Here is a 71,665-nt window from a genome sequence, read left to right as displayed (position 1 = left end):
CATACTTAATCGTTACATAATTTTTAACAATCAATCCGAGATAAACTTAACTTTGCATCACACAGGTTAGTTCGCTAGTTCAAGGACATGACGACAGCTGCTTTAGATTATCACATGCAGAATGCAGCACGTTTTGTTTTTTAATTGAGCTACTAGGCAATATCACCTATTCAACCTGTCAAAAAAATTGATTGCTTCCAACAAAAATATATTCAGCAACAATTTTAAAATTATTTAAAAAAACAACTTTAGCTTGATTTTTATTTTTATTCCTCCAATCTTAATTTTTTTCAAAATGAAATACCAATCCGAAAGAGGAGGTAAATCAAAAAATAAGAAAAAAGAGTCATAGGTACTCGTGCAAGACAACGAGACAATGTCTTTCGTAAGTGTAAACTAAACTTACGCGGCATCGACCTCGGAACCTAAGATATCATTAATTGCAAAGTGCAAACATGTACTTCCCGCCATCCATTAGTAAATGGTCAAATGTGATTATTTCGTGTTTTTTTTGACAGAAAATATTTATTTCTTGACTTTGTTATCTTTCAGAAAAAGAAAAAGGCTGAAATCAAATTGCCATTTTCATATCTTTAATAAACGAAAAACATTTGTCATCCCTATCTTGTTTCCTGAAAAGAAATCACGTGCTCCTCAACAAACCAACAAAATAAGGTTTGATAAGTACCCCCTTCAAAAACGAACAAGTTGTGGAGAATTTTTTTCTTCAGTGATTATTTAATTTAAGTAAATAAAAACCACAAGAAAAAATATGTTTATAGCGAGGGAAAAAAATCCAGAGTGATGAACACGTTTGAGGACATATATTATCCCAATCCCCCACAGCACAAGCTTTTTCTACACTTGAGAAAAATTGCATGAACAATGGATTCATTGTATCACCAGTGCTGCCTTCCTTGAGAACTGCCACCACCTTTGTGCTTTGCAAAGTAACCACTCTTTGCTTTTGACTTAGGTAACTCATGTATGTCCATCACCTGAATTGTTCTTTGCTTTTTTGCTATAAACAACACACGAAACTTTAGGTCAGTTTTATACTATATACAGAGAAAACTAGCATGAAAATGAAAATTATAGAAACAAAATTTCAACCATTATCAGCCTCTTTGTAGTTCGCTTGAAGCCGTTTTCTTGCAGCAGCCAGCCTCTCTGCATCAAAATTGCTCTCTTTCTGTTCTCTCTGTCTCTGCAATCATTCATCATTTTATGTCAGAACTCACTTCACAAAGTTAACACTAGGGGACATTCACATGACATAAACACTCCACCAACAAACTTTAACAACAAAAATTCAAAACCGTACATTTTGAGGAGCAGAGGTAGGGGCGGTAACTGGGGGTGATGGCCTTGGTTTTGGAGGTGGGTCTTTGCGAGGTACTGATTTAGGTTTTGGTTTTGGTTCAGCTTCGGAGGTGTTACGGTCGGAACCAGAGCTCCCATCTGTGTCAGCAAACAAAAAGCATATCAACCAAATGCAAACAAAAGGCATCAACAAGGTTACAAGAATATTTGAATCAGATGCTATTCTCACTGTGTGGATTTGGAGAGTACGCAAAATCAGGAATCTGCATAAAGGAATAAAACACAACATTAGCAAGCTTAATTGCTTCAACTTTTCAAAAGCAAATAGAATAAAAGATTTCTTTGACCTGATGATTATGCCCATTTGGGGTGGTTTTCTGCAAAGGAGAGTCTCCATCAGCTGCAAATGTTGAATACTATTAATTACCATTAACGAATTTCACACGAATATTCCAACTCCTTTAACTTCTACTTTTTAACTCTTTGACAAATACTCCCAAAAATATTAACATTACCCATGAGAGTGCTTTTCCCTCTTTGTGGATTCTGCTTCACCCAGTCATCAACTATTTCTTTCCACTTCCTACACATAATCAAAAATTCACAAACTCAACCAATGCTAAAAAAACAACGTTAATTTCTTCAAAAAATTTCTAATCATGTGTCTTCAATTACTTGACAAGTAGCTTCACCAATCGGCGAACATCGCTAGATGGATGTTTTCGCAACTGATTCACGTTCCTCCCGATGTCAGTTTCCTACACAGAATCAAAAACAAATCATCATCAAAACAAAATTAATAATTGACACAAACATGAAAAATTGAAAATAACAGTTTCAAATAAAAAATGATATAATCAATCACCTTCAACTCTTGGAATGTAATATCAATATCCACCAGATTTTGTAGCAACTCCATCAAAGTGTCTTCGGACTGAAAATTAAAATTAAAAACCAAAAAAAAATTAGAACAAAATTTTCATTCATTTCTAATAATTAATACTTGAATTTAAATTAACATTAATTAAACAAAACCAAACCTGATGAGGATCTTCTAGAAGCTCTTTAATCTCTAGAATCTTCTTCTGTTCATCATCAAACAAACCACCGTACGGATCTATCTCCTCATCTTCACCGTCTTCGTTTCCTTCAGACTGCGGCGTCGGAGGAGAAGAAGCTCCGCCGCGGCGCGGTTGTCGTTCCGGACTCAGGCTAGGACTGTTCTCTTTCTTGATTTGGTTATCGTTTGTCACGAGACGTTGACCTCCATCGCAATTCTGACACATCGGAATACCCTCCGTCGAAGCCGCGTAAAGACGCTCCACGATTCCGTCTCTTCTCCTCTTTAGCTCACCGGCGTTATCCTGCGCAGCGACGGAGATCGCCGTGTCGATGAACATCCACACGTCAACGCCCGCCGTGTGTAATATAGATCGGAAATCGTCCAAATCCATCGGAAAATAGTAAATCGTAACGAATTTCGATGAATTGGAGACTTCGATTAAGCCACGAAGATTGAAGAAATCGAAGAGATTGAAGATAACGAGTTTTTTTTTCTCTCTCTTTTTCGTTTTCTGAAGTGAAGAAAAACGCTAACAATAAAAATAAGAATAACAGTAATGAAAACGCAAAATAAAATAAAAATTGGGAAGATTTTATTGTTCAGATCTGAAGGTAAACGGCAAAGTATAAGATCAAAACGACGAGAGAGTAATGAGAATTAAAAAGGATAAGAATTGTAGATCTGAGAAGGAATTTAGGTTGGTGAAATTGAGATTGATAATTGAAATGATACAGTTTATTGGTTTGCACAAGTAGTATGCTAGTGGGTATATTCCAGAAGAAAACTAGTTATTTTATTTAATTTAATTTAATTTATTTAATTGTTATGGTGATAATTGATTTTAATGAGAATGAGAATTGTTTAATTTGAAGGGTGTATGTACAGTGGTAGCCGGAGGTGAATGAAGGAAGAATAATACTACCAGCTCCACCCACAAACACAAACACAAGTTGTTTGGTGCGAAGATGTTTTTTTTGTTTTGTGGGCTAAGGGAGGTGAACAGACAAAAACTGAGGGATTTTTACTTTACACTACTTTAGGATGGATGGGAATTGGGATGGTTTTTTTATTTTATTTTATTTAATTCAAGTAAATAAAATTGAGATAGAATTGAAATAAAATCTGTTTCGCGTTCGTAGCCATTACTCTACAGGAAACGATGTAATAAATGCACAAATATTGAGACGTGTGTTGTGTTTTTGACATTGAAACTATTCCTTCCATCATAATTTATAACTAAAAAACACTAATTCATACTTATTAAGAAAATTAACACTTAGTGATTTGAGGTATGATTTTTTGTGTTCTCCTTCGAATAAGTTTCATGGAAAGATGTAAAAATAATTATCATTGGTTAAAAATTATGGAGAAAATAAAAAGGAGAATAAATTAAATGCAACTTGCATTTAATTTTACATTAGAAAAGATGATTTGTTTGAAAAACATAAAAATAGCATAAAAGTTGATCTTTTTTGCTTATATTTTGAGACAAAAAAAAAGAGATTTTTTTGCTTATATTTTAGGACGGATGGAGTACTCATCATCATTCTTCCATAACTATGCTTGCCCTTATCAAAAAATTAAAAAAATTACTACCCTGTAATTTTTTTAAAAATTAAAAATGTAAATAATTTTTCAACAAAGAAAAATAAATATAAATTTGTGCCGACAAATTTTTTTGTTAATTCTGATTAATTTTTCTCGTGAGCATATCGTAGTTGTCATGAAAATTGTATTATATACTTCACGTATTCATCTTACAATGATGGAATTTTAATCACTGCAATATTTGACAGCTAAAAAAAGAGTAAATAAGATAATATTCGTGATAATGGTTTTGACTTTTTAAATAGTAAGTCGTTGTGAGTTAGATTTCTATTCTTATTGTATAAGTTTCTCAATAGAGATTAATTTATGTGAAATTTTGAAAATAAATCAATTAAGGTCAATGAAATCTCAAAAGTGAATTTCAGTATGAAACAGATGGAGTAGTATTTTGAAAATATAAATATTTTTTAATTTAATCAAATTCACTTTTGAGAATAATTTATAGTATTCTTGGTGGTCTTTTCGATGTGTTCTTATATTTCGGTCACTTCTTCTAGTTTTCTTTTGGTTCATTTATGATCGAAGTTTTAGCTTTGTTTTCGGGTTTGAATCATTTGGTGTTTACTCTAAATACATCACGATGGGTTTGACGGATTGTTAGTGGCTTCTTGCGTTCTTGTTTAGTGAATTTGTCAAGGGTTGTTCTTCAATGGATTGACTTGGTACCTGATTCGTGTTCACGTTGTTGGGATTTTTTATTTTTTTTTATGTTTATGGATTTGTTGAGAAAAAGGTGGCACGCATGCATTTAAAGCACTGATTATAGGTCTAAAAGATTGGTGTATAAATCTATCGTCAACATGGAATGGGTCCAAGACGACTCCCTTCAACTAACAACAACAACAAGCAAAACGACCTTTTCAAGCCAAACAATCCGACATCAAACACAAAGATAGACGAGGATATCAAACGAGTCCGAAGTTCATCACAAGGATTGTGATTTTGATGGACCTTTCAACAAACAATCAGTAGATGCCAAACGAGGATGTATGTTCATTTGATGACCTTGTCCCACAACAAAGGAATTCAACAAAACTAGTCATGGAGATTACAAACTCTTGCATTTTTGTTTGAATGTTTCCTCGTCATGGTAAACACTTTAAGATCAATCAGATTATCAAACTGAGATACGCCTCTTGATCAAGTAGGGAGGGTCGCAAGTGTTGCTTTTTTATATACATATATGTTGTTGTAAGTCGAATGGTTATGTAGCCAGCGGCGGCGAAACAATAACTAAGGTCGGTGGATCCAATAGATGAATCATTGGCTGGGTAAGTGCAGCAGTGAGGTTGAAAAGAGTCGTTGGAGGGTGATCCATTTATTGAAAACACCCGAGCTATTTTGCGATCTTGAACATATTCTAGCTCACTCCAAGATGACAATGAGACCACAAATTCCACAATTTGAGAGTACAACTATTCACTGCCGTTGCAACAAGTGATGTCTTCTTCTTATCTGGTATGACTCGCACTTTGTAGTATCACTCAACATAAAACACCTAAAAGTAAGCATCATAACTTGCATTAAACACCGACAATTCCATTGTTTCAGAGGCTATGAGATCGGTAATGAAACCACGTAATTTTGGAAGAAGATAATTGAACAAATTTAGAGAATGAATAACTCTATATTGAATTGCATATGGTTCAAGTAGAAAATGACATGATCATATATGAAATGTTATTCCATTTCTTACAAGTGCAGAGAAACCCAAGGACAAGCGAATAACAAAATCAAAGGGAAAGAGAGAATTCTAGAGAGAGAGAAATTATATTCAATCATTGCCTACCTTGCCCTTGCACTTAACCTTGCCTTTTATTGCACCATATCAGTGTATCTCTTTGGTCAAGAATTTTTACTCCCATTTCCTTTCCATACACCTAATTACTCAGATCACCTTCCATGTGTATTCTTTTCTCGACTGGCTATACTTTACCAAGTGTATTGTCACTTGCGTTCTTTTGAATCATAACATTGAGCTTTTAATTAGCTTAAAACAATTGACAATGGTGGATAAAATTTATAAATTAGCAACCACCATGAATGTTTTTTTACCTCCGACTTCAGGTTATATCAAGAATTTAGGGTTTTATAACCAACTGGATTCAATTCTATTGGGCTTGGGCTTACTTTCATATATGTAGGTTGATATTAATTGCTATTTAGACACCCATTGTTTGTCACAAATAATTTACAATTACTAATCACTTATAATTTTCTCATTAATCTCATTTTTTTTCTTCTTCTGATGTGGTGCTTAGTTTCTGACACCATGGTGACTGTGCAAAGGTGTTGCTGACTAAAAAAACTGACATAAGAGGATGAACTATTTATTTATGGTCTTCAATCACACAACAACAATATTTTTTTTTTCTATTTTTTCTGAATAACAAATCTTAGTATTTTCGTTGTTATATTAATATCTTTCTCCTCAGCAACACTTGAATCCTGAACTTTTTGATTCCTTAGCTCAAACCATTTAATCTACTTTTTATCTAAATCATATCAAGAGGTGTTGTTTTTAAGAACACAGGGAGAACAAGAGCAGCTCTACAAAAATTACATCTTGGAGTGCATGATCTAGCCCCACTGAATAAAATATTAAAATCTATAAAAATTAATTTGACCCAGTATTGAAATGCTATGCGGGAGTAAACTCATGCTGGACAGAAATGTTGAAAGTGAGGGTGAAAAAAATGTAAAATAGAAAAAGGGTAAAATTTGAATTTTTGTTAATTTGTAGGGGTGAAGTATAAATATAAGGGTATAGGCAAAGTTTTCACTCTATAAACCTAGTCACCTGTCCAATGTGCAGCATAATTGGGTTGTGTATCCATCTCATTAGATTTGGGCCACATTTGGTGAGTTTGGATTAAAATATGCTTATTGGCCTAACTTATGAAATCGTTTATTTACTAATTTAGTATAATCATGTATTATACAGCAATTTCTAAAATTATAATAGCTAAATTTCATTCTCATAATAAATAAATTTTAGGGTAAATACCTCTTTTCATCCCTGTAATATTGACAAATTCCGGTTTTAGTTCCTGTAAAAAAAAAATTTAGATTCTGTCCCTGTAATTTCAGATTCTTCCACTTTTGGTCCCTCATTTCACCACGTCAGCAGAATCTGCGTAAATGACACGTAAAATGAGGGACCAAAAGTGGAGTAATTTGAAATTACAGGGACCAAAAGTGGGAGGAATATGAAATTACAGGGACGTAATTGTGCAGATTCTGCTGACTTGATGATGAAAGGAGGGACCAAAAGTGGAAGAATCTGAAATTACAGGGACAAAATCTAAATTTTTCTTTTTACAGGGACTAAAACCGAAATTCGCTAATATTACAGGAACGAAAAGATGTATTTACCCTAAATTTTATATATCAAAAGTGTTGACAAAATAATTTTTTTTTTTTTGAAGTTGTAAAACTCATAATTTTGATTATATTAACAAAACGAGAAATACAAGGACTTCTCTAACATTTTTTTTTTTTGAAGGATTCTCTAACATTTTATGTTAAATTACTTTTAAAAACTAGAATACCTTAAATTATTTATAAATCTTACAATATATTTAAATTCTGCAACTTAATATTTTCAATAGTTAACCTCATCAAAACATTTAATCTTACAATATATTTAAATTTTGCAACTTAATATTTGCAATGGTTAACCTCATCAAAACATTAAAGAATACACACACTAAGCACCAAAAAAATATCATAGATTACGTACACATATTTTCTAAAATAAAGTTAATTAATTAAATCTTTTAATATTTTTTTTTATAATTATATATTGAATTTATAATAATATCTGTATAGTTATTAGAAATTTCTCTTTTAAATAAAATATGCAATACAAACTTTTTTAATGTTTTAAGTTTTATGTTTCATGTTTAGAAATAAAGTGATCCTGATAATCCATAGTTTCAGAAAATTGTTGTTGACACATTACATAAGGTTCAGGTACACAAGTAAAATATGTTTTTGCCCCCTCGGCAGTTAACTGCTGAGGAATTCAAAAGTCGGCTGCAGTTAACTGCCAATGAAAATCTTGATAGTAAACTGCCGAAAATTTGTTGTAAGTACAGAACAGACATAGGAGTTTTCAAAACTCCATTGTTACGTTTTTTTTATTCTCCTAGGTGCGATTTTGAGCAATTTGAAGCCATTCCAAGTCAATTTCAATCACAGAAACAAGTAAGTTTTTTGAATCCTATTGCATTGTTGTTTTGTGGTCGAATTGTTTGTTTTTTTTTTGTTAAATTTCAATTATATAGGTTTTATTGATTTTATGATGTGTTAGGATAGTTTAGGTTAGAATGGTTAGAATTGTTAGAGAACTTTTATTGAATTGTTAGGTTTAGGTTTTGATGAATCGTTGTAGAATTGTTATAATTGTTTAGGTTTAGGTGTAGGTTTTGATGATAGTTTAGGTTTAGGTTTAGTTTTTTATTTTACGATTTTATGGCATTGTTGCTTAGTTTAGGTTTGGATCGCCATTTTTTTTAACGTAGAAATGTCTCAGAATCATAATCAGGGTAACGTTCAGGGTGATGAGAAGAACAAAGAAAAATCGCCTATGACATGGCACTGAATTGTTTGTGATGGTTCCGAAAAAAAAGAAGGGTTCGAAGGTGCCGATGTACAATCAGTCGAGGTTGAGGAGGAGCGGGAGGACATGCTATTTTGGTCCTCGACCAAATCAAGGTGCCTCAGGGACTGTAGCGGGCAACCCGATTGACTTGTGTGACGAGGAAGAATGAATGTGATGGCTTTTAATGCCTAATTGTTTCGGATTTTTTTATGTTTTATTTTTGTGTCGCACACATTTTATTTGACATTATGGTACTTAGAATAAAATCGCATTTGGAATAATTTCAATTAAAGTCGCGTTTTGAATAAATGCGTATTCAAATAAAAACTAATTAAATTTAATGTGAATTCAACTAATTAAAATTGCGTAATGAATAAATAAATTCGAAAAGTGAATAAATAAGATAATTATTGTTCCATTCAAAACAAAATGTATTATGCATATTCAACTATATATGTTATCACATTACATTGCATTACATTACATTCCGGAATGTACCTTTCAACTGCAACAATTATCTTACCCTTGAATTGGGCAAATTCAAACTTGCTAAACAGCATGACTCCAGCATGCGATGAGCATCTTGAATGATGGTATTCAAGATGCTCATCGCATGCTGGATTCTTGCCGTTTAACAAGTTTGAATTACCCCATTCAAAGGAAGACAATTGTTGCAGTTGGACGTTTGTATCTCCCAACAGCAACAATTGTCTTGCCTTTGAATGAGGTAAATTCAAACTTGCCAATTAGCAGGACTCCAATATACGACCGGCATTCCCAATGTTCCATTCAAAAGATTAAATTGTTGTTGGACTGGGATTAAATGATGGTATTCAAATGTCAAAAGAATGAGGTTCATTCCTTGACACTTCAATACTTTCATTTAAACAAGCCTAACAAGAATTTAATCTTTTGACAGGAACAATGGGAATGCCAGTCGAATATTGGAGACGTGCCGTTTGGCAAGTTTGAATTACCTCATTCAAAGGAAGACAATTGTTGTAGCTGGAAGGTGCAGTCATTCCGTACATAAAGACGATCTTCTGGCGAAATCAAACTTTTGATGATATCTTCAATTGATCTCAGCAACGTTACCCGCATATCGATCCACTGGAACATGCTGTGCTCCCAAAACATGCTCGTCACGTTTTCGTCGTTCGTTAGTTCCACCCAAGTAAATGATACTCTCCCCTCGTCGAGCGTTGGACGTTTATACCGAACGTGTTCCACCCTCCTTCTGTCTCTGGGGTTGACTCCTTGGTTGAATTCAGTCAGTTCATCCTTGAGACCTCTTAACGTTACACCAAGGCACCGAACCTTCAACCTATGAGGTTCTCCGCCGTTGAATTGTGCATGAACGTCGATCCACCCGGCCATTGATTCAAATTTACACAATAAGAAATTAAAAACAATCAATGAAAAACTCATTCAAACACTTGATATGCAAATTATACATAGACTTTAAAAATCATAAAAATAACCCTAAAATTATAAATCATATACTCTTACTAAAATAAAAAATTAATCATATACTGTAATATAAATCATTCAACTTATGTTTAAGATTTTTTTTTTTTTGTTATAACGTAAAATATAACAAAATTATTCAACTTATATTTACTCTTTAAATAAATCATATACTCTTACTAAAATAAAAAAAATAAATATAAAACACCAAATTAAAATATAACCCTAAAATTTTAAACTATAACATAATCATCATGCAAACATTTTAACTAAATTAATCAACTAACATCTAATCTAAAAATGATTTATAACATGTAAATCTAATTAAAAACTAAAATAAAAAAATAAATATAAAACACCAAAATAATAAATAACCCTAAAATTCTAAATTATAACAAAAACATCATGCAAATATTTTAACAACATTAATCAACTAACATCTACTCTAAAAATTAATTATAACATGTAAATCTACTCAAAAACTAAAATATATATATATATATATATATATATATATATATATATATATATATATATATATACTCAAAAACTAACAAATAAAAATATTTATAACAACTAAAATGTAAGTTAATAGCATTATAATTACTTATTTATAATTTTGTTGAATAAATTTAGTTGGATTTGGTTGAGTTTTTTTAGAGAGATTTGTGAGAGATATTTGGTAAATTTTTTGGAAGATGAGATGAATAATGGATGAGAGAGCTTCTGTCAGATTTGTAACAGAAGATCCTCAGCAGTTAACTACTCAAGGGCAAAAGCGTATTTTACTCGTGTTTCTCAGCCTTATAAAATGTGTCAACAACAATTTTCATAATTTAATATAGAGAAGTAAAACCTAGTTTTCTCAACAAAAATAAAAAGTAAAACTTAGTTAAAATTTGTTTTAACAAAAGTTCGAATTAGGATATTCTCAACAAATTTGAACTTCACGTAAGCTCTTACAATATAAATAATCACAAGCATGGCCTTATGCATCGCTCATAGTAAAGTGCACAACATAAGAACTTCAAAGATTTGGTTTAGTAGTAAAATTATATATATAGATTTTGGATCCAAAATTATGAGTTTGAGTTTCATTAATGTCTTTGAAGAAATGTAAAAATAAATACATTTATAAATGTTCTTTGAGTTTGAAGATCTTCTTTATCTTAGACTGAGGTACCATCTCCTCATCCTAAATTTCTATTATAAAAATAAATTCACAGCATAATTTTAAAAGTTTACATGACACATAAGTGAATTGAAGTCCAATGTATAACTTACCATTTTTCTTTACATAACTTAGCTTAGTATTGCCAATAAAATATTGTCTTAGTATAATAGAAATAAAGAAAGAGGATTATCTGGACTTATTTATGTTTACATCAATGTTAAGTATGCAATTATTTAGATTTGGAATTGTTTACATCATAATCTAACACAATTAAGGTTTTTTTTGTTAACCCTCCAGTATTTAGGGGAAGGAGACATTGATAATTTAGAATTTAGTAGAAAAATATAACCTGATTTAGAATCATTCTACTATGTAATCGAATTCATATTCTTCTAAACTATTAATTTTTTGATGGAGTTTATTAATTATTTGAGTCTAATCATTTTTTATTGGGTAGTGATTTGAGTCTAATCACTTGATGGCAGAGTCAAAGGTTTGAAACGGTTGGATTTATATATTTGTTTGACATCCTAATAATCCTTTGGGATGGTTTTAAGGAGTAAAATTCAAACTTATTTAACAATTTCCAACTATTATTTCTTATTGCCAAACAATTAATTTCTTAGCAACAAGATCTAACATAAGCATGGTCAAAATTTTAGGGTGGGGGTTAGGAGACCGGCTTACAGTGACGGAGTGAAACCTATCGCCACCTTAATGAGTTCGATTTTGCAATGGCCTAACAAGATGCTACTAATTTTCAAATATTCAGGGCTAGATGTCTTTCTAGACAACTTGTTGGGGATCAGGTTGACCACGAACAACTCAAGTTTTTCACTGGCATGTGATGAGGAATAAGTCGTGGTAATATGGTGAATATTTGGTTACACAAGTTGTTTCGATATTTTGAGGTGTAAGGCAAATCTACATGCATGCACAAAGCCTCATCGAAAATAACGAGTTCATTTTTGAGAGTGAGGTGAATAGTGTCAACTCTTGATAAACAAATTTAATAATTGATATTACGTGCTCATTCGCACAAGGAATTTATATGGTAACTATTCAGATGTAGATAAGAATTAGGATGACAATGTGGTGACACTTGTGATGCAAGGATTCAGTGTGGTATCGAGCTCTGGTGTGACGAAAGATGTTCTCTTGCGAGGTATAAGGTACATGCAAAAAAAAATATAACATTTTAACGCTTAAGTCAGTATATGAGTGAAATATGAATGAATCCTACCTTGATGTAACTTAAGGTCTAACTTATGCAGATGAGTGTTGTAACTGACTTTGAAACGTGAGATGAAGGAGACAATAGGGAATGTGACACGCTCTCGTGCGTCGAGGCGCACACGTCTTATGATCTTGCAGATGCAGCGAACCTTGGGTTAATGGGACTTGGTTGATTTGGTTGGCGAACTGGATTGTGGCCATGTTCGAAAATAATTCCATCCAATTCCTTGCTATCATTTACGAAGTAAGGAGTTTAGGAGAAGTGTAGGAGGCTAGTCCATGAGTAGATTTAAATATTAAAATAAAAGTGTAACGAACACAATATGAGTATATAATGTTCATTTTTTTTTCCTTTTATTCTTTAAAATGTGTAACAAACATTTTGTCCCGTGAACATAGCTCAGTTGGTAGGACAATGCATTATTATATGCAGGGGTCGGGGTTCGAACCTCAGACACCCCACTTATTCACCTTATAAGGTGAATTCTAGCCACTAGGCTACCTGACCAAAAAAAAAAAGTGTAACAAACTAGATGAGTGTGTCTATACTTACTTTTTCATTATCCTAATTATACGTTTAAACAATTTTTTTGATAATAAAGATTGTTGTTAATGTCATTAAAGAAAAAAAAATTAAATTATATTTTTTTGTTATATTGTTGATGTCTTTGAAATAGATAATCATGTTTAGTTTAATTTATTATAATTTTAAAGCAACAAATATTTATATTTTTTGTTTTAATCAAAATCAAAATCAAAATTTAATAAAAAACATCGTTCATAATTTTCAAATACTACTGTAATAAAAAAGGCGGAAAAGACAGGCGCGTGTCCATCTTTTCGCTGGTAGTTTATAATGACAATGATAATGATAATCTCAATAAGGAAATTTGATATATTTTTTTTAAATATAAAAATTTGAAAGGATAAAAACATTAAATTATATAAATTTTGTTGTATTTCAATCATGCAGCACAGGCATAATAATGTTAAATTAATAATTACTATATAATTAGATTAATATGTCCACAACAATTATCATTTTTAAAGTACAATACACCAAAAATATAATTTTTTGTCAAGATACTGTAACAATGTTAATGACTGTCCTTGGTATTGGTTAAAAAAATAAATATTCTCTCTCAAAAAAAAAATCAAAAGTGAGAATATTCAAAATTTTATATTTTTAAAACTGCTTTTCGATGCAAAACTTTTATTGTCATTAAGAAACTTGCCATCATCTCTATTTAAATTTACTTCATCTGATAAAAAATATAAGAGATGATTGCATCCACAAAAAATTTGGCTAAATAAATCAACTTGTATTAAATCAACGGTATCTTATATTTAAGATTTGAGTGAGTACTGAGTATCATGAACAACCTTTTTTTTTAAGAGTTTTCAACTTTTCCATTTTTGGGGCGACTTTCAACATAAGTATTTGTTGACCATCAGCAAATTGGCAAGTTACTAAGTTGCCAAATTTGAGGGTCTAAGGCAGCAGCCTTAGCTATCTTATCATAGTCACAAGCCTACAACCTTATGTACACGGCAATGAGGACAATTACCCTTCAATATGTTTTTACTAAGTCTAATATATCTCGCAATCTTTTAGATTAAATGTTTTTAACAAATCACCTTTTTAAGTTTTACTTTGTATTTGTCAAAAAAGAAGTTTTATTTTGTAATAAGTTAATCATAATATATTTTCACCATTTTCCTCTTTTCATCAAACTCGGCTAAAACAATATTTAAGTGATCATTTAATGTTAAGTTAGAGTGCATTCAAATTAACTATTTTCAAAACTAAGAATATATGCGCATTATTAAATCTTGAGTTGAAAAGAAATCGCTCGATTACTTGATTTATTACAATGTTGTGCATGAAACAATTATTTGCAAAATTATGTTTGAATTCAGAAACAAGAATGAAAAATTGTGTGTGAATAATCATGTTTAATATCATAAACACTTTCTAGACATTTCAACTAAATGTCAAATGGTAACTTAAGCACTTTCTAAACAATGTTATTATTTTATATCTTAAAAGGGTTAATTTGTTACCAAATTAATATCTTCTACTTTGTATATATGTTAACAATGAATATTTAACAAGATTAATTTGATAAAATTATGATATTTTACTTATATCAATTTTATAATTGATTTAAAATTTGCATGAATCAAATGCATCAATTTTCTTTAATTAATATTTAATTATAATCGAGATAGAAAAGAAAAAAGGTTGCTGATCTAAGTTCTCTCTCTTCCATTCATCGAAAAATGATGGTTTGATGTCATTTTTTTTTACCTAGAATCAATCATGTGCATCTCTTTTTCTTTTTCTTTTAATCTAAATAAGTGACCTTCATTTGCTAAAAAAAAAGAAGTGAATATATATAATATATATATATCAAGTTTTTTTCCTTAGTATTTTTTTTTAATTTCGTCGTCTGAGTACGACACTGTGATGTTCATCGTTTTGTGCGGTGTTGATTGATTTCACGTCTTGTTGTAGTGTTTGCTCGCTTCCATTGAAAGATCTGCTTTGATTAATTACACATTAAATAAATGATTTGAGCGTCAACGTTGTAGATCAATAAACACGAATATTCCGATCAATTAGATTTTATCATATTATGTGTAGACATCTTGTTGTTTTTTTTTTTTGACAAGACATCTTGTTGTTGTATACTACTAATTTGAATATTGTGAATTTGTTCGTAGATTCACATTTTACATTTTTAACAATGTTAAATATGTGTTTATATTTGATGTATTTTATTAATTAAATAAACAAAATTTCATTTTGTTTTTTATAAAAATTAACCGAGATCAAAAGAAGTATAAAGTGAAAAATATGACTATCGTCGTAAAAAGAAAGGACAAAATCAATGCCGACGCTGTCAAACAGTAAAAGAGGTAATGAATATAGACCGACTAGATGTTTTTTTTTTTTTTTTTTTAGATAGACGAAATGACAAAGTCATAATAAACTCATACAAACAGGTGGAGGTATCGGAGTTCGAACTCCGATCATAATATCCAACCTAACAATTTCAACATTTTACCATTTGAGATAGGACTTAGGACTTAGATGTTATTCTTCTTAGAGTAAGGATGCATGTCTAACTTAGAGACAAGGACTCGTCGCGTCTCATAAATATTAGATAAGATCTATCGGATTTTTTTATTTGATTACAAGATCCATCCAATTTATTGTCAACGAAAACCAACAATTATTGTATATATGACCTTATTCTATTTTGAATTTAATTAGTATGGCTTGTGAGTGTATAAATTTATTGTCAACGAAAACCAACAATTATTGAATATATGACCTTATTCTATTTTGAATTTAATTAGTATGGCTTGTGAGTGTATAAATATTATTTACAAGTATATTCAGTTATATCTGAATATATAGATAATATGGAAATATAATGACATGATATTAAAATATGATTGGATGTACATGTAAAATTTTTAGGGTCAATCAAGTAAATGATCCCTATAAATATTTAGAATTTTATTTTTAGTTCCTATAAAATAAAATTACACTTTTTAGTCCTCATAAAATTTTTCATCAGCATTTTTAGTCCCTATCAAAAAATTTCATCAACATTTTTGGTCCTTAAAATGTTTAAGAAAAATGTCACAGGGACTAAAAAATGTGATTTTATTTTGTAGGGACTAAAAACAAAACTGTGAATATTTATAAGGACTAAAAACTTAATTAACCCAAAAATTTAAATATTTACTTTTTAGGTAAATCATATGAATTAGGATATAAATAATTTTTTTTATTTGTTGATAATTACTTGAAATGCGTCCTAAAAAAAAGTTCAATCCAATCATACATCATCAAAGTTAGAAGCTACAATACAATTGCACACAGCCACACACCATGAATTTTCAATTATTAGAGATAAAAGATCATCTATTATCATTGTAAATTTGTTTACACGAACAACTCACCATTTCGTTTTCGGTTTAGAAGCGGGCCTAAACCTGAAAAAGAAAGATTAACCCGTAACTAAACGAGATGTAAAAACAACAATACAATCAGTTAAATATAACATACTAAATTGAGTGGGACACTGTTCATAATATATCAAAGAGGAACCATATATACAAGTGATGTTAGCCACTTGTTACTTTCACAATATGAACGATATATACTAACTTCCCAATTCATTTCCTAACAACTTTTTATTATGCATCAACAAACTCCAACAAGTTATGGACAACTCGTCATTTTTCCACTTCAAATAATAATTTCAAGCTACACTTAAATGAGTGGTATAAGGTGTTTCACTATCTTGTCAAGTGAATATCATATGTTCTTAAGATAGAATAGTTTAAAAAATCCGAATTCAATTTATAATAAAAGTAAGGGAGATTAGTCATTTTAGTCCCTCAATAGGAAATGATTCGTCATTTTAGTTTCTGAATGCAGATAAATTGTAAAATAGTCCTTGAATGTAGATTCTGTTTGTCAATTTAATCGTTGAATGCAGACTTCATTAGTCAATTTAATCCCTGAATGTAGACATCGTTAGTCACTTTAGTCTCTAAAATTGACACATTCAAGGACTGTTTTGCAATTTCTCTGCATTCAATGACCAAATTGACATTACTCTTTTCCCATTCAGAGACTAAAGTGACTAATTCCCCTAAAAAAATTATTGGACATGTCTTATTTAACTTCAAATTTTTGATGTCTCTTTCCTAAAAAAAAAAACAAGAGCGTCAACAAAAAATTCACTTTTTACCTCAATCCAAAAGAAAAAAAAAATCACTTTTTATTGTTCCTCATTGTTGTAAAAAAATCACTTCTTTGGATTGTTAATTGTTATTACGTGAAAACACTTGAATAGACATCATCTAAGTCATAAAAAATGAAATTGAATTTTAAAGATAACAATAAATTTTCTATAAAAAAAATGTTACAAATATATTCTATAAATATAGCAAATGACTTTTAAATATTATCATGCAAATTTGTCAACCACTTTGTTTTTTTAGAGTGTTATTGACAATCTTTCTGACATTATCTATGATACTTTCTTATTGCGTACAACTCATGTTAGTTTTCTAATAGAGAAATAAATCCTATATAAAATGGCGAGATCCACATAAATTTCACCAAATAAAAAAATATGTTAGAGAGAGTATTAAAAAAAGATTATCTCAACATTTTATTTTATTTATCCGTTGAATTCACTTACATCAAGAATTGACATATTAGTTTCGGTTGATTCAAACTCATTTAAAACACAAGTTGATTGATATAGATTTGAAAATAGTCACTTGAACCAATTTTCATTTATTTATTTTTGTCATATTAAATCAATTAAACAAATGGAACTATTATCTACAACCATTATTATAAACAACAATTCATTTTTCACATCCATTAAATAAATAAAATATTTGATTTATTATAAACTGAATATATCAATTATTCAATATAGAGCACATCTTCTACGTTTAAGAGATAGGCTTTCTTCTTCAAAAAAAAAAACAGAGATAGGCTATATATACTCCTAACCACAAACATATAGAGCACAATCAAACAATCCTCATTCCTTTAGAAAAAATAAAAATAAACTAGTCATCTTCCACCTAAAACAACGATGGCGTTGTTACCAATTCTGCACCTGCTCCTTTTACCATTACTCATCTATCAAGCCACCATTCCCTCAGCCGCTGTGGATCCCACAATAGGGTTCACTCGTCTCTCATTAGATAGCTCAAACTTTATTGTTCAAAAGCCTTACGATGTCTCACAAAGCGAGCGTTACAGCTTTATAAACGGTGTGCACAAATTTTGGATATACCCAACAGACAAGCCTTTTGAGACTGGCAGCTCAACACAACCAAGAACCGAGATTCGTATTAGGGTAAGTGCGTGTTTGATTCTACGATGATAAAAATTAATTGATTTTGTAAAATTTATTTTCATTAAAAATCTATTATATAAAAGTGGGTTCAATAATAATTTAAGTGTAAAAACCAATCAAAAACTTTTACAAATTATAGTTTCAAGTTACAATAAGTTCTGAAGACAATTTTGCTAAAAAAAAAGTTCTAGAGACAATATCATCACCATCACTCAAATATGTCAAAATCAATTTTATGTGTCTGAAATCATTGCAGGGGTACGATTATACATCTGGTGTATGGCAATTTGAAGGGCAGGGTTATGTTCCAGGGGGCACATCAGGAGTGTGTATTATGCAAGTGTTTGGTGCAAATCCTACTTCGACAACCTCACAGCTTAGGGTCTATGATGGTTCATTAAATTATTATAGGGATCCTGTTCTGTCTCCAAATATCTATAATAGGTGGTTCAAGGTGAACGTTATTCATAATGTGGGTGCTAACAATGTTAAGGTTTATATTGATGGTGATCTCAAGTATGATACTTCTGGTCGTGGAGATGCCAATCACTACTTCAAATTCGGGGTTTATGTTCAGAATGATCCTTCCAGCTACATGGAATCTCGTTGGAAAGATATTAAACTTTTTAGAAGATAGAAGGAAAGTGTCATCGTTTAATATTAGTACGTACTAAATAAATTTGAATAAGACAAGACAAGCACATGACTTGTTTACATGTGACACTAATAATAAATTTAGAGAACCTAAGACTAGAGAATGAAATACTTGTATTGTTGTTCTGTTTGATTACATTAAAAAAATAGTAAGAGTTCTATATATAGTGATAAAGGAAACTACTATAATTGGAATTTTCTCTTCTCCTTATTATTATTATTACCAACAAAAGTTTCAATGAGCTGATAAAAATAAAATGGCACTTGAATTATTGCATTGCACCATATTATTGGCAAAAAAGGAAATAGACAGAATTTGGAATTTAGGATAGTTACTAGTTTTCTGTAAACGGTTTGACTTTGGAGATAACCTCGCCGGAAGGTAAGAAACTAAAGCCGCTTGTTTTTGCAAAGAAAAATCATCTCTGCACGTGAACCGGATTCCTTGTAGTAAGAAAAGTTTATTGGTTGTTTGTTTCTGCATTCTTTCTATATAACCATTGTAATTAATTAAAATAAAATAAAAAATTATTACCAATCTATTAAAATTAGCCACATAACTTTATTTAATTTATGTGGTTATTCTCTACTTGGTGTTGGATAAATTTTTCAACAATTGTTCACAGAAAACATATTTCGCAACTATATATCACCAAATTTATTTGAAAAATTAAGTGTCACAGTATTTTTGTGTACCAGCATCCTGAAGATAAATATATTCTAAATAACCCCTAAAAAAAAATTTGAAATAATTTTTTTGAAGAAAAATCTGTTCTAAATAATTAAATATATATAAAAAATAATATGATGATAAACAATTAAATACATAAGTATTATGTTCAACAAAATTTTAAGATACTGAAGTTGATTAATTTTGACAGGACCAGTAGTTTAGAATGAAGAGTTTTAATCTGGTAACTTGGAAAGTTACAGTGATAATGAAAGCATGTCTAGAAAAACTTTGTATAGAATGTCTAACATAATTTTAAAGAGTTAACGTCAACGAGTTCCTTAATTGGGTAATGAGTACTTCTTGAGCAAAAAGCTACCAAAAAATAAAGGGCGCAGGCGCAGATAAACTTGCAGAAATAAAAGAAAAAGACTGGCCCATGCAGGTTTCGAACCTGCGACCTTCGCGTTATTAGCACGACGCTCTAACCAACTGAGCTAATGGGCCAATTCTTGTTAATGAAACGCAGGGATCGATTATATGGGTAATATTAATATCTCATGTGACAGTTTTCTTTTCAATACAATTGAAATGGTATCATCACTCACTCAAAGAAAAAAGAGAGGAAAGTAAATAATATCATATATTATATAGTAGCTCTGTTACATAACATTTTTTATTGATGGATTAAACGTGGCATGTATTTAAGAGTAGGAAATTCAATAATTGTTGATAGGTGCAGGTGAAGGGGCATCAACAGTGATAGATGGTAAAAGAGAATTGTTAACAGAGGCAACACGAGCACAAAAGCCACGTAGAATTTCAGCTTCTTCTACCGTGAGACCCAACGAGGTAAGCAAATTTCCCCAACATTCTTGAGCTATAGTAAGAAGAGCATTACAACAACCAGATCCAAGATGTGTCTGACCATTAAGGAAAAATGTAACAATATCACCAGTACAATGTTGAAGCTCCAACATTGTCTCCCAACATTTGTTGTTGGGGCCACTTCCATCAAATAATTCTAAACGTGATGCTAGGGTTTTTGTTGAGCTCAATGACGTTGCTGTAACTATTGTCGACAAGGATATGATAATAAACAGTTTCAAAAAGAAAGCCATGGCTGGAGATTATTTAGTGATAATGGGAATGATACTTTGAGTGAGGGATAGAGATTATTTGATGTGATGAAAAATGAGGAACGGGTGATGATAATTTATATAGCATATGTTTGGCCATTAGGTTCTATAAAGCTTTTACTATACCCAATTTGTATGACTATCGTCTATAGAGTTTCCAACGGTTATTTTTCAGTTAAGGAATTAAAGAAATAAATTAAGAGTGATATATAAAAGTGTAACTGTGAAAGTCAGGAGCTGAAAGGGACCCTGGTGGAAAATTAAATTAAATAAGAGAGTGTGAAGCTGGATTATTAGTATTTTTATTGCAATGAAACTTGTTTTTTTTTTAATTTATTTATAAAATAAAATGACACTTGAATATTTGATTGTATATATGATCTCATATTGTGTATGTATATGTACGTTATGCAGATGGAATCTTTAATTGCTAATTAAAAACGTTCACTTACAAATTGAGTTGTTGTTGTTACAAATATAACGGCTAATATTGACTTCAAAGGGTGAATCGATTGCTGCCATTTTGTTACACATAATTGGAGACTTATTTGGTGATATATGAGGGATTCCACTTCCGTGACATTAAGGCGGGCTATGTCATGTGACATAGTCAATCAGAACGTGCCACGTGGCACATCTGTTTTTAAAATAAAATAAAAAAGCCTGTAACATAGCGAGAGAGAGAGAGAGAGAACAATCGTCCACCACCATAAGCTTCCTCCCTCACACATCACAAACCCATAAGCACCCCGCCGTCACACTTACCTCCGAACAAGAGTCGCAAGATGTCTACTCCTCCGTCAAGGCCTTTGCTCCGGCCACCGTCGCAAAGAGGAAGTTGATGCTGAAGGAAAATAGTGTTGCTCAACGGCGACACCGATGAAGACGCTTTGTGAGTTACATAGAGGCATCGCGGCGGCGAAGATGCGGCGGTGATGGAAGATAGAAACTCGTAGCTATTTGCGATAGAAATGTTGAGGATGATGTGGTGTTGAGCCTGAATCAACCGGTTCAAGTGGACGTGAAATCAGAGTTGTATATTGCACTGGAGAAGGATGCGAGGGTTGTTAACGAAGCGGAGGGTTTGTGATGGATGAGGGTGGAAGCTTATGATCATGGTGGTGGTGGTGTGGCTGCTCTCTTATCACTCTGTTTTTTTTAAGGACTTCTCTCTCTCTCTCTCTCTCTCTCTCTCTCTCTCTCTCTCTCTCTCTCTCTTTGTTACAGGCTTTTTTGTTTATTTATTTTAAAATCAGATGTGCCACGTGGTACATTCTGATTGGCTATGTCACATGACATAGCCCACCTTAATGTCACGGAAGTGGAATCCATATATGAGTAGCTTATAAAAGATCAATAAAGAGCGTGGATATGAATTTGCGGTATTCTCCAACTTTTAGCAGTTCATGCTTCTAAGGTGCAATATCTCCGTCCTTAATTATAAAACTCTTTTGAGAATTTTTTTTGTTCCTTTTTATAAGATCCATTTGCTATTTTCAACTACATTAATCATTTCTTTACATACATGCTCCTATTTATTATACATCTTTTTCTTCAATTACCAATAAATAACATGTTGAAAACATAAACCAACCTTCTCTCTTAAATAATAAAATTATAAAAACAATAGTAATTACAAACATATTTAATACAAATATTCACTATCTTAATTCCCGTTATTTTTTCAAAAAAAACGGAGGTAGTAGTTGGTTTGATTTCTTAGATGCCTAGCCACGTATGATGTATTTATGATGAATGTTCCTGATAACAACTACAGGAATACATATGAATTTAATTTTAATGATTTACTACTATTATAGATTAGGGACTATAAAATTGGTAGGCGTACATGCTCATAGAAAGAAGACTTAAAATTTGGTAGATTCGGCTCTTGTTTCAAAACTAATACTCCATCCATTTTAAAATATAAGTAAAATTTACTTTTTAGGTTCATTCATTTAATGATGTATTGCATAGACCATATACATTATTAAATGAATGAACCTAAAAAGTGATTTTTGCTTATATTTTAAAACGGAAGGAGTATGTTGTATATGAATTTTAAAAAATAAACTAAAATCCGATCGAACCGTTGATAAATATAGATTTATTCACCACTTTTTCTCCAATCACAATGATATCATCCGCAAGGGTAATAATATTTTTCCGCTATTCATAATTCAGAAGTATACCAAATGAATGTTAAAACCGTTTTTTTTTTTTTTTTAAATAGTGTACTAGAAGATGAAATATGTATGGAACAATTTGTAAGTTAGATAATTTTTTGTATGATCTTAAAGAAGACTCAAAGAAATGGAATGAAATTTTTGACAACTTAATAACATCAAATGGTTTTAAAGTGAATGAGAGTGACAAATATGAAACGAAATTTTTGACAACTTAATGATATCAAATGGTTTTTAAAGTGAATGAGAGTGACAAATATAGTTACTACAAATCTAAAAATAATATTTTTTATTCAAAAAAAAAATCTGAAAATAACATTTATACAATCAAATCTTTTTGTGTTGACGATTTACTTACTCATATTTGATTCAACGTTCATGTTTTGAATGCTATATAATCACTCTTGTGAAACAACTTTAATATGAAAGACCTCTGAGAATCTAATGTAATCCTTGGTATTGAGATTATTAGGTCAGGAAATGGAATTTCCTTAGATCAATCTCACTATGTTGAGAAGATATTACGGAAATATAATTACTTTGATTGTAAACATCTTTGTCCATCTTATGATTCAAGTGTAAAAACAAATAAGAACACCGGTCAAAAAAACTCAAGACATTAAATTGTCTAAAAAAATTAATTTAACGTTTAATATTGTAATTTAAAAGACTAAAATGAATAAAAAAGTCAAGACATTAAATTGTCTAAAAAATTTAATTTAAGAAAGCAAAATAGAACCAAATCTTATATATAACTTTTTTTCTTAAAAAAAAAAAAATATAACTTTTTTTCTTGGTCAAAGAACATAAATATGAATTAAATGCAGAAAAAAATATATGTAAGATATTCTATTTATTATGGAAGAACAGGCCAATCAAACATTTAATTCATACGTGGCATTTGCCAAATAATGTATTTAGCATAAATCACCTATTGAATTGCCAATAAAAAAGCTGTCGTACGTGTTTCTTCTCATAAGATATTCAGCATTTCGCTATATACATACAATCCATCCATTAAGCAATTGTTGAATCAAAATCAATCCATCATCATCAAATGGCAGAAGCACGTTCTAATGTATCGCTTGAAATCACAAACGAAAATGAGTTCACAGAAAAGGAAGCTGCTGAGCAACTTATTCAGCTGAGCAATGAAGTTAGGATCAGTAGCAGCAAGAGGAATATGATTACATTGGAAAAAGGATTGGAGTTGGTTGATGAATCCATAACTAAGATTGAATCTCATCAGCCAAAGAATCATCATTATGAGATGAAGAAATTTCGATCTCTTAATGATGTTTACATGGAGGCTGCCCCCAAATGTAGCAGAAAGAGTATCAATTGCAAGAGGAATAAGACAACATTGGAGGAAGAAAAGGCTGATAAAAGAATAATTATCAAATCCATAACTAAGATTGAATCATCTCAGGCAAACAGTCATCAAGAGATGAAGAAATATCGATCTCTTGTGGATATACACAAGGTGACTACACGCATTAGCATCAAAAGGGACAAAGGAACCAAAACCCTAAACAAGGGTAGGTGAACGTCTTGATGCCTGTGCTGGTAATAATATCTCCTCAGTACTAGATTTTCTAGCTAGCTTTGTTAATTAATTTTTAGTTCCATTGTTGAATTAAATCTAAATATCGTGATAAGACAATAACTATGTATTAATAGTCATCATCATCAATTTTTATTTAGGGATCAATCGAGCTCTTTCGTTTCACTTTTAATCGTGCAGATTATTTGCTTTGGTTTTCATAAAGGATTTTGTTTTCTCTCCATTTCTCGCATTCAATGGTGTGTGTTGATAGCGCAACACTATTGTTCAACAAGCAATGAAACCATAAGCAATTTTATAGTTTCTAGGGTTTGTAGATTTATGAATTATAGAGAGAATGAGAGAAGAGAAAGATTATGAGATTGAAGAATATAGTTGTTATTATTGATTATGATAAAAATATACAAAAGAGGTAGCTCATATACAATGTCTTACTAAGTTGCTTGAAACAGAAGCAATGTAATAAACTCTAGATCTTATTTGTTAACCTCTAACAAACTTGTAACAAACTTCATACTACCTCCGTTACTTTTTAATTGTCACATTTTGACATTTTACACAAACCAAGACAATCAACAATTGATCATACTTTTGATGCAATAAGCTATACTTTTACTATAATGACCTTATTCATTTAATATTCATTTCATATATTTCTCTTTCCGCAATAAATAACTAAGGACAATATTGGTAAAACAACATTTAATGTTGCATTGAACTTTGAAAGTGACAGTTAAATAGGAACAAAAATTTTCTCCAAAAGTGACACTTAAAAAGGAACGGATGGAGTAACAAACTAAAAACAAAATGTGACTAATCACTGATTGTGATTATCACTAAAACTAAACTTGAATTAAAACAAACTAACATCTCCCCTTAATTCAAGTTTCCACTTCCTTCATTCAAATCAAGCTTCTGAGCTTGATGAACCTGTCAACCTTCAATGCCTTAGTGAATATGTTTGCAAGCTGCAGCTCAATAGAGCAATGAACAATCTACAATGCTTCCTTGTTCACTAGCTCCCTCAGAAAATGAAACTTGGCTTCTATATGCTTGCTTCTTCCATGCAGAACTGGATTTCTTGCTAAGATTATACCATATTTGTTGTCTATGAACAATGCCATAGGTCTGCTAACCTATATCTCCATCTATTTGAGTATATTTTCAAGCCATATTGCTTGACATGCTGCCATACACCCTGCAATATACTCAGATTCACAGGTTGACAATGCTACAACTGGTTGCTTCTTAGCACACCGTGAAATTGGAGCATTCATAAACTTGAATAGGTACCCTGAAGTGCTCTTTCTATCCTATTTGTCTCCACACCAATCAGCATCAGAATATGCCATCAGTTCCATAGAACTATCATTCAAACATTTAGGAAATAGGATACCATATTGCAGTGTTCCTTTGATGTATCTCACCACTCTTTTGGCTACTAGCAGGTGAGATACTTGGTTCACTCATGAATCCACTGATTATGCCAACTGCATATGCAATATCAGGCCTACTATTGCATAAATACCTCAGTGAACCAACTATTTGCTTGAACAATGTAGGACTCACATGTTCTTCATCTTCATTCATCATCAACTTTACATTTGTCTCAGCTGGTGATGATGATGGATTGCAGTTCATCATATTGAACCTCTTCAATATGTCAGATGCATACTTCATTTGCTGCATCACCAATCCCTCTGCAACTTCAGTAAATTACATGCCTAGAAAGTATGTCAATTTTCCTAAATCTGACATTTCAAACTCACTCATCATCTATGATTTGAATGCTTCTATCTCATTCATATCACTACCAGTCACTATCAAGTCATCAACATAAAGACAGATGAGTAGTTAATTACCTTCACTTCCTTTCTTCACATATACACCATATTCAGACTTGCATTTGACAAATTCTTGCTGCACAAAAAAATTGTCAATTCTCTTGTTCCAAGCTCTTGGTGCATGTTTTAATCCATAGAGAGATTTTAGTAATCTATACACCATATCCTCTATCCCTTTGATTTTGAAACCTGGTGGATGTTCACATACACTTCTTCTTCTTCTAAAGGACCATTTAGAAAAGCATATTTTACATCCAAATGATGCATTGGCCGGTTCCTTCCACAAGCTATAGCAACTATCAATCTCACAGTTTCCAATCTAGCATCTGGAGCATATACTTCAAAATAATCCATACCAGCCTTCTGCATGAATCCCCTAGCCACTAATCTTGCTTTGTGTTTGGCTACTTCACCATTTGGCTTCAGTTTCAACTTGAAAATCCACTTCACATCTATTGGTTTCTTACTAGCAGGAAGTTCAATCAGTTTCCATGTGTTGTTTTTGTTGATTGAATTCAACTCCTCAATCATAGCATTCTTCCACACATCTTCATTCAACGCTACTTCATAATTGATTGGTTCTGCATCTGCTAATAGTGCAAAATGAACAAATTCCCCTTCTTCATTAACTACATTATCTGGAATGACTTCATGTCGAGCTAATCTAGTTGAAGCAAATCTCTGTCTGCCTGAAGTTCTAGTGACTTGATTCTCTTCAACATGTACTTCAGGTTGAACTTCAGTATCAAGTTGAACTTGTTCAACTTGATCATCATCTTCAATTATTGTGGGAACTGTGTGACTGTAACTCTTCTCTTTCTTACTCCAATCCCATGCTTCATTTTCACAGATTTTAACATCTCTACTAATCACTATAGAATGATTTAGAGGATGATATAATTTGTATGCACCTGTTTCATGATAGCCAACCAGTATCATAGGTTCACTCTTGTCCCCCATCTTTCTTCTCTTTGCATCAGGGATATACATATAGCATAATGAACCAAAAACTCTCAAGTGTTTTGCTGACTGCTTGCATCCTAACCAAATATCTTCAAGAATTTGATTAAGTTTCTTAGTGGGACATCTGTTTAAGATGTATGCTGCAGTTCTTACTGCTTCTCCCCAAAATGTATTAGGCATCTTCTTCATCTTTTGCATACTTCTGGTCATGTCAAGCAAGCTTATGTTCCTTCTTTCAGCCAAACCATTGTGTTGTGGAGTATAAGGAGCAGTGACTTCATACACAATGCCATTGTCTTCATAAAATTTCTCAAACACCTTTGAGGTATACTCACCACCACCATTAGTTCTTAAAATCTTAATGGATTTACCACTTTGATTTTCCACTAAGATTTTAAACTTCTGAAACATATCAAATGCTTCACTTTTGGCCTTAATCAAATATAACCAGAGTTTTCTACTAAACTCATCAACAAAACTGATGAAATACTTGTTGCCCCCTAATGAAGAAACCTTTAAAGGACCACACACATCTAAATATACAACATCAAGCAGCTCCTTTGATCTACTTGCTGCACTTGAACTGAACGCACTTCTAGGTTGCTTGCCCAACAAGCAAGTATAACAAACTGTGTTAGGTATCTCAATTTTAGGTACTCCTAGAATCATTTCTTTATCAACCAATTGATTAAGACCTCTAAAATTGAGATGACCAAATCTATAGTGCCATAACCAGCTATCTTCATCTTTAACCATAGCAGATAAACAATTTAACTCTACAGCTTTCATATTGGTCTGAAAAGTTCTATTTTTTGCAAGAGGAATTTTCAATACTAACCTTTGATGATTATCAAACAACTTAAAGGTGTTGTGTAACACCCCGTTTTTCAACATAAACGGAATGTCACATTCTTTTCTTAAAATCATAAACTGAATAAATAACTATTTATCCTTTAAAATTCAATAACAAAATCTTTAAATACTTCGCAGCGGAATTTATTCAATAACTAAACAGTCTTTGGCACGAAGGCCTCTTCATAAATGTCTCATAAAAATCCAATCTAAAAACATAGTCATAAATCTTCAAAAACAATACGTAAGGAATAGAAAAGCAATAACAAAGTTCCCATCCCATTACGTATCAGAGAACCTAAGACACACGAGAGAGAAAGCTCACACGACATCAACTATTCTTGGTTACCTGCAAGTTACTCATACGAAGAGCAACATTTCCAAGCAGAAGGGGTGAGATTTCACAAAACAATAATATTAAGCATATAATTCAACAATTATATTTAATCAACATCGAAGCATCTTAACATTCTTTATAGATAATAATATATCATTTAACACTTCAATCATAGTTTGTATAAACAATTACAACTTCACAAATTATCAATATAAACATCCTTGACTCGACAAATGCGACTTTAACTCGATTATCCAACTTAGACCTATTATATGCATGTGGTACCAATACAGGGCATCAAGTCTCAATCGTTATTTGAGTATTATTATACTTCCAGAGCATCAAGCCCCAATCGCTATTTGAGTATTATTATACTTCCAAAGCATCAAGCCCTAATCGCTATTTGAGTATTATTATACTTCCAAGGCATCAAGCCCCCAACAATGAATGCTAATGCATGGACTCGACCTCTTAAAACATCTTAATTCGACAACCTCTTATATTAATCCAATAATTTGGAACATCATCATATTCAACATCTTAGACCGACTCATGCAGCTTAGTTAAATAATGACAGCAACATATGCAGTATGCAAAAACAACATGACATAATAATATCAAATGCAAGTCAACAACGTCTCAATTATTCACATATAATTCAAGTAATGTATATACAATTATATCACAATATAACAACATCAAATCATAATCAACATCAACTTTAACATCTTATATAATTCACATAATGCATATACAAATATATTACATTACTATCAACATTAAATCATATTATAATAGCTTCACAGATCATCAGTAATATTATATTCAACCCCCATTCCTACCCCAAGGATCAACTCACAACATGGGTTAAATACTCTTAAACACCTTAATTGAACTCATAGTACTTCTAGTTTTGAGGGTTGGTATTATCCCATAAGTTTTGGATTAATTTAGAAACGGTTATGCTGAATTTTCATAAGGTTTCACTAAGACCTCCTTGGAGTATTTTTATCATATCTCAAAAACTAAAAATCATTTTCAAGTCAAACCAAAGCCATTGGAAAATTAACAAAATTATCTACAACTTTCATGTTTACACCAAAGGCCAATTCAAAACAGAAACGTGTGAAAAAGACGCAAGAACATAAAACAGGGTATGCTGCCACTGGGCAATTTCGCTGATAGCGAAATAGTTACAGGGAGTTTCGCTAATAGCGAAATCCTAGCGAGTTTTTCCCTTGCTGTTACGATTTCTGCACATTTTTCACCCAAAAAAACCAAATTTCATCTACCCAAATCCCAAATTTGATAGGAAACTTAACCTATGATTATTCTACAACCTGAACATCAATTCTTAACACAATTTCGATGGTTTCTACACTTTTCAATTTAAAAATCAATAATCAAAACCTAATCCCAATTATCCAACCTAAGAACAACATGTTAAATCACAAATTCAGAACCATAGGCTTAAGAAGATTGAATGTTAGTCCCACCCTAACCTTAGAAAGTGAAAATCGCAGACTCTAAGTGATTCTCCCTTCTCTTGGCTTTTTCTCCCTTTTCTCCAAAAACGATCGTACGTGCGTAATGTTTTCTAAACCTAGGTCTCTCCTATTTATATAGCTCCATCTATCTTATCTTATTTCTCTTTCTCCCCCCAAACTCTCTAAAATCTCATAACAACCCCTAAACTCAATATTATTTTATTTTCAAATCTTATTCTATTAAATAATATAATAAGCCACTTAATAAATCACATAATCATATAAATATATTCTAAACCTATTAAAACAATCAAATAAATCAAATAATTCCAAGAGGGCGTTACAACTCTCCCCCCTTAAAAGAATTTCGTCCTCGAAATTCAGAGCACAAAAGAAATGAATTCAATTATTGCCTAACCATCTTAAACCATATATAGCCAAATAGAAACTTCAACAAAAAATGTAAACCACATCAAAGTTAGTCAACCATGTCTTGTTTCTGTCATGTGATTAGAACAACCAGTATCTAAGAACCAACTTTCTGAATTGCAGCTCTCAGTACTGGTTGTTGTAACCATCATCAATAATGAATCATCTGAATCATCTTGTGCAACTTTAGCTTCCTCTTCATTATTCTTTGATTGTTTTCCTTTACTAGACCAACATTCTGAAGCATAATGTCCAAATTTCTCACATTTGAAACACTGAATCTTCTTCTTATCAGTTTTCTTCCTCTGATTAGAGTTTCCCTCCTTTGAAGATTCACCTTTATCAAATCCATTGTTCTTGCCTTTTGACCAGTTTCCTCCTTAGAATTTTTCTTCCCTTTCTTGAAGTTCTTCCTATCATTATCATCCTTCTTGATAGTTTGAACTTTTAGGGCTTGTTGAATTGATCTTTCACTGCTTCTTTCAGTTACCATCGATTCATGTGCTTCTAATGAACACTGCAATTCCTCAATCTTCAATGTCTTCACATCCTTTGATTCCTGAGTTGCTACCACAATGAAATAAAACCTTGAAGATAGAGTCCTCATAATCTTTTCAACTATCTATTGATCAGTGATAGCTTCACTACAAGCCTTCATCTGATTCACAAGATTGATGAGTTTAGATATGTATTCAGAAATCTTTTGATCATCTTCCATCTGCATCAGCTCAAATTTCCTTCTTAGTGATTGAAGCTTAATCAATTTCACTTTATCATCACCTTCATGATACTTTGAAAGAATGTCCCATGCTTCCTTTGAACTAACTGTTTTTGAGATTCTTTCAAAGTTTCCTTCATCAAGACTTTGTTGAATCAAGAACACAGCCTTGCAATCTTTCTTCTTCAATTCCTTGTGTGTTCCTTTGCACCTCTATGGCATTCGGAGCTAATTCATCTACACCATTCTGCACAATTTCAAACATATATTGTGCTCCAAACAGATTCTTCATCACTGCACTCCATCTTTCCCAATGGCGTGCCTCAAGAATTGGAAGATGTGTGTTGAAACTGCTGCTACCATTCATGGTGTTTCCTTCAGCGTTTCTTCCTTCAAACTGCGTGATTGAAGATCTTGATAACCCCTTAGAACTAAACCAGAGGCTCTTGATGCCAATTTGATAGCGCAACACTAAAGCTTGTTCAACAAGCAATGAAACCAGAAGCAATTTTGTAGTTTTTAGGGTTTGTAGATTTATGAATTATAAAGAGAATGAGAGAAGAGAAAGATAATGAGATTGAAGAATATATTGTTATTATTGATTCTGATGAAAATATACAAAGGAGATAGCTTATATACAATGTCTTGCTAAGTTGCTTGAAGCACAAGCAATGTAACAAACTCTAGATCTTATTTGTTAACCTCTAACAAACTTGTAACAAACTTCATAACAAACTAAAAACAAAATGTAATTAATCACTGATTGTGATTATCACTAAAACTAAACTTGAATTAAAACAAGCTAACATGTGCGTGTGGAGGATATATCAAGCAATCAGAAACACATGCAATCACAAATAGATACATAAAATATACATGTTTGATTCATAAAAAATCCAAGAAACAGAAAGCATCGATCATGGACGATTTTATTTAGTTTTCCGATTTGTGCTACTTTTATTTAGTTTTCAGATTTGTACTATTATCTTATGCAATGTGTGTGTGTTTGACTTTTTATCAATTTGTATAAGGGTGGAAATATAGCTTCGTAAATTGTTGTTCTCGCAATCACAATTGCGATCAAAATATAAAAGTTTTAGGATTTCGTGCAACGGTGTCGTCATCACAATCACAATTGAGCTCACATTTGTCTGTGTTCTACCCTAGAGTATATATAAAGGTTCACAATATATCACTGTTGGAATTGGATGATCCTTGTACTCCTTTTGATATATCTACCTATAAGATTCTTCAAAATGGAGGAAAGGGGGTGGAGAGACGTGAAATGAAGGAGGGAGTTGAGGCGAGCTTAAAGACAAGAAGAGAAATACTTCTATGGAGTAAAGAGGTTCAACAATAACAATGGTTTTGCACTTCTTTCAAAAAAAAATAACAATGGTTTTACACTGGTCACTACAGTTCTACTCACTACTTAGGTACTCGGCCCCCTCTATAAATACAGGAAAATAATTGGTGGACAACTCATGTAGAGTATGCGAGGAAGTCTTGTAGGATCATTTGATCAAACTATTTACGCGTATATACATACTTGATCAAGCTATTACCCATAAACTAACACATCAAGTGTTTTATCTTTTTATACACATATGTTTACGTAAATTTAGAAATTGTGTTAATTAAAATTTTAAATATACTTTTACTGGCTCATTTACCCATCAAAATTTTAAAAAATTGTATAAATACATGAACAGTTCTTTCCCTAAAATCTAACAAGTAAAAAGGAAGCTATTATTTTCGTTTTTACATATTGGTTTTTAGAAAGAAAAACAAGGTATCCATGTTCAAACTTTAAGAGTCCGTTTGATAGATAGGATATGATAGATAGATGATAGGATCAGAAAAAAGATAAAGATAGGATATAATTGTGACATGATAAACACGTATCCTATTTGTTAATGGTTGTTGTTTCTTAAATTTTTTCTGGATTTTTTTTATGAATATTGATGAAGATGATGAAAAAAGTGGAAGGAAGAAGATGAAGAAAGCAAAAAGAAATTAAAAATAGTCATTTAACAGCCAAAACAAACGGAGGGGGGTAATTGACTGACGTTTGATAATTTCAGAGGGGTTTTTGAAGTTTCTTAAAAATCAGGAAGATTTTTGACGAAAGTTACAATTTCAGAGGAGTTTTTGCCTATTCACTTTAATTTTATCATATTATGTGCTTGGTGTACACTCCTTGGTGATAAGAAAAAATTAACAAGGTTGCAACATATTTTTACTCAGAATCCCGGCAAACAGATTTATGACACTTGGCACACTAAAAATCAATGGATGAGATTAAAAAAACAAAAGCCACCTTTCACTATTTCGCTTCTTCTCAGCTGTACTCTCCCTTCTTCTTCTCCCTTTCAAAGTGCCAGGAAGCTCTTTTCCTAAAATTACTACGAAAAATGTTATTTTGACTAACCCTCCCTTACCTTTTCAATGGTAATCAAATTTCATGCAACAATAAACCCTCTTAAATTTAAAAAAAATAAATCTAAATCTTTATCCAGCAACTGTACAACAATTAACAAGGTTTCCGAAGAAATCATCTTTTCTAACACTCCAATTTATCACAAAACTGAAAAAAAAAAAAAAAAAAAAAAAGGGTAATGGCAAAAATAGAGGCACATAATAGAAGCCGCAGTGGTGATGCGGTGAGGAATAAAGATGGAGAGACATGGGCGGCGAGGAAGCAAGATGGATAGGAGAAGAGAAAAGCAAGATGGAGAGACATCGACGGCGGCGAAGAAAGATGGAGAGACATCTGCCACCGCGATTTGTTTTTACAGAGTGAAAATTGGTTTATGGAGAGGAGAAGAGAAAAGGAGTAGAGGACAAGAAGAGGAACAGCGGAAACGTAATAAAAACAAAAAAAATGAACAGTGAAAACTGGACAAAAAAAAGAGAAGAAAACAGGAAGAAAGGTAGTTGTGGTGGGATGAGTCCAAGGAGGTACTTGTGAGGGATATAGGATACGCTTTTGATAGCTTTATGCCATCGGATTGCTAACCCACCAAAAACTAATGAGAAAAATAACAAAGAATGGATAGAATAAGACTAGAGACAGGTTTAAGTTATCATTTCCTATATTGACGTATCAAACAATAGATTGAGTCAGGGTTAAATATGTTTTTAGTTCCTATAAATATATCAACTTTTTATTTTAGTCCCTCTAAAATTTTCCTTCAACTTGTAGTCCCTTAAAAAATTTTCATCTTCATTTTTGGTCCCTCTTTTAAAGTAAACTCATATAAAATTAATATTTTTTAATAAAAATTTTCAGAAAAATTCATAATATTATAAGAATCTCTCCAAAAAAAAAATAGAATTTTTTAACAAAACATGAATTTAATATGAATTTTTATATTTTTGAAGATCATATTTAATTTGTGTTTTGCTAAAAAATTCTAGTTTTTTTTGAGAATTTTTTTTACAATATTCTTAACATTTCTGCACAATTTCATTTAAAAATACAAAAATTAACTTAAAAATAGGGACCAAAAGTAGTGATTGAAAATTTTATAAGGATTAAAAGTTGAAGGAAAATTTTAGAGGGACTAAAACGAAAAGTTGGTATATTTATAGGGACTAAAAACATATTTAACCCATCAAGATATAATGATTTTATCATATCATGTCTTCTTATTATGTGCACCAAACGACCCCTAAAGTTGCATTCAATTTTGCCCTAACTTTAAAAATGGAGTAGGTGAGTAAGAGAACCGATAAAAGGTAAGAATATATTTAAAATTTCTTACTAATTAAAATCATTTCTTGATATATGCAAATAACTTCAATATGTATTATATATAGCAACTTTTTATCCATTCTCTCACTCATAAAAACCAAACCTCTTCACCAAACTCGCTTAAGAAATACGTGCTCAACAACATATACACTTCAGCAAGTCTACGTCAACACACAAGCTGATGAAACATATCTTGAATACAATGGCAAATGATAAAGCTCGGAAGAATGGTGACACGTGTTTGTTGACATTTTGGTTGTGGCTTAAAGGCTTATGTAGCTCATCAACGAGATTTTTGAGAATACACTTAATAAAAAGTTGAATGTGATTTGGAATGAAAGGTATAATTCGTGACTACAAATCATTCTAGTAAAATCTGAATCATATTCATTATATAAATGTTCAAGTCGGAAGACACATTTATTTATGCACAATTCTTATAAAAGCATCTCACACTATTTTAGAATTTTTTTTTAAGTTCAAGTGGAGGATTATTGGAACATAGCTTGTGTGAATTGGAAGGAAAAAAAACTCTAAAGTCCTGCATTGGATAATAGACTACATTAGTGGGTGTAATTTGAAAAACAATGAAGTTTAACATTGGTTATTTTTCAACATTATATAAGGAGTGCTCATGGCTCTTTCCAAATTGCGCCGAAGCTTTAGGCATTTCCAAACGCTTTCTTTTCTCTATTCTACTTGACACACTTCTGAGCCACTTCTCTCCTTTTTGTTTCGACGATCTGGTAATTTTTCTCTTGGGAGAGATTTCGTCCCTTCGATTTAGGAATGGTCATAGTACTGATTTGGAGTGGTCAAGATATCATTGTACCTTCAATTTAGGAGTGATCCTTATAGCATATAAGAGAGGTCTTAGTAACATAGTAGAGTAGTCTTAGTACCATATTAAAGAGCCATGAAATATTTGGTCGAACTCCTGATTCTATCGTCGACAAGGCAGATGAGTTATTTCGACAGGCTGCAAAGTGCAAATGGATTTCGACCAATAACATACATACTTCGACACACCGCAATTTCGACCAAAGACAAGGAGAAATAATTCGAAGTTGCAATTGGAGCGCACGGTGGGAAACAAGGCTAAAGTGCATTGAAGATTATTTCCTAGTGTCTTAGTGCATGAAAATTATTTTCTAGTGTCTTAGGAGGTTATAGGAAGTTATTTCTACTTATAATATAGACCTTAGGATTTAATGGTAGTTTTCTCTACAAGGTCTATATATATATATATATATCAGTTTGTAATAATAACAATGAGTTGGTTTCTTGATTTTTAAAAACTCTGTAACACCCACGCCATGGGAGCAAATGGGTTCAGGAGTGGAGAGATTGTTCGACCACCCTTTACATTCCTACGATTTAATATCATTGTTCTTGTTTTACTTTCCTCTTTCGTTTGCATTTCTTTTCATCTTTACTCAATTTTTTTATTTTTAACATGCTCACTTGAACAATTTTCTATCATGTTGTCATGAGACAATTTGTTATTACAAGATGTTGGAAGCCATTTTGACATTAATGTTTGCATGAAGTGATGTCATAAACCGCGAGGCTTGAACGATCCCCCTTTAAAAATACATTTGTCACCATCGATCGACATTTATGTCCTAAAACCATTGATGGATAATGAAGTTTACATTACCAAAAATCGGTGTAAACACATTGTCAATTTTGTTTATCGACCAATCAAGCTCTTTTATTTCTCTTTAAATTGTGGAAATTATTTGCTTTGGTTTTCATAAAGGGTTTTGTTTTCTCTCCATTTCCCGCATTCAATGGTGTGTGTGGAGGATATATCTCAAGCAATTGGAAACACATACAATCACACATATGATATACATGTTTGTTTCATAACAAATTCAAGAAACATAAAGTATCGATCATGGAAGCTTTTATTTAGTTTTCAGATTTGTGTTTTTATCTTATTTAATGTGTTTCTGTTTGACTTTTCATCACTTTGTATAAGGGTGGAAATATAGCCTCTATAAATTGTTGTTCTGGCAATCACAATTACGATCACAATATAAAAGTTTTAGGGATTTGTGCGACGGCGTCCTCATCACAATCACAATTGAGCTCACATTGATCACAATTGTTCTCATTTTACTGTAGTATATATATATACATCAAGGCTCATGATACATCACAACTAGAATTTAGAATTATGGCTGGAATATCCTTGTACTCCTTTTGATATATTTACCTATAAAATTCTTCAAAATGGAGGAAAGGGAGTGGAGAGACGTGAAATGAGGAAGGGGGTTAAGGTGAGCTGAAAGGGAGTATTGCGCAAGAAGAGAAATACTTCTATGGAGTAAAGAGGGTCAACAACAACAATGGTATTACATTTGTTGCTATGCTCTACTCACTACTTATGTACCAGGCCCCCTTTATAAATATAGAAAAATAATTGGTGGACATCTCATGTCAAGTATGCGAGAAAGTCTTGTAGGGTCACAACTCTTTGATCAAACTATTTAGGCGTACATACATGCTTGAATAAAGTAGAAAGAGAAAAGAACTAATTAATTAGTATTTTTCAAATAATTAAATCATTTTTTTTTACAAGTCAAATAATTAAATCATATATTCACGTTTGTGCATGCGCCCAAATAATGTGTATAGATAGTTTTGCTCATGTAAGTATTTTCTGTTGTATACACTTGGGAGATAAAGAGATAAAATAAAATGAGCCTTGTGATATAAAATGATGTGTTTAATGGGTGTGTTGAAAAACATTATATATACAAATATCACTGTTGATAAATATATGTTCCTTTCATGAACGAACACAGACTGCTATTATACAAATCTATATAGTTGTATAGATGCATACGACCTTTGTTTTAAAGAAAAAAATGTTAGTAATTTAGTTGATAGAAATATGAAAAAGGGATTCCAATCTTGAAAATGCTCTCTTTCTACAACTCTTACGTTGCTTCTTAAATCAAACAAACTCTTATGTCTCTATTTAGGATCCCATTATCTAAGGTATACAGTACAACCGGCTGCAGAGAAGCCAATTTGGTTATTTAGCTGACAAAACATACAAGCATCGTTTAAATAGAATCAGTGCTCAGCGTTAACTATATATATGTAATAAATAGGTTGAAAAGAGAAAATATGAAACACTCGACAACAACGATGGATTGGTTTGGAAGAAAGGTTAATATATATAACGTGCTATTTTGTCTGTTTGTATATATTGTAAAAAAAAAAAAAAATAGGTATGGGAGAAAATTTTATTAATCAAAGTGACATTAATACTCATTTTACAAACATGATCTAAGGAGATATGAACTCTACACCTTGAAGTTATAGGCTAAGCTATTACCATTAAACTGACACAATAAGTGTTTTATCTTTATATAACCATACTTTTACGTAAATTTAAAAATTGTTTTAATTAAAATTTTAAATATACTTTTACTGGCTCATTTACTCATCCAAATTTATAAATTTTGTATAAATACACGAACATTTTTTTTTCCTAAAAATCCTAGAAGTAAAAAGGAAGGTATTATTTTCCTTTTTACATGTTGGTTTTTAGAAAGAAAGACAGAAGTTATCCATGTTCAAACTTTAAGGTTGCACTAACTACTTTGATCAACATTTATGCCCTAACTTTATCAATTATTTTACACTTGCATAAAAATGGAGTGGATGATGAGTGAGTGAATAAAAGGTAAGAATATAATTAAAATTTCTTACCAATCAAAATCACTTCTTGATTTATGCAAATAACTTATATATATAGCAACTTTTTATCCATTCTCTCTCTTTCATAAAAACAGAAAGTACACATCAACGCGCAGGCCGATAAAACATCTCTTGAATACAATGGCAAATGATAAAGCTTGGAAGAATGTTGACGTGTGTCTGTTGACATTTTGGTTGTGGCTCAAAGGCTTATAGAGCTTAGCAACGAATACCCCTCGTCTCAAATTCTAAGTTATTTTGGCGATTTAACACAAATTAAAACATATAGTTAATTTTGTAAATTGTATGAATTATACTTTTTCTTTTAAGGAAAAATTATGGCTTATACTTTATATAAAGTTTAAATATGTCATTAGCCCTTGCAAATATAGAGGTTTTTGGTTTTAATCACAGTAAGTTTTTTTGTTTTGATGATGATTGTATCTTTACAAATGAGATTCTATCGGTTTTAGTCATCGATGTCATCAACTGTTACAGTGGCAGTCGAACACATACAACTAGCTAGCATACGTGAACAATTTTCACAAAAGAACATTCGAACACATCAACTAATATTCCTTGTGTAGTTTTCGTTTGTTTTGTGTTTTTTATTTGATCTGGTTTTTCATCCAATGCTTTCAAACTATAGGGTGCAATAAAGTAGCTGCTAGATTTTCAGAATTTTTACTCAACATTAACATAGATTTAAAAAGTTTTAAAAACCAGACTAGAACTTAAAGATGGCAATGACTATGGTGCACCACTTATTTAGGTCTGCCTGATCCCACTAAGTGGGGTTGATTACATAGATCAAATTATATCATAAACCATATTCTTTCACGGTACACTCCCCACCAAATCTATTTCCCTTTCTTCCCCGTCATTTCTTCTCGTTTCTTTTTCCTATTTCTCAATTTTAATTTTTGAATAGAGGAAGATGTAGGTTTGAGTTGTATTTCTCTCCCCTTACATCAATCTCTGTTTTTGCATTGTTCGTTTTGTGTTTCATTTTTATGGAAGAAAAAAATGACTTGGAAGATTAGATCTATTGTAAATTGAGGAAGAGGAGAAAGGAGGATGCAAAGTTTTTCTTTATGTTTTAAAATGGTGGGCGAGAAAAGGAAAAAGATTCACCAGGGAAGATACACCATAAGATATAAGACTTCAAAAATTCATGGTATAGAAATGAAACATCAACTACATAGGAACACTTAGAAAATCTTGCTGCAATAATTTCTATATGAAAAATGTGACAATTTCGACTCCTTTTTTTTTTTTTTAATTCTAAACAAAGTAAATATACCTAACTCAACCTGCCTAACTTAAAAGTATAGATAGATGTTTTACAAGAAAAAGAACTACAAAAGCAAAACTGCAGGAACATGACTGCGACACTGAACGCTTCAAATAATAATACCAAATTAAAAGCGAATCTAACAAATAACTAAGCAGAGAGGCAACCCTCTTCTAACTGAACATATACATGACAACCAACACCCAGATGATCAGACAGCTGCACCACGGCCCGCATCACGACCACGCCCACGGCCCCTTCCCCTTCCACGACCTCGACCTGCACATCATCAAACAGAAATTACTAGAGTGTCCTTAAGTAATGCATAGGACAACAACTAAAAAATGCCAAAATAAGAAGATAACACAAGGGCCAAGGAAATTAACATACGACAAGGAAAACTATTGCCGAAGTCAAGTTAAGTAATTTCTTATGTAGCCTGAATTTGGGACCAAGTGTGCTTACCACGAGGTGCAGGTGGTGCATCATATTCACCATAGTCATACTGCCCAACTGGCTGGGCACCATAGCCTCGTCCCCGTCCACGAAAAGCATGACCCCATGCACGGCCGCGCCCTCTGCCACCATAGCCACGTCCACCATCCCAACCATCACCATATTCCATACCCCCATTATACATTCCTAGAAAGAATAGAGTGTGTAGTAATGAGATAATTTTTTTATTTTAAAAGTAACGATAAAAGAGTACAAAAAAGCATTTCTGAACACTATAATTTTTACTTCATCCGATTACAGTTAAGCAAGTAAAACAAAGTATGAAGCAATACCTCTACCTCTACCCCTGCCCCTTCCACGACCCCTTCCCCTTCCTCGCATCCTTGGTGAGCCTTCTGTTTCAAAATTATAGTTAACAACTATACATGCATAACAACACATTTTTACTCTTCTGAAATATCAAAAGAAAAAAGACTACGAATTCACCTCCTTCGTCTTCATATTCATTCAAAGGTTTTACTTGATCAGCTGGAAGAGGAGGTTGATATCTGCATGAGGAAATCAGGAAACACAACTTAGAGCTTGCCAACCAAGAATAAAATTAAAAATCAAAATAAAATATCTAAATTTAAAACATAGTGCGCAGAAGACAACCATACTTGTAAATCATGACTGGGCCTTAATAATCACAGAAAACAGAGTTTAATGTTTAATTGAACCAATGCATTAATAGCAGTCAAAAGCAAAACTAAAAGCGCAAAATAATAAACCACAGAGATGAACTACTAAGCTAATGAAATCAAACCCTTCCATCAGCCTACATCAAAGGCAGATAAAATAAGTACAGAGGCATGAATGACATAGTCTTTACCGCACTTTTTGAAGTCAAAGGTCTAACATATTCACTAGTTCTCAGAGTAGTCTATGTACACCAAGTTCAAATTAATAGTCAAATGCCAAAGATAACACATTCAAGTAAATCTTTATGAACTTATAAACACTTGCCTTGTTTCTAAAATTACATAAACAACACTTTGTTCGAAATTAAAAAGACAAAGGGGTGTTCACAAAACAGAAGAGAACGGGTGAGGTGGGGGATAGATAAGGGAAAAAAAATAAAAAATAAAAAAACTCTGATTTTTAAAAACTCAGAAATTGTGGTTCAATAAAACCTTGGTCCTTTCTCATTTCTGATTCAACAAGCTATATAAAGCTTGTAGAAGTTATTCAATCAAGATACCCATAGCAAGATAAAATAACATGTTCCCTTAAGAACAAAGTAAAACCATAGCTGATTTAATATAATTAAGCCAATCTTAACTATATATTTAGCACTTTGCCGTGACCCCAAATCTTACAGAAGTACAACAGCTAGGAAAAAATGCTTAGTAGACTATAGCTGTACTGATTATAAAAACAAATAAACTTTGCACAAGTAGTCATGAAGAGATAAGTAGTTTGCTTGAAAAAACTAAGCCTATCAAGAGATAAGGCATCTGATTAACAAACATAATTTTGAGATACAGATGTCATGCAATATCATGAAAGTCCATACCCTGTGGAGGATGTATCCAGCTCTTTCTTTGACAGCGTAATTGTGATCATTGAAACATGACGAGTAGTCTCCAAACTGAGCAAGTAAAACACAAAACCAAAACAATCACACCCAAGCACACATAAATCATTTGACAAGATAGCATAGAGGAAACAAAAAGCCATACGGAAGAAGGCCTTCTTCTAGTGGTTCCCATGTGTCAGTTATATCAGTTGATCCAATTTGAGTGTTCTGATGCAGACCAACAATCCTTCTCTGAAACAAGTAGAAAGAGCAGTCAAAATAGTAAGACAGAAAAAAATGCCAACTAATTCACTGGATAGAGATAACGACCCCCCCACCTTTATTAGCTCAGTAATCATTACAGTCTTATTTATTGCACGTCCCATTGCTTTGACAACAATTTCATCAGATCCTTTTTCCTACAGAAAACACATGTTGATCAATATTAAAAGTCAGAAAAAAGATTGCAAAATATTAGTTGATTCTAGATAAAATAATATTTGCATTCATGTATCATCGTATAATTATTAAGTAAACATTAACCAACGGAAGAACGAAAATATACAGAAAACATGGCTAAAGTGAAAATAAGAAAGTGACTAGGGAGGATATTAGGAAACCAAGTCCCACATCGACTGAAGATGGTGTCTAATATGCCATTTTTGTGGAGTTGACTAAGGCCTAAAACCTAAGATGGTATCGGATGCTATCTGAGATTCACAGTTGGGCCATCCACCATATTATCCGCCTAACACCTTAGATTGCATACGAGGGGATTAGTTAAGAAGGGATATCTCCCGCCAACTTAAAACTTGACACGTCAGGGAATTATTGCCCTCTCCAAAACCACATTATAACACTCCTGCAATCAGTCTTTGCAATCGAACAAATATACCTTCACTCTGACAGTCTATTTTTATCTTGGACTCTGTTTTCTCGTGATTGTCACCATCACTTCTGTGGCCCTCTCTTTGTTTTCTCTCCCTTGCATCAATTTTTTTTTTTTCCAAGAAATTCTTTTCACTATTGATTTTGTAAATTCATTGTTACTCTCCTTTTACCAGGCTCTTTACATGATATTGTATTTCTATTCACCCTTGTCTAGGTTTATTGTATTTTCCATGATGCTACGTTTCAATCATTTGGTTTTATATAAATGTGACCGGTCTTTCTAGACACTACACTCTTTTTTTATCAAGTCTAGACACTAGATTATGAGTCATTCCTATGAGATTTTATTCATCACCAACATATTTAATAAATATGTTTATAGTTCCTCTAAATATACCAACTTTAAGTTTTAGTCCCTAAAAAAATTCCTTAAATTTTTGGTCTTCTAAATTTTATGACATATAGCTGATACAGCCTTAAAATAGCATTAGTTTAATAATTTAACTGTTTAATCTTTAGTATTTATTAATTTGTTTATAACTTCAAATTAAAGATTAAATTGTTAAATTTAAATGTTAGATTATTAACTAATGATATTTTATGGTCTTAAATTTAAAGAAGTTGCTTGGAACAAACGTAAACATTGGTAAAAAAAAAAAAAAAAAAAAAAAACACTAAAGCAGGGACTAAAATTGAAAACAAAAAGTTTAAAGGACCAAAAATCAAAAGAAATTTATAAAGGGACTAAAATTGAAAGGTGATATATTTAGAGGGAAAACATATTTAACCCTTTAATTTTTAAGGGGTTATTAAAACTTGAATTTTTGGTTTAGGAAAAAGGTATAAAGGATACATGGATCAAACACTAGTGTTGTATCAAATATAGTTTTTCTACCTATTGAAATCAAAAAGCATATAGCACAAAATGTGGAAGTATTAAAAAATCTGAAAACACAAATTTCACTTGCCATTAATCCAATCCAAACTACTTCAACCAACGAACAAGCAGGCATTAATTAAAACCTCTAAAATACCGACACTTCTTATCAAAGCCGTGCCGCATGTATTGACATTGAATTGTGTGAATTTTTTCAAATTATCATTGAGTTTCAAAAAAGTGTCCATGTCTGTATCGTGCTTCGTAGATTAAACCAGTTATTATTATGATCCAATAATAAGAACAAATTAAGTTATTGTTACTAACTTGAAAAAGAGTGGTAGCATAAGTGATATAGTTTCTCATCCTTCCTTGAGTAGTAATGCGGATCTCATTTTCGTTGATAGGGCTATCTGCCTTGGGTTTCTCCACCCTCTGATACCTATCCATCTGAATTAACACAAACAAAATCAAATTAATCAATTAACGATTGCGATAAACAATTAAATCGAAGCATTAATTGAATGAATCTAGGGTTTGAAGCATAAAGAGATAGATAAATGATACCGTTTGTGTTGTGGGTGGGTTTGGGCGAATACGGGGATATGGAATTGAAATTGAGGGCGAGAAAGTGAACGCGATTGCAGAGTGAGAGTGTAATCTGTTGTTTATTTATGAATAGAATGGTGAAGCAGATGAAAAAGGCATCAGAGTAGGGTTATGTGGTCGCGGTCTCATTGCCTATTATACCGCTTAACACATCTGGACCTTCCCAATGGGCGTATGTGGCCCAGCCCACCAATCACAAATAGCTCTGCGTTTTTTCGATATTTTATAATTTAAAGTGTGTTTTTTAGGTTTTGGATTTTATAATCTCAACTAATCATATTTTTTTTTTTTTTTATTAATCTATTAATGGTATCTTCCTCATACTTTCAAGACCTCATGGTTACAATTTAGATCTTGTGTTAGATCAAGATAAATAATTGAACGAGACTTAATAAACTAGTTAAGTAGTCTAGCAACAACGTGGATTCCACAACGACCATTATCGATGGCATATATGACATATTGAGTAAATAGATAGATGAATAAAGGCAATAGATTCATGTGTGGTAAGTCGCGTTGAAATGGATGAGGATTTAGGAGACTGGTTACTTGGGCGCGTGCTCTTTCTAGTTGAGCATGATAATTTGAACCATTAATTGGTTTATCTGAAAATGCATTAAGTTAACAAGCTCAAAGAAAGATGGTGAACTAGTTGTTACATAGCTGACCAAATAGATAAGCATACTTGAAAGACAATTAATGTCTTGCGTTGACTGGGAAATAAATGGGTTAAAAAGAAATTAACACATCAGACAAGAACTATGCAATATGTATTATGTGTGTGTATGTGTGGATATATACGTTCAACTTCCGGTCATGTTTTCACAAAAAAATTATCATCCATTCTCCCTATTTCTCTCTACCAAAAACAAAACTCGCTCTTACATAGACTCTAAGTAAAAAAAAAAAAAAAAACTCGCTTGATACCCAACATACTAGAAGAAAAATCCATTGACGTAAATTGATGAATCATTTCTTGAATAAAATGGCAGATGGTAAAGTGAAAACTGAAACAAAAAAGAATGCTGATATGTTTGATGACATTGTGGTTGCGGCCGAAGCGCTCATGCAGCTCAACTGTGAAAACAACAATATTGTTAGGAAGAGGAGGGAGAAAAGAATCTCAAGTGAAGAGGTTGATCAAAAACCTAATAATAATATGAGCAATAAGATTTTTAAACCAAAGAAGGCGAAGAAGTATCGCTCTCTTGCAGAGATATATAAGGTGACAATACCCATTGATACTGAAAATTTAGGAACAAAGGTCAAACTTGATTAGTACTTTCAACAAGTATCTTAGTCAATAACTACTATGGATATATAATTTGTGGAACAAGATGATAAGAGGGTAGTTATTCTTGAGTGATTATCTTGGTGACAAATCTCATAGCAAACTAAATAAAGCGTGTAATGTCATTGCGAGCTTAAGTCGATCCTTGATAAGGGATTGTTGTACCTTATTTGCATATATATTTTAAAAAATATAAAGATATGAGTCAATTTATATATTCAATTCAAAGTTATGTGAGTAGGGTTATTATTTATTCATTTTACTTTTTTTTTTAATTGTGTAGCTCATATTTGTTTTCCACGTAGAAAATGAGTCTTTTGCTGTATTTGAACACCTCGCCATTTATGTAGTTGTATTTTTGTCTGAATTCTTTATATTGTCTGAATGCTTAGCATGATAGCACGATATCATAACAATAAAAAGTAACACCATGGAAGTTACTATATTTTGAATGGAAATTATGGAAGTTACTATATATTTAGCACTTTGCCGTGACCCCAAATCTTACGGTAATGGCTAGGAAAAAAAAATGCTTAGCAGACTATAGTTGCACTGATTATATATACAAATAAACTTTGCGCAAGAAGTCATGAAGTTCGTAATTTATGAAACGAACTACTAGATCGATCTTAATTAGTGATCAAGTAGTTTGCTTGAAAAATAACTAAGCCTATTAAGAGATAAGGCATCTAATTAACAGACATCATGCAATATCATGAAAGTTCATACCCTGTGGAGGATGTATCCAGCTCTTTCTCTTATAAAGTAATTGTGATCATCCAAACATGACGGGTACTCCAAACTGAGCAAGTAAAACACAACGGAAAAAAAACAATCACACTCATGCATATACATAAATTAATTTGACAGGGTAGCCTAGAGGAAACAATAAGGCTTACAGAAGAAGGCCTTCTTCTAGTGGTTCCCATGTGTCGGTTATATCAGTTGATCCAATATGAGTGTTCTGATGAACAAACAATCCTTCTCTGAAACAAGTAGACAGAGTGATCACAGTAGCAAAACAAGAGAAAATGCTAACCAATTTTCTGCATAGAGATTACAGTCTTATTTATTGCACGTCCCATTGCTTTGAGAATAATATCATCAGCTTCTTTTTCCTACAAAAAAACAATTGTATGTTACACAAATTTGTAAAATATTAGTTGGAAGCGTTGTAACTTGATACTGTGGCAACAAGTGACAAAAATGACATCATAAGTCTTTGAACAAGCTGTGCATTTGCTAGAAGACTAGAAACTGGTCTAGGAATTAAGAAGATCTACTGGTAGTGGTACACGAGCACCAAATATGTTACAGGGCCAAGTAACATGAACATGATTCGATGGCAACAACCCGCTCTAGCTAGACTCAAGTGTACTGTAGACGCTTCTTTTTCTAATTCTCGTAACAAGGTTGGTATTGGTATTTGTATTTGAGATGCCGACGGGGTTATGTGTTTGCTAGAATAGCATGGTTTGCGCCATTGTGTTGGGTAGATATTGGTGAGGTGTTAGGACTTTGGGAAGCGTTGCAGTGGGTGGCTGAACTAGGCACGGACATCATTCACTTGTCTATGGATTAAAGCTCCTCGTTATAGCTATCAACAGTAATAATAGTGGCAATGCTGATTTCGGAAGCATTATTAGTCATTATCAACAACTATTTAATACCCATTTTACCAACTCTAAGATAGAGTTTAGTTGGAGGCAAGCAAATAGGGTGTCTCATTGATTTGCAAAGGCATACCTTGTTAGTAGCTAGCTCCCAATCATTTATTGATGTACCACCTTGTATTAATGACTTATTATCTAATTAATGAAGCTAGATGAATTTTCTCCTCTAAAGAAAAATCTTAAATATAAGTCATTTAAAAATGGATGAGAAAAAAGAACTAAAACATGGCTTTTATTTTACTCAACTAAACGCCGTTCGATGTTACATAGTTGACCAAATAGATAAGCATACTTGAAAGATAATCAATGTCTCGCATTGACCAGAAAATAAATGTGTTAAAAAGAAAAGAAGACACACCAGATAAGAACTACGAATAACCTTTAAAAAAACAAATATATACGTATTGTGTGTGTGTACAACTTCCAATTAGGTTCTCACAAAAAAAATTATCATCCATTCTCTTTATTTCTATCAAAAATCCAATAATAATAAGAGCAATAAGATTTTTAAACCAAAGAAGGCAAAGAAGTATCGCTCTCTTGCAAATACATATAAGGTGATACCCATTGATACTGAAAATTTAGGAACAAAGGTTAAGCTTGATTAGTACTTTCAACATGTATCTTAGTCAATAACTATGGATATATAATTTGTTGAACCAGATGAGAAGAGGGTAATTATTCTCAAGTGATTATCTTGGGGACAAATCACATAGTGAACTAAATAAAGTGTGTAATGTTGTACCTTATCTACATATATTTTTTAAGGGATGTCAAATTTGACATATCTGATCAAATATTTTTGTGAATGATATCAAAATAAATTAATTTTTTGGAGAATGATATTAAAATATTTTAAAGAGTTCAATTTTTGTGAATGATATTAAAATAAATTCCTTATACAGTGTTCAATATCATTCATAAAGTAGTGGGGTTGATCCTATTTAAATCGCATTTAACTATTTTTTTTTTTTAAAAATATTTTAAAAACGATGAATAGTTTAAATAAAAGATAATAATGGAAGAAAAAAACCACCTCAAAACTGTGAATTTCCAACTTTACACTTTAAAGGGTTCGAATTCATAATAATGATGGTAAAAAACATACCATTAACTAATATTAGTACTTGTAAAAAAAAAACTAATATTAGTTATTGGGTAAATTCATATTAAAGGATGACACATTATACCAATAAATAATTTTATGTGACATGCCCATTTTTAGAGTCTTTCAGACCAAACACAGATCTCCAACCAACGGGTCTGGTTCTGATTACTTTAGAGAAAAGTGTAAACTTTTTAGTTAAAATTAATCCGAGGAGCAAAATCAAATTACAACAAATTGGGATTCAAGTGTGTAAATAGGACACAACTGGCTGAAACTACCACTAGAACAGTTGCATACATGGTCTAGTCTTTGGACAAAACCATGCTTAACGCCACATCTAACTCAACCTAACGAACTTAAAATTATAAATGTTATAAGGGAAAGAATACAAAAACAAAACTGCTGAAACATGGTTGCAACACTGAGCGCTTCAAATAATATAAAATAATTGCAAATCTAACAAATAACTAAGCAGAGGTAACCCCTCTTCTAACAGAACATATACATGACGAGCAACATCCAAGTGATCAAGCAGCTGCTCCTCGGCCTCTTCCCCTTCCACGACCTCGGCCTGCAAATCATAAAAAAAAATTACGACACTATCAACTTAAGTTTTTAAGAAAAAGCAAACTAATAATATAATGTGAACAATAAGCAGACAGCATCCTTCAAAAATATAAAAATAAATAAGCAGACAGCAGCACAATAAGTGCTTCAAATTTCACTACAATGTACCATAAAGTAACTTGAAGAACAACTATAAAATGCTTAAACGTGAAAGGGACAAAGGAAACTAACAAATAAGATATAAGGAAAACAATCGGTGGGTTCAAATTAAATTATTTTCTTCTGTAGTTTGATTTAATAGGAAGCATCGTGTAATACAAATAGCACACATCAAAATATTTGACTGAACTAAAATAAACAAACCTATTCTCTATGGCAGCACACAACTGGTATTAATCAAACTTCATTTGATGATGAATTTATACATAACAACTAATCTATATCCAGAAACCTGAATTTGATGGACTTGCATGCTTACCACGTGGGGCAGGTGGTGCATCATATTCATCATTGCCGTAATACCCAGCTGGCTCAGCACCATAGCCACGTCCTCGTCCTCGGAAAGCACGCCCCCATGCACGGCCACGCCCTCTCCCACCATAGCCACGCCCACCATCCCAACCATCAACATATTCCATACCCCCATTGTACATTCCTACAAAGAATTATTGTGTAAAAATAAGAAAATTTTGTATTTTAAAAGAAACCATAAAGGGTTCAAGAAAGATTTTCGGATCATTCTATAATCTACACTGCATCCAATTGCAGTTAAATATGCAAAACTAAGTACTCGGCAATACCTCTGCCTCTTCCCCTTCCCCTTCCCCTTCCACGACCACGTCCCCTTCCCCGCATCCTTGGTGAGCCTTCTGTATCAAAAAATACTGTTAACAACTACACATGCCATAATGATCATAAATTTTCACTCTTTTGAAATATCAAAGAAAAAACTGTTAACTTGCCTCCTTCCTCTTCATATTCATTTAAAGGTTTTACTTGATCAGCTGGAAGAGGGGGTTGATATCTGCATGAGAAAAAACGACTTAGATTTTGCCAACAGCGAATACAATTAAAAAAGTAAACAAAAAACAGAACTTTCAAACAATATGGGAAAAACCAGGACTTGTGTAAATCATGACTGGACCTTAATACTTAGAGTTGTATATTTAATTGAATCCATCCATTAGAAGGAGTCAACATTTAGAAAAGAAAAATTATAAACACCACAAACTTATACACTACAAAGTTAATGAAATCACACCCTTCCATCAGCAGCACCATAGACGTAGTCTTTACCACACTCCTTGAAGTCAATAATCTAACATGTTCAATCCTCCTCAATGAAGTAATTGAAAAGTCAAGTACAAATTAAAAGTCAAATGCCAAAGGAGACATCATCATCAACAACAACAACCAAGCCTTATCCCACTAAGTGGGGAAATGCCAAAGGAGACATGTCAAGTAAATTTTTATTTGCTTATACAGAACTGCTTTGTTTCTAATATAACTTAAACAACAACACTTGGTAACTACTACTAGGTCGATCTTAATTAGTGATCAAGTAGTTTGCTTGAAAAATAACTAAGCCTATTAAGAGATAAGGCATCTAATTAACAAGCATAATTTTGAGATACAGATGTCATGCAATATCATGAAAGTTCATACCCTGTGGACGATGTATCCAGCTCTTTCTTTGACAAAGTAATTGTAATCATCGAAACATGACGAGTAGTCTCCAAACTGAGCACAAGTAAAACACAACGAAAAAATCATACTCATGCATATACATAAATTATTTGACAGGGTAGCACAGAGGAAACAGTAAGGCTTACGGAAGAAGGCCTTCTTCTAGTGGTTCCCATGTGTCAGTTATATCAGTTGATCCAACTTGAGTGTTCTGATGAAGACCAACAATCCTTCTCTGAAACAAGTAGACAGAGCGGTCACAATAGCAAAACAAGAGAAAATGCCAACCAATTTTCTGCATAGAGATATCGACCCTCTTACCTTTATTAGCTCAGTAATCATTACAGTCTTATTTATTGCACGTCCCATTGCTTTGAGAACAATATCATCAGCTCCTTTTTCCTACAAAAAACAAATGTAAGTTACACAAAATTGTAAAATATTAGTCGACTAATAAATTGATATTTGCATGCATGGAAATTTATGGCTGTGTTGTATTTCCTATGATGCCACATTTCAAGTGGGTGGTTTTATATATACGTGACGTGAATCTTTCTATACATAACATTTTTAGTTGTTCATGTTTCAGACTGAGCCAACCCCACTTCACTTAGTGGGATAAGGCTTGGTAGTTGTAGTGTTTCGGACTGAGCCAAGACCCAACCCGCGAAATATCAATGATCCAACCAAATAGACAACACCGCACTCAGCAATACACGGAATTTACCCCGTGATAATATCACAAATGAGAGGGCTCTCTGTGAATCGTGCCAGATTACCAGCAACCTAATAACTGTGGCATTCAATCAACTGCGGCTGTTGTCTTCAAAGGGATTTAGTATAAGTATAACTTAATCTTAAAAGTTAGTCACTTTATATGCATAACTTGCATAAGCATATAAAACAAATTGTGGAAATATTAACTTATTTACACAAGAAGTTTTCTAAAGTTGAGAGCATAAATTTAATTCGGTATTAATTCTATCTAACCCAAAAGCAATGTGATTAGACGTTAATTAAAAAAAGTCCTCGTGAGCTTAGCTCAGTTAGTAGGGACAACGCATGGTAATATCCAAGGTCTGGGGTTTAAACCCCGGCCACCACCACCAAAAAAAAAAAAAGGCGTTAATTAAAAAAGTAATTATTATCTAATAATAAGAAAGCATTAATGCCCGGGATTCGAACCCCGGTCCGTGCATACAAATGCATTATCCCTTACCAAATGAGCTAACATGGGGACTTGACCAAAAAAATAAATAAGAAAGCATTAATGAATTTGATACTAACTTGAAAGAGAGTGGTGGCATAAGTGATATAATTTCTCATTCTTCCTTGAGTTGTAATGCGAATCTCGTTTTCATTAATAGGACCATCTGCTTTGGGCTTCTCCACCCTCTGGTACCTATCCATCTGAATTAACAAAACTGAAACAATCAATTAACGAATTCGAAGAATTAATTCAATTCTAGGGTTTATAAATTTATATTATAAAGAGACAAGAAAGGAATACCGTTTGTGCTGTGCGAGAAAGAAAGGTAGACGCAGCGATTGCACTCTTTAATCTACGATCAGAGGAAAAAGGCTAATGAGTAGGGTTTACGTAGTCTTGGTCTCATTACCTATTACACCGCTAATAGTAATACTCGACTATATATTTCCAACTTTGTATATAAATTAGTAAAAACCCCTAAAAAAACAAAAAAAACAAAAAAACCTTTAATTGTCTAAAAAAAAAGGCTAAATTGCATTTTTCATCCCTTAACTTCTCTTGTTACACATTTTGGTCCTTTCCGTTAGTTTTAATTCAAGAACATTATGTTTTCTTCATTTTTTTTTGGAATTTTTCTGTGATTCTTGTTGTTGAAGGTTGATGGAGATGATATAAAGATAAAAAAGAGAAGAAGAAAATCTAATGTTTTTGAATCAAAACTAACGGAAATGACCAAAATGTGTACCAGAGAGAAGTTAAGGGACCAAATCGATACTACCTAAATAGTTAAGGGATCAAAAATGCAATTTAGCCAAAAAAAAAACCTTTAATTTTTTAAAAGTTTGTTTGGAAGAGGTAATTGAATTTTTTCGAAGAATTTAAAATTTTAAACAATTTAAAGGATTTAATTAAATTGTTTTCATTTCTAAATATTTTTGTTTTAATTTTTTGCCGAATTTAAAAATTGAAATTATGGGTCATCTTGTAAATTTCAAAAAATATGGGTCAATTTTGAATTTTATTTGGGATCAATTTGATAATTTTGGAAAACATAAGGATGAAAATGCAAAATTTAAAAAAATGATAAGAATGAAGAAATTTGAAATTATTGTTTTTAAATGTCATTTGAAATTCTCTAAATTTAACTTAAACAAAATAAAAATTTAAATAAACTATTTAAACTTTTAACCAAAATATGCAATTTGATCGACTTTACAAACTGGATTCAAGACCCCCTAGACACTTGACGTTGGCTCAAAATATTGAACGACGGACAAGCTATTGGATACTCTTTTAGGCTCTGTTTGGTAAAAATAGCGGATAGTTGATAAGTTAGCTGATAGCTTTTAACTGATAGCTTATAGCTGATAAACTAACTGAAATGTTTGATAAAAATAGCGGTTCAACTAGCTGATAAATGTAAAATGACATAAAGGGTATTCTTAATTCATAATAAAAATTATATCATTAATTTAAGTATTTGTAATTTTGTAAACTAATTTTTCTTTAAAAGAATACTTTAAATTTATTAATTTAATATATCCTATGTATTATAAATTAAATTAAATTTTATTCACTAAAATTTTATCTTATATTTATTATCATTTAAGTGTTTTCACTTTATAAAAAAATAACATTTACCTCAAAAACAAAAAAAAAAGGTAGCGCTAATAGAGTAATATTAATAACAGAGAATAAAGAAAATAACACTTACCTCAAAAAAAAAAAAAAAAAGTAACACTAATAGAATAATAGTATTTTGTTTCATAAAAAAAAACGAAGGTATATATTTTTTCAAAAAAAAAAAAAAAAGGTCAGCTGATATATATACAAAAATTGAAATAAAGGGATAGTAGTCTTTATTACATAGCTTATTATAAAAATTATAATGGATAAAAATACAATTTAAATGAAATAATAAAGGTAAAATTGGAAGAAAAAGTGAGAAGCTATAAGCTCAAACGCTACTTGGAATAGCTTCTGAAAAATAGCTTATAAGCTCGTGAAATAAGCTATAAGCTCATGGTGAAAAAATGTTACCAAACAGAGCTTTTTTTGTCAAATGAGCTTATAAGCTATAAGCTAAAAGCTCGTTTTGGAGTTAACCAAACAGACCCTTGGTCTTTCAATGCGTTTGATTTGAAATTTCAAAATTTTCTTCATAATCATGTTTCGTGTTTTTTTTGGTTTACATTTGCAGTCATGTTTAGTGGATTCTAAAGTTTTATAATTTTTAACTCTCATTTAATAAATGCATTGTTAAAAAATTCTATTTTTTTTTTAAAGATTTTTAATTTTGTTTTAAAGATTTTATTATTCCATATATTTCAGCAAAAATTCATTCAAAATTACAAATGATACACACAAATTGACTTAAAACATGAACCAAAAATTGTGATGAAAAACTTTTGACAAATAGAAGTTAGAGAAATTTTTTAAGGTGAATAAAACGAAAAATTGAAAAGTATATAAATTGACTTAAAAATATGAACACTTTGGTAATGAAAGACTCAGACAATTAGAAAACAGAAATTTTTTAAGAGGAATAAAACAAAAAAATTGAAATATTTATTGGAACCAAAAACATATTTTACTACCGCAAAAATTTCTATAAGAAAACCAACAATCAATTTTTTTTCCAAAGTCTAAACAAAAGAAATATATCTAACTCAATCTGTTATAGATGTTACAAGGGAGAGAACTACAAAATCAAAACTGCAGGAACATGGCCGCAACACTGAACGACTCAAATAATCCCAAATAAAATAAACAAATAAGCAGAGTTGCAGGGCAACCCTCTTCTAACTAAGCAGCTGCTACACGGCCAGCATCACGACCACGTCCACGCCCTCTTCCCCTTCCACGACCTTGGCCTGCAAGTAATTAACACACTATTACTACAACGTGAACTAGAAATTTTTATGAAATTATTTCTAAAATAAGCAAACAGCAGCACAAGAAGTGCTTGCAAATTTTAATACAACGTTTACTTTAAATACGACAAGGCAAACAATTGGTGAATTCAAACCAAGTAATTTTCTTCTGTCGCTTATTTAATAGGAAGCATCATGTAATGCAAACAGCACACAGCAAAAAATTAGACAAGACTAGTACACTGATCTTATCAAATTCCATATGATAATACAACATCAAATTTGTGCTCTCGCATGCTTACCGCGTGGGGCAGGTGGTGCATCATATTCACCATTGTCATAATACCCAACCGGCTGGGCACCATAGCCACGTCCTCGTCCCCGGAAAGCACGACCCCATGCACGGCCACGCCCTCTGCCACCATAGCCACGTCCACCATCATAACCATCACCATATTCCATACCCCCATTGTACATTCCTACAAAGAATAAATTTTGTAGTGATAAGAAAAAAAATTATTTTAAAGGAAACTATAAATCTTTCAAGAAAGCATTTCTGATCATTCTGCAATCTATAGGTTGAGATATTATCTTCCGTATTTTCTTCCACGTAGATATTTCCTACTTTCTGGCATATATCACTGATGTAGTGAATCACATGTAGGCCATATTTAATCCCTATAATTATTTAATTTCCTTTGTACATTTTTTTATAAGTACAGCACGTTGAATGCTAACTTTTCAATCTATTCAGAACCAAAACCTTATTCTCAAGTCATCCAATCACAATTAAATAAGCAAAACAAAGTACTGAGCAATACCTCTACCTCTACCCCTGCCCCTTCCACGACCACGCCCCCTTCCTCGCATCCTTGGCGAGCCTTCTGTGCATCAAAATTACAGTTAACAACTACACATGCCATAAAAATCACAACTTTTCACTCTTTTAAAAAAAATCAAAGACAAGACTATTAATTCACCTCCTTCCTCTTCATATTCATTTAAAGGTTTTACTTGATCAGCCGGAAGAGGAGGTTGATATCTGCATGAAGAAAAACAACTTAGATCTTGCCACAGAGAATACATTTAAAGAAATAAACAAAAAACAAAATCATCAAACATAGTGGGAAAGATGGCATCACTTGTATAAATCATGACTGGACCTTAATACTTACAGAGTTGAAAATGTAATTGAATCCTTGTTAGAAAACAAAAGTTAAAAGTACAAAATTACAAACATTAGAAACTTATACACTACTAAGACTGTGAAATCAAACCCTTATATCAATCTACATTGAAGTCAATTGACAATAAATACAGCAGCACGATAGAAGTAGTATTTACCACACTCCTTGAAGTCAAGCAAGGGTCTAACATGCTATGAAGCATTTACACAAACACAGACCGGAGACAGCACTAACATTGGACGACAGTAATAATTTGAGAAAATAACTAACTAAACGTAATCTAATGTGTCAGGGTGATGTTAATCTCGGACACCAACGGCTTCAATCTGAAGTGCCGATGCCACATAGCAAACATGTTTCCTAATCCTTAAGTTTGCTTAAAAATAACTAATCCAATCAAAAGACAAGGCATGAAACAACATAATTTAGAGATGCGAATGCCATACAACATCATGAAAGTTCATACCCTGTGGAGGATGTATCCAGCTCTTTCTTTGACAAAGTAATTGTGATCATTGAAACATGACGAGTAGTTTCCAAACTGCGCAAGTAAAATGAAAACAATCACACCCATGCTATGCATACATAAACTATTTGACAAAGTAACACAGTGAAAACAATGAAAACATACGGAAGAAGGCCTTCTTCAAGTGGTTCCCATGTGTCAGTTATATCAGTTGATCCAATAATAGTGTTCTGATGCAGACCAACAATCCTTCTCTGAAACAAATATACATAATAACAGTCAGTCACGATTTTACAAACCAAACTCCAACCAATTTAATCCGTAGTGATATCAATCTACCCTCTCACCTTAATCAGCTCAGTAATCGTCACAGTCTTATTTATCGCACGTCCCATTGCTTTGAGGACGATTTCTTCAGTTCCTTTCTCCTACAAAGAACACATGCAGTCCAAAATCAAATTATATACCACACAAAATACCAAAATCTTAGTTGAATTAAGATTAATATGTTACTTGCATGTATGGATCACACCAAAAAAAATAAAAGAGAAATATCCTATAACCTAAATCAAATCACTATAAAAAAAAAAAGGTTTCACTCGGCAATTAATACACTGGCAGCGTAAATGTTTTTAACACTATCAATCAATTATGTCGCTCAGAACATTAAAAACCTAATCATAACTGCATCTAAAGTCACAAATATGAGTGGTATTTAAATAAATCTAATTATCTAATATCTAATACGAATGAATTAAATTAATACTAACTTGAAAAAGAGTGGTAGCATAAGTGATATAGTTTCTCATCCTTCCTTGAGTAGTAATGCGGATCTCATTTTCGTTGATAGGGCTATCTGCCTTGGGTTTCTCCACCCTCTGATACCTATCCATCTGAATTAACACAAACAAAATCAAATTAATCAATTAACGATTACGATAAACAATTAAATCGAAGCATTAATTGAATGAATCTAGGGTTTGAAGCATAATACCGTTTGTGTTGAGCGTGAGTGAGATGGAAGAGAGCGAGGGCTGGGTGGCTATGGGGCGAATATGTCAAAGCAATACTCTCTGTGAGTTGACAGGTTTTGGGGATATGGGATTTTGTTTTGTGGTTTTAATTTGAGGCAGAGAAAAAGATACACGCGAGGGTTGCACACTCTCTATCTATAGAAAAAGCCTGGCCCGAATCATTAGGGTTATTTGGTTCCGGTCTTATTGCCCGATTAAACCGCTAAACTCATCTGGACTATTCCTAATGGGCTTTTATGACCCGGCTCACTCTCTTTTTTCTTTTTCTTTTTTTAACGACAAAATTAGGTTGCAGCTCACTCATTACAAATAACTATCATTATATTGTTTTGATTCAATCTTAACAATAACAATAACCACGTAGTACCCCAAGAGTATTTGAATGAGGTGGTAAGGATAGATCTTGAATTTGAATTCAACCTTGAATATTTAGCGGAGTTAAATTTCTCAGAAGAAAATTTTGCCACTTTTTATGGTCATGTCCAACTTAATGGATAGTATTGATAATTGCATACATGGAATACTCGGTTTACAAAACAAAAACAAAAAATCATGTGGTGCTCGTTGTTTTAAAAATGAAAAGAAAAAAAAAAGTTAATTGTTTAAGGAGAAGACAAAGTTCCATTATTAAAACTAGTGTTTAAACGGGTATCGAATCCACTCATTTTTTTACATTAATGTGTATAAACAGTAAATAATCATGTTTATGAAATTTTAATTAAAATTATAAGTATAGATAATATATATATATTTCAAATTTAATTATGATTTTCCGAAACTTTGAAGAATCCTAAACTTTGAAGAATTCTCGATTTCACCTTCAGGTAAGGTTTTACATTTTTTTCGAAATAAAACAATTCTAAAAAAATATGGAAATTAATTTTTGAAAATTACAAAAATTAAATCTTCGAAAATCATAATTAAAATTTTTGAAAACAAGTTTATTTTAAAAAGTTTATTTATATTTTTTAAAATTTTGGAAAATTAATTTCCATATTTTTAAGTTTATTTTTTATTTTTAAATGTTTATTTTAATTTCAAAATATATTTTTTGTTTTTAAAAATTGGTTTTAAAATAATAAAATTACAAAATCTAGTGATGAGGGAGTATGATAAGGATGTGTAGGTTTGATCTAATGGTCAAAAACTAACTTTCCCATGGTGGGAAAAAAGTAGCTTTCCCATGCTAAACCTCACCTACTTTTGAAGGTAAACTTGAGTTTGGTTCATATAAAAATGAGTTGAACAATAAATTGAAAGCAAAAAATCGATTGTAGAAGTAAAAAATTCCAAGTTCTAACTTTTCTAACTTCAAATTAAAATCAATTATTTAATGTGAACACCCAAACATACCAAAAACCAATTATACACCCCTAGAATCAAATTTGACCTCTCCAAAAGTGAATCCAAAATATACACTAAGATACAAAATAGTCAATCATGTGATCATGAATATTACCAGTTGAATTTCTGTAATCATAAATCTAATGATACAAGTCATGAACCAGAATTCATAAACAAAAACTTGATCGCTGAAACTAGTATGAGAAAAATAAGCAGATTCTCGTCTTTACAAGAGCCACAGCCTGCAAGCAGTTCTTCAAAGTTCCCCTTTAAACTTGGCTTCATACTCATGAGGTTGCTGCAAAAAAAAAAATTAAAATTCATGTTCAAAGGAAAAGATGTGTGGAGCAGAAGTTAAGGCATGTGTACTTGATCATCAATATATGCACACAGCTTTTAAACCTATACACGGAAAATTGTATTTTAATTTAACTTGACACACCACAAGTCTTCTGTACAACTAAATTTGGCGCTACCAATATGATTTTGCACAACGTACTACACAGAAAGGAACCAAGATTAGTAGTAACTTAATATTGCATCTCTATTCTAGCATGAAGTTAAGAATGCCTGTCTCATGATCAATATTATTGTTAGTTGATACTAATTTTTTTCAATTCATTAAGATATAAATTACTTATATTTTTAGAATATAATTATAAGTAAAAAAACATTCATAAAAATTTCACATTTTCAACTATGAATTGCACATGTTAAAGTAGTAGTTTTATTGTCATTTGTAATAAATTTTCCTGTCCGTAATATTATTGTAATACATGCCAGTAGTAGGTAGATGTGTTCAAACACACAGTTGTCCTTACTTTACAAATTTGATGGGCATTGATCTCACTGTTTCATGTCATCAAACAATACCCAGTTCACTTTTCCTGCCACACAAATCCTCCCCATATTTGAGACAAGGGTTTGAGTGTAAATTTACTCTAGTTGAATTTGCAAAAGTGAAGACAAGGAACAGAAAATTCTGCAGGATACTCAAGAGACATGCTTACCATGTATATAGCTGAAATCATTTTGCGTGCGAACCACCTCATGTGCATTGCACGCTGAGCAGCACTTGCTGCTTCCACCGTTTCAAACATCAAATACACAAAACCTGCACTATTTCTGTATACAAAATGAATCAATTAAAAAAATCGCAGCTATGCCCAAAGTGATATTATGAGTGCTGCACATTCATAAACTTACTTGTCAACATAGATATGCTTCACCCGCCCATATTTAGAACACTCTTCTTCTACATCTTCTTTGATGTCTAGATCAAAATCTGGTTCGGTCTGCAGATCGTAATAATTGATATTAGTGATTCAGTTAAATGAAAGAATATATAAAATAACTGTAATTAACCAGTTAATCCTGACCTCAGTGGTTGGATCAAACATATTCTTCAACAGCAAACAGTTGCTGGGGGTTCCGACAGGTTCGGCCACTTGGGTAGGCATAATTTGAGTTGGTAGAGCTAGTCCAGGTGCAGGTATTAATCCAGGATGTATTAATCCAGTATTACCAATAGGCAAACTAATAGCCGGCTGAGCAGGAGCCAACCCATTCATGGGTAAACCAATGCTGCAGTGTTTGAAATCTGTTAAGATAATTGGCACATTTAAAGAATATAAGAGCAAAATATTTAGACAAACCTTGCAGTAATTCCAGAGCGATCCAGCTTCTGCATAAGCAATGCTCTTGATTGGGCATTTAAAGCCTGTTGCATAAAAGTAACAAAAAGGCACAATAAATGAGCAAGAAACTCATAACTAGGAAAAAATTGACTTAATGATATAGTTGGAGCAAAAATTGAAGTTTCTGACTGCAGAAAGCCTGGAAGCAGGAAAATAAAATAAAATGAAATCATCATATCATGATCCAGATAAGGAATGAGTGGAATATGGAACGCTGCAACCGCCAAGTTTAACCTAAGTCCAGTAATGTAGAAATAAACATCCATATATTTGTTTTGTTTGGCATCTTTAATTGTGTGATGAATTCTCAGAACAAATTCTCAGAACCTCTTTACTCAATTAGGAAGGAGTAAAAATGGTCAACACCAATCGAACTAAAACTTCAATACACTTAAGCTAGAATTGATGATTACTAAACTAATAATGAAAGTTCGATATAAACAAAACTTACTGTCAATCAACACTACCAAGCCGAGTAAATAATCATCCACCTAAATAATTTTATTGTACGAGGAGATAGATATTTAAACGGCAAATTGTCCAGTAGAAGCTATTCAATTAGTTTATATAGACGTAGACTTACCAATCCACCTTCATCATCATCAAAATCTGCAGATTTTGTTGTTGTGTCTTGACTTCCAATATGGTCTGCTACAGATGAAACCTGTTTGATAAACATCATTAATAACGAATATAAGGACAAGCAAATACACCCAAACACACAGAAAGGTAAAATATAAAACAAAGCGAACAAATCTACCTTGATAGTTCTGCCAGCAATTTCCAATTTTCCATTTAAACTCTGAGCAGCCTTGGCATGCTCTATATGGGCAAACTGTCCAAGAATTGATATTGAAAAAAGGTTAGCAACAGTATTTTATTAGAAACAACAATTTTTTAAGCTTAGTGTCGGTAACTAACTTGAATAAACCCAAAACCCTTGCAATGTCCGGTCTCCAGGTCAAGGGGCAGTTGCACAACCTCTACAGTACCAAATGGCTCAAAAATCTAAAATTAAAAAAAATAAAATAAAATAAAAAATAAAAAAAATAAATTTGTCAGAAGCTGATCAGTGACAAATTATCAAATCAAATATTCTAATTCTAGTTAGTTAAAATCTGACAACAGGCTAAATCAATTCAGAAAAAGAAAAAAAAAAGACTTGTTTTAAAGGGTGTATTTCCAAAAATTCATTTGATTTCATATTTCTGGCAATGGATGACAGAAACGAAAGGTTCACTGGACAAAAAAAATCAAGATACCTCTCTCAACTGGCTCTCAGTCATATTGAAGTGAAGGTTCCCCACATACAGTTTTCTGTCCACGGCTCCATATGGTCCTACCACACCAGCAGCTCCGGTAGTAGTATTAGATTGAACTAGGTTCTTTTCAGCCTCAGAAGGTTTTACCATTACAGGTTGTCCAAGAAGAAGTTGGCCAGAGAGGGCAATTGCCATTGGCACCGACATTGCATCATAAAATTCAATATACCTGCAACCTCATCAAAAACTTGCATCAACTTTTCAGAACTGCAACGTACAAACAGTTGCAATCAAAACTTACAAAGCATAGCAAAGAGATGTAGGGAAACAAAAACTCTAGTGCAGACAGCTCAACCAGAGTGTATCTTTTGGTGTATCTGACTCATGTAAAGAAAATGTTAGCATGATATAGTAAAAATACAAACTGAAACATATATTTCAATCAAGAAAGAATAAGAAAAGACCAAATTAACATGAAACAATCAATAAGAATGAAAGGATTAAGCAACTGGAAATTCATCTTCACTATGTGTGCGTGAAAAAAAATCAATTCTTAGGAAACACAACCAACTTAAAGATGTTGAAGTACTGTGACTCGCTTGTCAAACCAATTATAAGAGCCAAACAAACCAATTCCATGTGCATCTCATCCAACTGGCTACCCCCACCCCAAAAAAAAGAGGAGAAAAAAAGAAGAAAGGAAATGCAGGAGAAAAGTTCCTCCACATCAAACTTATCAAAGATAATATACCCCATAATCAGTTCAAGTGATATAAACCGAAAAGGTTCAACAACATAAGAAATCCTCACTGTGTGTGTACGTCAACATAGAGGAAGCAAATTGGGAAAGGACCAAAAGAAAACCAGGATTATGTCATCTACCTTGAGTATGCAGCATGAATTGATTAAACATGAGTGCAAGGTATTCCCATCATCCCTCATCATTATCGCAATTCTAGTCCATTTAAGAATACAGTTAAACATAATTCTTGAGAGTCGATGCCCTAATACCACAATAGTGCACGCATATGAAGAATGTAATAAACATTTAACAATAAAGAGCATACCCAACTCCTTTAGATCGTCTTGAGTTCCTATCCATGATCAGACGAACATCTCTCACCTGGAAATGAAGTACATCAGAAATATGACAGAGTGAATCATGATACAAGAAAAACAAGACATGATACAAGACATTCACACTAAGGAACCAAACAACTATAGCTCTGTTTGGCCCAACATGCTTTTTACTTCTCTTCTCCGTAAAATAAGAGTTTGGTCAAACACTATTTTTAAAAAGATCTTAATTAATAAAGGAACTTGTTTTTTATGTGCAAAAACTAAATATAAAGAACTTTTCAAAAAGTAATTGAGAGGAGTTTTTCAAATCAAGTAGGAGACCTTTGATATATTATCATCTTTTTATATGATTTAACTCAAATATTTTCATTCTATCAAAAAAATATAAGTAGCACCAAACTGTATGCAAATATTAAAATCAACTGACCTTGCCAGCTTTTGAGAAGAATTCATAAACATCCCTTTCTGTTGCCTTTAAGGGCATCTGTAATTATCACAGCACATTGGCAATAATCAGAACAGGATATTAAATACCATACTATGTCAGATCATATAATCCAAGAAGAATCAAAAAAAGGAGGACCAGCAAATTAACCTGATAGGCAAAAACAGTTCTTTGATCCCTTTCTGGATCTGCCTCAGGCTCGACAGTTTCTTTCTTCTCCCTAAATCTCCTGCAATTCACATTAAAATTCAGCTATTATAAAATATGCATAGAAAAGTCCGACAAATTTGAACCTGATATTTATACTGTATAATTCATAACATTGTAATAGTTCAAACTTCGTACTATGTGTAACTAATTTGCATAAATGTATAGTTTTTAACCAAGTGAGTGTTACTGAGAGCTAGTATGTTGAATACAAGCAAAATTAAGTAACGGCCGTAAAAACAGAGTAATGCTTGTGTATATGATCCATCTCCGTTCAGTCAATTAATTTAACAAAAATATTCACAGATTATAGTGCAGAGTCTGTTGTCAATAGAGGCCGACTCCAGACACCAGATTCTTCCAAATTCTCACTTCCAACTTTCTCTCTTTTTTTTATCTTGATTTTCTCTCGTGTTCTAACTCAAGCAAATTCAAACAAGCATAAACCTAAACTTTCTTGACTAATAGTTCTCAAACTTTTAACTGCAGTCATTATCTCAGAGTATATTGTTAATATATACTCTCTTATACTCACGACCATGCGGACTAAAGCGAAGAATGGCATTGCTCATCCCCGATCGGTCCCTACTTTCTTAAAGGAACGCATGGAACCAAGTACTGCCAAGCAAGTCTTGGCAGAACCTAGCTGGTCTCTGTTTCTTCTTCCTTCAGGCTGCAAGTGGGTTATCAAAAATAAAGAAAACCTGATGAGACCATTAATGCGGCCAAGTTAGTTTCCAAAGGACTTCATCAGCAATAGGGTTTAAGGTTACAGAAACTTTCCCACAGGTGTAAGACATATTATTAGAATATTCTTGCTACTGCCATCTTAAAAGAGTGCCACATCCAGCAGTCATTCCTAGATCACCTTTTAGAAGAGATATATACGAGCCCACCACCAAGTTTTGAATCAGCATATAAATTACTGATTTGTAGATTGCACAAGGCTCTCTAAGATCTCAAACAAGCATTCAGAGATTGGTATGAGAGACAGACTTATTAGTTATTACTGCCCTTCTTGGTTTTCTGCTATTGGGCAAGCAAGTATGACCCTCTTCGGTCACTTCACATCAAGATTCACACTAAATTTTTTATCTCATTTATGTGGATGAAATAATCAGTACAAGTGATACCTCCTTTTATACAGAATCGGATATCTGAACTGCACTCTGAGTTTGTTTTTAAAATTGAAATACTTACCATTACTTTCTTGGTATTCAAATAAAGACTGCTTGATGGATCTTTTCTGCCATCACAAACTAACAAATCTAAAATCAATAGTGGGTGCATGGCAATGAGCCATTACAACCCGGAAACTAACAAATCTAAAATCAATAGTGGGTGCATGGCAATGTGCCATTACAACCCAGACAGACGTCGGTTTGCAGTGAAAAAAATCATGTCATGCCACTCGAGAATCATGGAAAGGCAGTCAAGAACTGAAGATCACCCTGAGGTATCTGAAAGGGACTTATCAGTCATGGGTTGCTGCTGCAGAAACCAGACAGCTGATTTGAGCCAGCCAGTCCCTTTTAAAAAATATTGTGATGCAGCCTGGGCCCCAGACCCTAGATGACTGGAGATCAACTTCAGGACACTGCATTTACTTTGGCGCAATTCTGGTATCGAGATGTTCTAAAAAGCAAACCCTCGTTGCAAACTTAATTACTGAGGCAGAGAACAAAATTTCGGTAAATACAGCTGCTGAAATCCTCTGTTTGCAATCTTTGTTTGCAGAACTGCACATTTCCATACATATTCCTCAGACAATGTGTGACAACTTGAGCATTGACTAGGGCTCTATAGATTATAATGATATAGCAAATCTATTTGAAAGTGTGTCTGTGCATTTAACAAGGGTACACCGTGAAACCAGCCGTGGTTGGTTGTAGAGCAAATGAACCTATGGAATCGATTTTGCTATTGAATAAAATCACTGTGAACTAATTTACTTAGGTACGTTATATATGAATAATTTTGTAAAAATATCATTGTGTTGTTAAATAAATTGGATTTGGTCCTTTTGCATCTAACCCATCAAGTGGTATGTTGTGTTGTTCCAAATGCCCACGATGATAAAGCTATATAAAGTAGTAAACAGGGTTTCACATGCATCTTATAGGTGGTGACGGTTTTCAATGGCATGCTTATCAAAAATTGTATTAAAGAATTGAATAACCATGGAGCAAAAGTAACCAGGTTAAGCTGAGTAAAGTTGAAGATCGATAAAAATTCATTCCAAAGGGGTGTGCATCAAACCAACAGTCAATTTTAGCTGCAGCATTGTTGATAAACAACACAATTGTTCATTTGGCAATCAAATTAAACAATTCTCACCAAATGCTGTCGACTAAACCTAACCTAAAAACACTTACACAAGTTCAACTATCAAAAATCACAGCAAAAAAGCTTATTAAAAAAGGAATTAACAAACATAAAGATTAAGTTAAGGAAAAAGACGTTACCGGCTATCTCTCATTTCAAAATCGCGCTCAGAACGACTTCTACTCCTCCGAGACCTATCTCTCTCCTCCCGTTCTCTCTCCCTGTCTCGTTCAGAACGGCTTATGCTTCTCCGAGACCTCTCTCTCTCCTCTCTTTCAATCTCCCTGTCTCTCTCAGAACGACTCTTACTCCTCCGAGACCTTTCTCTCTCCCTTTCCTTCTCCCTTTCCCTCTCTCTCCTTTCCCTCTCTTTCTCCTTCTCTCTCCTATCTTTCTCTCTGTCCCTATCCTTCTCCCTATCCCTATCCCTATCTCTGCTGCTTCTCTCGCCATCTCTGTCCCTATCCCTATCTCTATCTCTGCCACTCCGATGACGCTCCTTGTCACGGTCATCATCACGATCTCTATCCTTCTTCGAGACACGCTCGTCATCGCCGTCGCCGCTGGACCTTCTTTTGCTCCTCTTCTCTTCGGTGCCATCTTCAATCTCATCGCGCTTTCTGTAGCTCCGTTCGGTTTTGTCGCTGCTTTCATTCTTCTTCGAGTCTTTGTCTTCCAGCTCTTCCACTGTCTTCTCCAAGTATTCGTACTCGTCGAAATCCATTGATAATTCTTCTTCTCTCAGTCTCTAACTGTGAATTTGAGATTGAGAATTTGTTAATTTAGGGTTTTGCGAATTGGGGGTTTTTTTCTCTTCAGGTTTGGATAGAGAGGAAAGAAATTACTTTTAGATAGAGAGGAAATAAATGAACTTTGGATGTTTCATCAGCACTCCGCACTCCGCACTCCATCCAGCTTGTTAAATAAGGGGTAAAAAAAAATAAGGGGTAAAAAGTCATTTTCACTACATTGTACTCCGATCTTAAATCAATGGTATATATATATATAAGGTTTTTTTATGCCGCCTTTAAAGCCAATATTTAATTTGACATAAATATTTTAACAAACTTTTGATCTTATCTATTAAATATTTTACTTGACTTTTTTATTGAATTCCTAATATTTTATATAACATAAATATCTCAACAAATTACATACGATACCCTTCAACTATAAATCATCAATCAATTGTATATATATAAAAGTAAGGTTTTTTATGTCACATGTCACTTTAACGTTTATTCGCAGTATTTTTATTATTTTTCTATTTTGTAAAACCAATATTTGAATTGGCATAAATATCTCAACAAACTTTTGATCTTATCTATTAAATATTTTACTTAACTTTTTCATTGAATTCCTAATATTTTATGTAACAGAAATAACACAAATTCCTAAAATTTGATTTTATTCTATATGTGTTAATATTTTTACTAAATCCAATTAATTTTATCTCTATGTGCATCTATAAATTTACGAGTATTTATAATATGGTATATTTTATTATATTTGTGTGTATTTATTAAGATATTCATCATATACCAATCCGTGATAAATTTTATTTACGGATATCAAACATATAATTTTTTTATCTTCTAGAATATGTCTAATCCGGACAACGCCAGATAAATACACTAGTATGTTATATAAATGGGTTAAATATGTTTTTTATTTATGTAAATATATAATTTTTCGTTTTAATTTTTTTAAAATTTTCCTTTAATTTTTAGTTCTATAAAATTTTCAATCATTATTTTTGGTCTTTATTTTAAATCAATTTTTGTATTTTTTTTTTTAATGAAATGTATAGAATATTGTAAAATTTCTCCTAAAAAGATTTGAATTTTTTATAACATAACATCAATTAAATATGAATTTTTAACCACCAAAAATATAAAAATTCATATTTAATTCTTGTTTTTTTAAAAAATACTAATCTTTTTTTTTAGAGATTCATATAATATTATAAATCTTTATTAAAAAATACAAATTTTACACATATGAGTTTACATTAAAGGAGGGATCAAAAGTGAAGATGAAAAACTTTTGGAGGACTAAAAATTTAAGAAAAAATTTAGAGGGACTATAACGAAAAATTTACATGTCTATAGGGATCAAAAATATATTTAACCCTATATATAATCCTAGCTAAATTTCAAAAATATCATGCGCTAATCTCGTAATAATCTTAAAATTATGGATTTAATCTTCCTTTGGCATAATGAAAAGGTGATTTATTTTCGTTTTAATTTTTTTAAAATTTTCCTTTAATTTTTAGTTCTATAAAATTTTCAATCATTATTTTTGGTCTTTATTTTAAATCAATTTTTGTATTTTTTTTTTAATGAAATGTATAGAATATTGTAAAATTTCTCCTAAAAAGATTTGAATTTTTTATAACATAACATCAATTAAATATGAATTTTTAACCACCAAAAATATAAAAATTCATATTTAATTCTTGTTTTTTTAAAAAATACTAATCTTTTTTTTTTAGAGATTCTTATAATATTATAAATCTTTATTAAAAAATATGAATTTTACACATATGAGTTTACATTAAAGGAGGGATCAAAAGTGAAGATGAAAAACTTTTGGAAGACTAAAAATTTAAGAAAAAATTTAGAGGGACTATAACGAAAAATTTACATGTCTATAGGGATCAAAAATATATTTAACCCTATATATAATCCTAGCTAAATTTCAAAAATATCATGCGCTAATCTCGTAATAATCTTAAAATTATGGATTTAATCTTCCTTTTGCATAATGAAAAGGTGATTTATTTTCGTTTTAATTTTTTTAAAATTTTCCTTTAATTTTTAGTTCTATAAAATTTTCAATCATTATTTTTGGTCTTTATTTTAAATCAATTTTTGTATTTTTTTTTTTAATGAAATGTATAGAATATTGTAAAATTTCTCCTAAAAAGATTTGAATTTTTTATAACATAACATCAATTAAATATGAATTTTTAACCACCAAAAATATAAAAATTCATATTTAATTCTTGTTTTTTTAAAAAATACTAATCTTTTTTTTTTAGAGATTCTTATAATATTATAAATCTTTATTAAAAAATATGAATTTTACACATATGAGTTTACATTAAAGGAGGGATCAAAAGTGAAGATGAAAAACTTTTGGAGGACTAAAAATTTAAGAAAAAATTTAGAGGGACTATAACGAAAAATTTACATGTCTATAGGGAGCAAAAATATATTTAACCCTATATATAATCCTAGCTAAATTTCAAAAATATCATGCGCTAATCTCGTAATAATCTTAAAATTATGGATTTAATCTTCCTTTTGCATAATGAAAAGGTGATTTATTTTCGTTTTAATTTTTTTAAAATTTTCCTTTAATTTTTAGTTCTATAAAATTTTCAATCATTATTTTTGGTCTTTATTTTAAATCAATTTTTGTATTTTTTTTTAATGAAATGTATAGAATATTGTAAAATTTCTCCTAAAAAGATTTGAATTTTTTATAACATAACATCAATTAAATATGAATTTTTAACCACCAAAAATATAAAAATTCATATTTAATTCTTGTTTTTTTTTAAAATACTAATCTTTTTTTTTTAGAGATTCTTATAATATTATAAATCTTTATTAAAAAATATGAATTTTACACATATGAGTTTACATTAAAGGAGGGATCAAAAGTGAAGATGAAAAACTTTTGGAGGACTAAAAATTTAAGAAAAAATTTAGAGGGACTATAACGAAAAATTTACATGTCTATAGGGATCAAAAATATATTTAACCCTATATATAATCCTAGCTAAATTTCAAAAATATCATGCGCTAATCTCGTAATAATCTTAAAATTATGGATTTAATCTTCCTTTTGCATAATGAAAAGGTGATTTATTTACTTTTTAAAAAATTAACTTTTTTTTCTTTCAAGTTTAATTAATTCGCTATATATCGTTATTTTAAATATTTATCATGTCCAGCTTTAATTAATTCTTTGTATCGTCGTATTACACTTTTCTTATGAAACTCTAAGAACAAACAACAAGTTTGAAGAGAATGAGAGGGAAAGAAAGAGAAGAGGGGAAATCTTCTTATTCCTAAACAAAGCTTTGTTGCCCTAATTTTAACCTAATATTTTAGCAATTTTTCCCTCCTTCAAAACCTAACCATATTTCCTAATTTCCCTCCTCCAAACCCCAACCATGATTTCCTAACTTCACTCCTCCTAAAACCTATCTAATTGATTTTCATAAACCATATCTCCTAACTCCCCTCCTCCAAACCCTCACCAATATATTTTAATCCTTTCTCCTAAACCGAAATCTCTTTCTAAAACCATATATTTCTCTTAAACCGAAATTTCTTAATCAACATGGCTTCCAGAAACATTCAGACTTTGCTGTCATACCACTGCCTCACTGGTAACCATATCTTCATTCCACTCTGGTTTATACTAAATATATAGACTTTTGCTCTTATTCCTCGCTGTTGTAAAGTATAAATCATTCTTTCAATCCCTCTTAATCTTTTGTAGGTCCGTTAGTGAAAAACCCTCTTTCCGATCTTGACAGAACAATCAATAAGCTGAGACTGAAATACAGATCATATATCGTTGAATATGACATTGATGTTGTATGTGTTTTTTGCGAAATATACCTATTCTTAATTATTTGCATTCTATTTTATCAACGTTTGTGATGTTTTTGTTTGTTATTTTTTTAGGGTGCAGTATGCTTGCCAAACATGTTTGGCGGTGATTTTGAAGATCAAATTGGGCGCTATGCAATATTGACTGATCCTAAGTCCAACAAGTTTGAAGTATTGGTCGACAAAGTAAACAAAGCATTTTTTCTCACAAAGGGATGGAAAGCGATTCGTGAATTTTATGGAATCGATCTTGGTGCCTGGATTACCTTGGTTTTTGTTAGCGACGGACAGTTTGATATACAGTTGACTGATAGGTTTCACAAGAGTATCCCCTACCCGGTTTTTGACCCCCCTATGCATTTCCTTCTCGACAAGATGAATTTGCAAGCAACTTTCGTGAAGGTGTGAAGATCAGAGGGGGTGCTCCGATGGTTGGGTCGCATGATACCATCTACCTTGATGTTATTTACAATTAGTCCATGTTTAGATAAATTGTGCAACACCTTTCCACTTAGAATTATGGAACAATAACAAAGTCTATCGTAATTGACATTATGTTTTGATTCACGACAATTTTTACATTCAAGCGAACTACATTGTTTTATTTTTACATGAATATTTACTTCTTAAAATGACCCGTGCGTTAGCATGGGTCAATGGTCTAGTTATATTATTCTTTTGTTATGTGCAAAATAGGTTGCATGTGATCTTTATTTATAGAGAAGTACAATGATATGATTTAAAGTCAAGTACATAAAGATGTGACCTATGAGATAAGTAAAATGATGTCACTTAATAGATAAGTACAAAGGATTCTAAACATCCACTTAAGATACTCATAACATATCTTAGATTATCCATCAAAGATATGCCTCATTAAACGGTGAATAGGTGAATTTAACACAACGTATTGTATCCAAAACAAACTCTTTTTTTGTTTTAGAAATAAAATTTAGGCGAGTTTAACCTCGGAGGTTTAACCGGGTCAAACCTTACCAACAAGATCAACCACTGTTGGCTCCAAACCGTCCCTCTATGTCCTCCATTCATAGTTCTTAGAACTTGGTGCTATTCCCACGTGAATAGAAAAATATGAGCTATAGGAGTGACCAAAAACAATGCTTTTTGCCCCCTTCTAAACATGTAATTCCTATTTCATCGGTGCCGGTGCCGGTGCCAGACTCCAAGGAT

The 71,665-nt window shown here is 32.0% G+C and overlaps 7 protein-coding genes and 1 non-coding gene across 10 annotated transcripts; 1 reads left to right on the top strand and 7 right to left on the bottom strand.

Annotated features, from left to right (window-relative positions):
• Positions 1 to 566: 566 nt before the first annotated feature.
• Positions 567 to 3,391, bottom strand: LOC11424973 (probable mediator of RNA polymerase II transcription subunit 26c). The gene is made up of 9 exons (XM_003602482.4): positions 2,364 to 3,391; positions 2,189 to 2,257; positions 1,999 to 2,081; positions 1,839 to 1,906; positions 1,671 to 1,723; positions 1,553 to 1,586; positions 1,325 to 1,461; positions 1,114 to 1,207; positions 567 to 1,021 (listed from the first exon to the last, which is right to left on the bottom strand). Exons 1-9 carry the CDS (start codon positions 2,775 to 2,777, stop codon positions 900 to 902), a joined length of 1,074 nt encoding a protein of 357 aa, XP_003602530.1. The 5' UTR covers positions 2,778 to 3,391; the 3' UTR covers positions 567 to 899.
• A 14,639-nt stretch (positions 3,392 to 18,030) lies between these two features.
• Positions 18,031 to 19,232, top strand: LOC11419455 (citrate-binding protein). Its single transcript, XM_003602478.4, has 2 exons — positions 18,031 to 18,383; positions 18,640 to 19,232. The coding sequence occupies exons 1-2, from the start codon at positions 18,117 to 18,119 to the stop codon at positions 19,018 to 19,020; spliced, it is 648 nt and encodes a 215-aa protein (XP_003602526.1). The 5' UTR covers positions 18,031 to 18,116; the 3' UTR covers positions 19,021 to 19,232.
• A 908-nt stretch (positions 19,233 to 20,140) lies between these two features.
• On the bottom strand, positions 20,141 to 20,214 carry TRNAI-AAU (transfer RNA isoleucine (anticodon AAU)). Its single transcript has one exon. It is a non-coding gene; the product is annotated as a tRNA-Ile (tRNA).
• A 212-nt stretch (positions 20,215 to 20,426) lies between these two features.
• Positions 20,427 to 20,828, bottom strand: LOC11444243 (egg cell-secreted protein 1.3). Its single transcript, XM_003602477.1, has one exon. It carries the CDS (start codon positions 20,826 to 20,828, stop codon positions 20,427 to 20,429), a length of 402 nt encoding a protein of 133 aa, XP_003602525.1.
• Positions 20,829 to 39,882: 19,054 nt separating this feature from the next.
• LOC11424590 (ribonuclease P protein subunit p25-like protein) lies at positions 39,883 to 44,540 on the bottom strand. The gene is made up of 9 exons (XM_003602473.4): positions 44,344 to 44,540; positions 44,104 to 44,226; positions 42,347 to 42,427; positions 42,172 to 42,260; positions 42,006 to 42,080; positions 40,937 to 40,998; positions 40,783 to 40,845; positions 40,460 to 40,636; positions 39,883 to 40,273 (listed from the first exon to the last, which is right to left on the bottom strand). The coding sequence occupies exons 2-9, from the start codon at positions 44,224 to 44,226 to the stop codon at positions 40,206 to 40,208; spliced, it is 738 nt and encodes a 245-aa protein (XP_003602521.2). The 5' UTR covers positions 44,344 to 44,540; the 3' UTR covers positions 39,883 to 40,205.
• A 4,086-nt stretch (positions 44,541 to 48,626) lies between these two features.
• On the bottom strand, positions 48,627 to 52,380 carry LOC11423680 (ribonuclease P protein subunit p25-like protein). 2 transcript variants are annotated; one of them, XM_003602472.4, is made up of 9 exons: positions 52,221 to 52,380; positions 51,998 to 52,120; positions 51,032 to 51,112; positions 50,857 to 50,945; positions 50,690 to 50,764; positions 49,987 to 50,048; positions 49,825 to 49,893; positions 49,503 to 49,679; positions 48,627 to 49,028 (listed from the first exon to the last, which is right to left on the bottom strand). In XM_003602472.4, exons 2-9 carry the CDS (start codon positions 52,118 to 52,120, stop codon positions 48,985 to 48,987), a joined length of 720 nt encoding a protein of 239 aa, XP_003602520.2. In that variant the 5' UTR covers positions 52,221 to 52,380; the 3' UTR covers positions 48,627 to 48,984. The 2 variants fall into 2 exon arrangements, with proteins under 2 accessions (XP_003602520.2, XP_039687640.1); XM_039831706.1 differs by having other exon boundaries at positions 51,998 to 52,134; positions 52,221 to 52,347.
• A 2,149-nt stretch (positions 52,381 to 54,529) lies between these two features.
• Positions 54,530 to 57,601, bottom strand: LOC11418512 (ribonuclease P protein subunit p25-like protein). Its single transcript, XM_003602471.4, has 9 exons — positions 57,441 to 57,601; positions 57,217 to 57,339; positions 56,794 to 56,874; positions 56,612 to 56,700; positions 56,447 to 56,521; positions 55,774 to 55,835; positions 55,615 to 55,677; positions 55,096 to 55,272; positions 54,530 to 54,793 (listed from the first exon to the last, which is right to left on the bottom strand). The coding sequence occupies exons 2-9, from the start codon at positions 57,337 to 57,339 to the stop codon at positions 54,726 to 54,728; spliced, it is 738 nt and encodes a 245-aa protein (XP_003602519.1). The 5' UTR covers positions 57,441 to 57,601; the 3' UTR covers positions 54,530 to 54,725.
• A 1,229-nt stretch (positions 57,602 to 58,830) lies between these two features.
• Positions 58,831 to 66,737, bottom strand: LOC11423679 (RNA-binding protein 39). 2 transcript variants are annotated; one of them, XR_003010100.2, is made up of 14 exons: positions 65,981 to 66,737; positions 63,459 to 63,537; positions 63,291 to 63,347; positions 62,851 to 62,906; positions 61,784 to 62,012; positions 61,443 to 61,529; positions 61,282 to 61,356; positions 61,105 to 61,185; positions 60,480 to 60,544; positions 60,204 to 60,408; positions 60,031 to 60,119; positions 59,835 to 59,949; positions 59,646 to 59,711; positions 58,831 to 59,122 (listed from the first exon to the last, which is right to left on the bottom strand). XR_003010100.2 is itself a non-coding variant. In XM_003602470.4 (13 exons), the coding sequence occupies exons 1-13, from the start codon at positions 66,562 to 66,564 to the stop codon at positions 59,081 to 59,083; spliced, it is 1,764 nt and encodes a 587-aa protein (XP_003602518.2). In that variant the 5' UTR covers positions 66,565 to 66,737; the 3' UTR covers positions 58,831 to 59,080. The 2 variants fall into 2 exon arrangements, 1 of the variants encoding a protein (XP_003602518.2); XM_003602470.4 differs by lacking the exon at positions 59,646 to 59,711.
• Between the last annotated feature and the right edge of the window lie 4,928 nt (positions 66,738 to 71,665).

This window comes from Medicago truncatula, chromosome 3, assembly GCF_003473485.1.
Source record: "Medicago truncatula cultivar Jemalong A17 chromosome 3, MtrunA17r5.0-ANR, whole genome shotgun sequence".
In the NCBI taxonomy this organism is placed as follows: Eukaryota; Viridiplantae; Streptophyta; class Magnoliopsida; order Fabales; family Fabaceae; genus Medicago; species Medicago truncatula.
The sequence above is the reverse complement of the archived record's forward strand: the minus strand, read 5'-3'. Positions and strand labels throughout refer to the sequence as shown.

Coding starts and splice junctions, on each gene's coding strand:
- LOC11424973 (XM_003602482.4), bottom strand. CDS start 2,777: ATGGATTTGGACGATTTCCGATCTATATTACACACGGCGGGCGTTGAC. Junction 1,724..1,838: donor AGGGAAAAGCACTCTCATGG/GTAATGTTAATA, acceptor CAACATTTGCAG/CTGATGGAGACTCTCCTTTG. Junction 1,462..1,552: donor GTACTCTCCAAATCCACACA/GTGAGAATAGCA, acceptor TTGCTGACACAG/ATGGGAGCTCTGGTTCCGAC.
- LOC11419455 (XM_003602478.4), top strand. CDS start 18,117: ATGGCGTTGTTACCAATTCTGCACCTGCTCCTTTTACCATTACTCATC. Junction 18,384..18,639: donor GAACCGAGATTCGTATTAGG/GTAAGTGCGTGT, acceptor AAATCATTGCAG/GGGTACGATTATACATCTGG.
- LOC11444243 (XM_003602477.1), bottom strand. CDS start 20,828: ATGGCTTTCTTTTTGAAACTGTTTATTATCATATCCTTGTCGACAATA.
- LOC11424590 (XM_003602473.4), bottom strand. CDS start 44,226: ATGGATAGGTATCAGAGGGTGGAGAAACCCAAGGCAGATAGCCCTATC. Junction 42,261..42,346: donor TGATTACTGAGCTAATAAAG/GTGGGGGGGTCG, acceptor TACTTGTTTCAG/AGAAGGATTGTTGGTCTGCA. Junction 40,846..40,936: donor TGAATATGAAGACGAAGGAG/GTGAATTCGTAG, acceptor ATTTTGAAACAG/AAGGCTCACCAAGGATGCGA.
- LOC11423680 (XM_003602472.4), bottom strand. CDS start 52,120: ATGGATAGGTACCAGAGGGTGGAGAAGCCCAAAGCAGATGGTCCTATT. Junction 51,113..51,997: donor ATGCCACCACTCTCTTTCAA/GTTAGTATCAAA, acceptor TGTTTTTTGTAG/GAAAAAGGAGCTGATGATAT. Junction 50,946..51,031: donor TGATTACTGAGCTAATAAAG/GTAAGAGGGTCG, acceptor TACTTGTTTCAG/AGAAGGATTGTTGGTCTTCA.
- LOC11418512 (XM_003602471.4), bottom strand. CDS start 57,339: ATGGATAGGTATCAGAGGGTGGAGAAACCCAAGGCAGATAGCCCTATC. Junction 55,678..55,773: donor TGAATATGAAGAGGAAGGAG/GTGAATTAATAG, acceptor TTTGATGCACAG/AAGGCTCGCCAAGGATGCGA. Junction 55,273..55,614: donor GGGCAGGGGTAGAGGTAGAG/GTATTGCTCAGT, acceptor TATTCTTTGTAG/GAATGTACAATGGGGGTATG.
- LOC11423679 (XM_003602470.4), bottom strand. CDS start 66,564: ATGGATTTCGACGAGTACGAATACTTGGAGAAGACAGTGGAAGAGCTG. Junction 61,186..61,281: donor TTGCTGGCAGAACTATCAAG/GTAGATTTGTTC, acceptor TTTATCAAACAG/GTTTCATCTGTAGCAGACCA. Junction 59,123..59,834: donor TGATTTCAGCTATATACATG/GTAAGCATGTCT, acceptor TTTTTTTTGCAG/CAACCTCATGAGTATGAAGC.